The sequence below is a fragment of the Nicotiana sylvestris genome, chromosome 4 (assembly GCF_000393655.2).
Source record: "Nicotiana sylvestris chromosome 4, ASM39365v2, whole genome shotgun sequence".
NCBI lineage: Eukaryota > Viridiplantae > Streptophyta > Magnoliopsida > Solanales > Solanaceae > Nicotiana > Nicotiana sylvestris.
The window spans coordinates 124894169-124966257 of NC_091060.1; the positions used below are offsets into that span (position 1 = coordinate 124894169).

General features: G+C 38.2%; 3 protein-coding genes across 3 annotated transcripts; all 3 read left to right on the plus strand.

The window, feature by feature from the left end:
- The first annotated feature begins 28475 nt into the window (after nucleotides 1-28475).
- On the plus strand, nucleotides 28476-30978 carry LOC138890113 (uncharacterized). The gene is made up of 5 exons (XM_070173472.1): nucleotides 28476-29503; nucleotides 29762-30051; nucleotides 30107-30140; nucleotides 30294-30524; nucleotides 30600-30978. The coding sequence occupies exons 1-5, from the start codon at nucleotides 28476-28478 to the stop codon at nucleotides 30976-30978; spliced, it is 1962 nt and encodes a 653-aa protein (XP_070029573.1).
- Nucleotides 30979-38122: 7144 nt separating this feature from the next.
- Nucleotides 38123-39976, plus strand: LOC138890114 (uncharacterized). Its single transcript, XM_070173473.1, has one exon. The coding sequence runs from the start codon at nucleotides 38123-38125 to the stop codon at nucleotides 39974-39976; it is 1854 nt and encodes a 617-aa protein (XP_070029574.1).
- A 306-nt stretch (nucleotides 39977-40282) lies between these two features.
- On the plus strand, nucleotides 40283-47467 carry LOC138890115 (uncharacterized). The gene is made up of 7 exons (XM_070173474.1): nucleotides 40283-40758; nucleotides 40888-41187; nucleotides 41869-42310; nucleotides 46695-46748; nucleotides 46885-46958; nucleotides 47129-47243; nucleotides 47339-47467. The coding sequence occupies exons 1-7, from the start codon at nucleotides 40283-40285 to the stop codon at nucleotides 47465-47467; spliced, it is 1590 nt and encodes a 529-aa protein (XP_070029575.1).
- Nucleotides 47468-72089: the final 24622 nt, after the last annotated feature.

Genomic DNA, 72089 nt, shown 5'->3' on the forward strand with positions numbered 1-72089 from the left:
ACATCTTAGGAGGTTGAAGTCCGGGGTCCTCTTGTACAACAATTCACCGCTCAGAAAGAAACCACTTGCATGTCGCCTAATGGTTCTTTTTTGATCTCCAGTAGCATGCTCGGGGTATTCTTGTGTCTTCAGGAACCTCCTGATGTCGTGGTACCAAGGTTGTGTATCTGCTCCTACCTCGATTACGTTGCAGTAACCGTGTCTTTCCTTGATTTGGATTTCCAAAGGATCGACGTGGGCGTTGCCCGGGTAGGGTAGAGTTGAAGCCAGAGTAGCAAGTGCGTCCGCCAGTTCATTGTGACACCTCAGGATATACCTGAACTCTATTGATGTAAAGTGCTTGTCGAGGTCCTCCACATGCTGCCGGTAAGGTATGAGCTTGACATCCCGAGTTTCCCATTCACCTTGGACTTGCCGGATAATCAGGTTAGAATCTCCCATAATCAGTAAGTCTTCGACATCCAGATCCATTGCCATATGCATGCCCATGATGCAAGCTTCATACTCAGCTGTATTGTTTGTGCAAAAGAAACGCAGTCTAGCTGTGGCGGGATAATGCTGACCGGAAGGCGAGATCAAAATTGCCCCGATCCCTACACCTTTGGCATTCACGGCTCCATCAAAGAACATCTTCCAAACATGAGCGTCCTCCGAGACCACTTCTACGGTGTTTACTTCTTCATCTGGAAAGTAGGTACTCAATGGCTGGTATTCCTCATCAACCGGATTTTCGGCCAAATGATCCGCTAGCGCCTGGGCTTTCATTGCCGTGCGAGTGACATAGACTATGTCGAATTCAGTAAGCAAGATTTGCCACTTGGCCAGTCTCCCAGTAGGCATCGGTTTCTGAAATATATACTTCAAAGGATCCAGCCTGCTTATGAGGAAAGTAGTGTGGGCTTGGAGATAATGTCTCAGCTTTTGAGCAACCCACGTCAGAGCGCAACATGTTCTTTCCAGCAGAGTGTACTTGGCCTCGTAGCCGGTGAATTTCTTGCTCAAGTAGTAGATTGCTTGCTCCTTCTTTCCGGTTATGTCGTGTTGCCCGAGGACGCAACCGAAAGAGTTCTCCAAGACTGTCAGATACAAGAAAAGTGGCCTCCCTGGTTCTGGAGGGACCAAGACTGGGGGATTCGAAAGGTATTCTTTGACTTTATCAAAGGCTTCTTGACACTCAGTTGTCCATTTAATCGCCGCATCTTTCCTTAACAGCTTGAATATGGGCTCACACGTGCTTGTCAGCTGGGCAATAAACCGACTGATGTAGTTCAACCTGCCCAACAGACTCATCACGTCTTTCTTTGTTCTCGGGGGAGGTAGATCCCTGATAGATTTTATCTTAGTTGGATCTAGTTCGATACCTCTCCTGCTTACGATGAAGCCCAAAAGTTTGCCCGACGGAACTCCGAAAGCACATTTAGCTGGGTTCAGCTTCAAGTCATACTTCCTTAGTCTCTCGAAGAACTTCCTCAAATCTTGGATGTGATTATCCTGCGTACACCTCTATTTCCTGATGCATCAAGTCATGAAAAATGGCAGTCATGGCTCTCATGTAAGTAGCCCCGGCATTCTTCAGACCAAACGGCATGACCCGATAACAGTAGGTGCCCCAAGGCGTGGTGAAGGCAGTTTTCTCGGCGTCCTCTTCATCCATCAATACCTGATGATACCCAGCGTAACAATCTACGAAAGACTGTATTTCGTATTTGGCGCAATTATCAACGAGGATGTGGATGTTGGGCAGTGAGAAATTATCTTTGGGACTTGCTCTATTCAGATCTCGGTAATCTACACATACCCGAGTTTTCCCGTCCTTTTTCGGTACTGGAACCACATTTTCCAACCACGTCGTATACTGGACTACCCGAATCACTCCCGTTTTCAGTTGTTTGGTGATCTCCTCTTTAATCTTGTCACTGACATCAGTTTTGAACTTTCGTTGCTTTTGTTGAACTGGAGGACAATCAGGATGAATCGGCAATTTATGAACCACTAGATCAACACCTAGACCCGGCATGTCATCATATGACCAAGCAAACACGTCTTTAAATTCAAAAAGAAGTTGAATTATCGCCTCTCGCGTTTTCTTGTCCGTGTGAATGCTTATTTTGGTCTCCCGGATTTCTTCAGGAGTTCCTAAATTAACCGGTTCGGTGTCATTCAGATTTGGCTTAGGTTTATTCTCAAAATGTTCCAACTCTCGGTTTATTTCCCTAAAAGCTTCTTCTTCATCATATTCTGGTTCTGGGTTCATTAATTCACAGTTAAATAGCTCGTTGTGATCTGGGCGTGAAGTCCGCAAGCATGTCATATTTAAAGCCGCATTATTATAACTGAAAGGAAAGATAAAAGGAAAAATAACAAAAATCAGAACAAAAAGAAAAAACAAAATAGGAAAGCAATGATGATTTTTTTTCTATTTTCTTTGGAAAGTTGGAAGACAACAATGTTTACAACTTAGGAATTCAAAACAACAATTGAAAGGAAGAAAACGTTCCAGTTATGTCCTGGAGATAACTTGTGACACAGGAAAGGTGGCAGGACAGGTCTACCCAGACTTCCGTCTAGTCGGGAATGGCGTGGCCTCCCAGTTTAGAAGTTTGGCGTTCGGCCCCACGTACAGCATCTCAGCAGTGCTTGTGTCTTCACCTGGTTGAACCATGTGAGTCTCGTAGAGCATTTCTCTCATTGCCCCACATATCTCCTCGATTTCCTCAGCCGTGAAGACCTCGTCGTCCTCTTCTTCGGTGTATCTTGGCCTGATGAAGGTTTCATATAAATCCGGCAATGGTTGAGGCAACTTCCAACCCTCATTTCTTCTTTTCTTTGCCCACTCTTCGTCTCCTGGAGTGGGTTTGAAACCTAGTCCAAAAGGTTTCTTGGTGACTGGCAAGGTGATGGGTTCTGTTATTCCCTGAAGGGTTCGTCCAAGCCCTTTCCCTGGCCTAAATCCGTGCCGGATCATCTCTTTGGCCACCATAACTGAAGCGTTAGACAAGAAAGGCTGGGGGCAGGGTATTCCCTCTTCGTGCTGCTCTGCCAGTACAATCTCAAAAGCTTGATAGACCGTATGTTCGCTTCCTTCTCTCGGTTCAAGATATGGGATGGATGGGTCCCGATAGATAGCATGCTCGTCTTCTCCATGGACCACGATCTCTCGGTCTTCGTACTCGAACTTCACCATCTGGTGAAGAGTGGAAGGCACGGCTCCTGCCGCATGGATCCAAGGTCTGCCGAGGAGAAAATTGTAGGATGTATCCATGTCGAGCACCTGGAAGGTTACTTAAAATTCTACTGGCCCTATGACCAACAACAAGTCTATTTCCCCCATGGTATCTCTCTTGATGCCGTCGAAAGCCCTTACGCAGACATTGTTGGGTCGGATTCTTCCGGTCCCAATTTCCATTCTTTGTAGCGTGGAGAGCGGGCAAATGTCAACACCTGATCCCCCATCCAACATTACCCGCTTGACATAGTAGTCCTCGCATTTAACTGTTAGATGCAAGGCCTTGTTGTGTGCCGCTCCTTCCGGGGGTAAATCGTTCTTGCTGAAAGAGATTTAGTTGACGACGAAGAATCTTTCTGTCATCCGCTCTAGTTGTTCAACCGAGGTTTCAACTGGCACGTATGCTTCATTCAGGGTCTTCAGTAAGATCTTTTGATGCTCGGTTGACCTCATCAACAACGATAGCATGGACACTTGCTCGGGGCAGTTGCGCAATTGATCTATCACTTCGTAATCCAGAATTTTCATTTGTTGGAAGAACACTTCCGCTTCTTCAACGCTTACAGGCTTTTTTGGTGGGAAGCGCCTTTGTGTGGCGTTGTTCAGCTCTTGAGTATTTGAATACCTTCCAATGAAAGTATTTTCTGGAAGTTCTCCCATGACCTCTTTACCTTTGTACATTTCCAAAGTCTTTTGATAATTCCACTGCACTGTGGACGGGTTGGTCATCGGCTTTTGTGGCACGCGTCCGATAACCACTGGCTCATTCAGCCGAAGTGGTTGAATCGTCCCCCGGACCACATAGGCCCCTTTTGGCACGTACATAGGTTTTGCCTTTTTGATCCCAAAGTTCTGCGTCTTCTCAGCTAGACCTCGTGGTATGTAAAGAACTCCATCCTTTACCGGTACCACTTTCTTCTCCACCTTCTTTTCAGGCTCGCTCTTTATAGCCTTGGCCTCCTCCCCCTTTTCTGGTTTCTTGTCTGTCTCAGGCCTTCTCCCCGTGTCGACAATGGCGATTATAGCTTTCAGAGCAGGGTCGAATTCTTTGTCTTCGCAAATCATTCCGATCAGCGGCCCATTATTGTGAGCAGGCAATGGATTGTTAGTCACATTTGGGATCTCCTCGTCCCTTAGCACTATTTTCCCTTGCTCTATCAAATTCTCGACCACTCTTTTCAACGACCAACAGTCATTCGTATCGTGTCCCTCGGCCCCTGAATGATAGGCGCATCTGACTCCAGCTTTGTAAGAAGGTGACGTCGGGTTTTGCCTCGTTTGAGGGATTGGTTGCAAGAAACCCAACTGGACTAGCTTCGGGAACAAAGTAGAGTATGGCTCACCGATGGGCGTGAAAGTCCGCCTTCTAGGTGGTTCCTGAGGGCGGAAGTTATTCTGCGGAGGTTGTGGGTTATAGTGGTTGTGGTAAGGAGGCTGATTTCTGGGAGGTGGAGCTTGGCCTCGGTTGGCTTGTTGCGGCGGATGGGCATAAGGTTGGGCATTCATGACCATATAGGGTTGATGAGCATATGCCAGATTTGAGTGGGGATAGTAGTGTTGTGGGGTTCTTTCCGGAAAACGGGGCCTGGGATTGCGATATTCTCTTGCTTCTGAGGCTGCCATGGTCGTTTCTTCCTTCTTCTTCCCTCTTGGCATTCCCCCGGACCCGCTTTGGACGGCTTGGGAGGTCGCCCTTATGGCTGCTTGACTCAGAATCCTACCTGTTTTCAGACCATTTTCCACCATCTCTCCAATCTTAATTGCTTCTGCAAACGGCTTTCCCATGGCTGACATCATGTTTTGGAAATAGTCAGACTCTTGAGCCTGGAGAAAAGTAGTGACCATTTCTACCTCATCCATGGGAGGCTTCACCCTCGACGCCTGCTCACGCCACTTAATAGCGTATTCTCTGAAGCTTTCTGAAGGTTTCTTCTTCAAATTCGATAGAGAATTTCGGTCTGGTGCAATGTCGATGTTATACTGGAATTGTTTCACAAAATCTCTGGCGAGATCATCCCATATATGCCATCGGGACATTTCCTGGTCCATATACCATTCCGAGGCTATCCCTACTAGACTTTCCCCAAAATATGCCATTAGCAGTTCTTCTTTTCCGCCGGCTCCCCGCAATTGGTTGCAATATTTCTTAAGATGTGCAATGGGGTCACCGTGCCCATCGTATTTCTCAAACTTTGGGGTCTTGAAACCCACTGGCAGGTGTACGTGAGGGAACATACATAGGTCGGCGTAAGAGACACTCTTCTGTCTGCTCAAACCTTGCATATTCTTCAAACTTTGTTCAAGGCTTCTCATTCTTTTGGCCATCTCATTCTATTCTGCAATTCTGGGGTTCTGATCCTGCCCGGGTGCAAGCTCGTACTGAGGCGGTGGAGGATTAGTGTTGGTAGCGAACCTAGTTGGTTCCATTGAGAACGAGGGTGCCTGGAATGTAAAAGAGGATGACTCAAAGCTTGGCTTGTACGTAGCAGGCTGTGCCGTAATCGGGCAGGGCGGTGCAGTAAAGATGTTCATGCTTGCATAGGTGGCTGACATTCGGGGATGAGGCTCAGAAGGCGATCCAGCAGAGAAGGCTAAAGTGGCTTGGTACCCGAATGGGGTAGCGGAATAATTTATGGGGACATTAGAAGTACCGCTTGACCTGGAGAATAACTCAGGGAATCTGGGGACGACACTTGGCGGTTCTTTTCCGTTATTCCAGTCGTCCAGTATTTCCAACATACGGAGTCGTAGGATTCTATTTTCTTCCGCAGTTGCGGATTCATGTGTGAGGACGGACGAGATCGAGCTCTCCTCGGAAACAGGGATTGTTTGCAACGGAATTTCTGAAGACATTTCCACACTTCCTTTTGACCTGGTGAAGTAAGTGTGAGTACTGCTTCCGGTTTTAACAACAGGTAGTTGAACACTTCTCTTTGACCTCGTGAAGTATGAGTGCGAGGCCAGACCTTCACCAAACCAACCGTCTTTTCCAAAAACCTGGAGAACTCAACGACACACGAGTGGTTAAATCGAAATAAATAACAGATAGGCAACCTCACGTTGAGCATGATGCACCTATACAGTTAAGTGAATTCTACATGTTTGCGACGAAAGCATGCGTCATTCCGGCATTATTTTTAGGCTTCCCTTTTCTTATCATTTTTTCTTCTCTTTTTGTTTTTCTTTAATGTTTTTATTTTGCGGAAAAAAAATGCCACCGGATCCGATGAGGATTGCCTACGTATCACGACGCCACGTGAATCAGATCATTACGTAGTTCAAAAACACAAATGAGCGTAAAAGAAGCAACCTTTTTATTGTTGAAATGGTCTATTACAAACTACATTTGGCAAAAGAAAGAAGCAAACTTTGAAAATAAACCTAGACTCAAAATAGACTAAAAATCACTCTGATGGGGAAAACAGGCAAAAGATGCTAAGATACAGACTTGACTTATGAGTACATTATGGTTTTGAAAATTGGTGTCCGCGGGGCATCGTTCGGCCTCGCCGCGGTCCTAGGTGTGAGATCCCTCTCAAGTTGTTCCAGCTCATGCATAGTCTGCTTGACATAACCCATCACTACCGAGAGGACGGTAACGCTGGTCATGTTCTCACATCGTAGACATCGTCTGGTGATGGCATGGGCAATGGCCTTGATCCTATCTCTGGTTTGCTTCTTCTCTATGAGTAGGCGTCTTATCTAATCGCTACACATCTTGAATACCTAAGAATCCTGAATATGCTGGTTTTTTAGTCGCCGTACTTCTAGCTTCATCTGGGCCAACAAATCGTACCAGTATCTGCTCTCAATTTGAAAATCCTTGGCCTGATTAGCTGCTTTGATCTCAAGTGTAGCTATCTCTCTCTTCATTTTAGCAACAGTTTTCTCGTGGTCGCCTTCCAATTGATTCAAGTATCGGCGATGCTTATCTGCTCTTGTATCCCACTGTGCCCTGAGCTCTGCTACGACGTTTTTAGATTTCTCTAAATCCTCTTGCCATTCCCTGACTTTGCTTTTTAGCCTTTTTATCAACTGCTCATCTGATCGACGCCTTGGCTGTTTATCCGCATCCATCCTTATCTGTTTGATCTGGGCTCTGAGCATTTCGTTTTCCTGAATCAACATGTTCCGTTCTCCCAGATTGGTAGCAACTTGCACGTTGTGATCATATTTCAGGTTTTCCACTTGTTGCTTCAACCTGCTGATTTTGGCGCAATAGCCTCTTTCTTTTGCTAGCCAATCCCACTGTTTTTGCGACGATTCGGCGAAATTCAGGATGTGGGGTCTCTTAGCCGGCCTTTCATGCTCAAGTTCCCTTATATACCATGCAAGGTAACCTGGCGCCGTCTCACCTTTGGCTCGATCCCGCACGCAAGTATCTGATTTCAAATATTGACACTCACTCCAGATTTGGCGAATTTTCGCTTCTGGAAACTGTCCGTTAGGACTTATCTCAACTGCTTGAGTGCTAAGATCTTCCTCATGAGGTACTGTCTGGCATCTTCCGAGCTGTCTCAAAACTCGGCAGGGCGCGTAAGGTTGAATTCTCTTAAGCCCCATCAGTAAGAAATGAGTTCTAGCTGCTGACATATATAGGATCTCATCAACAGGCAACCATCCTAGCGTCCATTGTATTTGGCTGGCAGTAAGAGCTTGAAAGAACGAGGTCCATGCCAGGACTCCTTTGGGCAAACTGATCTCTTTGGTTCTCGTGTAAAATTCTTCTATGCAAGTCTTTTCCGGGGAACCATGGCTCAAAATCTCGGAACGATGGCAGAGGTGCTCGGTCATCCACATTTGTAGGAGCAAGTTACAGCCTTCGAAGAAATTTCCCCCAACTTTACAAGATGTGAGAGCTCGAAAAATGTCAGATACCACCATAGGCGCAACAGTGCTGTCACTTTGCGTGAGTAAAGTGCTGACGACCCCGGATATCTTCAAATCAATGTTTCCGTCTTTCCTTGGAAATACCAGAAGGCCCAGGAACATCATCATGAAGGCTACCCGTCTGTGTTTGTCCCACTTCTGACGAATACCTTTGCTGCACAGTTTGTTGATTGGATTATTGAATCCCTCTTCATGACCGTACCTATCATATATGAAGCATGGAGTACAAAAACCGGCAGCCAGATCCGGGTTGTGGACCGTTCTAGGTATCTTCAGTGAATCTAGGAACCGATGTACCGTGACAGCTCTTGGGGCGACCAAGTATTTTTGCTTTAACGGAAATTCAGCATTTCCAATGTACCCAACCATTTCTTCCAAAGTCGGGGTGAGTTCAAAATCAGAGAAATGGAAAACATTGTGCGTCGGGTCCCAGTAGGTAACCAAAGCTCTTATGATATCTCCCCGAGGCTGGATTTCCAATAAACCCACGAGACCTTTCAGATATTTCTTAACCTCATTTTGTCCTTCAGCACCTAGATCATTCCACCATAGCCGTAACTTGACAGGGATTTTGGTCATTATTGAAAAATGTTCATTTTGCATTGTGCTCATCCTACACATTTATTAAGGTGTTCTTTAACAAAAATAACTTGACTCAAAATATTTTACAAGGAGGATCAAGTTTTTGAACACGGCCTTTCAGCACTTCGGGGACGAAGATTTTGAGGTTGTGTGGGTCAATTGGATGAAAATCCTAAAAAATGACCCGAAGGTGGTTATTTATGCAAAGTCAGCCTTCCGGCGTCCCTTTCGGGAACATTCGGCTATTTATGAAAAAACAACATCACCTGATTTATTTGTGACAGAATTTGACAGACATATTTTATTATTATTATTACTATTTGTTACTTTTTTTTTAGTAAAGGTGGGGTTGAACCCGATGGGGGTTGCCTACGTATCTCACATCCGGTGAGAATCAAACCGGCGTAGTTCGGTTACATCGTGAATAGAGAAAATCAATTAAACCCAGAAAGCGAGAAATTTTTTTTTATTATATTTTTTTTGAAAAGAGATAAAGACTAAAGAAAAAATATCTATTTTTTAAAGAAATATTTGGATCATTAGTCTGAATTTAAAAAGGAGGTACTATGAATGAAACATCATTTTTTGAGTTATGAATTTTTCGTTTTTTTTTTACTTTTAAATACATACCTTCTTTTTTTGATTTTGAAAGTGATAAAAAAAAAGAAAATTTTTATATTATTTTTTTTAATAACTCAAACTAGAAGACAGATTTTGTTTTTATTCTTTCTTTTTTTTTTTTTTAGGAAAAATTTCGGCGAGGTTTTGACACTACTTGGATATTGGTTTTATTTTTACAAAATAAGTAATTATCTCCCTACGCTGCTATTTTTCTTTTTTTGAAACCGGTCAGCATGCGGAACTGAAGCAAATAAATGCGCAAAACAGATAGGAATGCAGCAGGATGGTCTTTTCATTTCAGGTTGCCTGTCCTAGACAGACCCAACCCCTGTATTGAGTCCCCTAAGTCAAATGCAACATGATGCAAATAAGCGTTCCTACTAGGGATCCGGCATGAAGTTTCGTTATACTAGGTTTATAACCTGGGTATTTGTTCTAGACTGTGTACCCGAGCGGACAACTCGAGTCGAGGAGGGGGCTACGTACCGGGGACCCGCGAGATCGTCCGGCTTTGTAACTTGTCCGACCTCTTTCTTATTTCAGGTATTGACACTAACAGAATAGGGAGTCTCGACCAGCGAGCTTCTCCCCGGAGGTAAGAAGAGAAAGGTTTCGGCACAGTTTATATACAGTTCAGATAATATCAAAGCGGTAAAAGACAACATTTAGCACGTTATGCAAAAACATGTAATAAAGATCAGATAATAAAGTCAAATATAACAATTATTCTAAGCTCGAATTCTTGAACCCTGAACCAGGGGTTCTGGGTCACATCCCAAGCAGAGTCGCCACAGCTGTCACACCTCCTTTTGTGCGCCCCGCCCCGAAGGGTTAAGATGCGCGGTGGAGTTTTTCCAATTTAAGTGACAATATTCAAAATGGGATTATTTATTTAATTCAGAGTCGCCACTTGGGAAAGGTTTGGCTTTTGGTGTCCCAAGTCACCGGTTTATCTTGAATCCCAAATCGAGGAAATTTTCGACTTTTCCAAATGAAGTCTGCGAACCAGAAATTCTAAGTAAGGAATTCTGTTGACCCGAGGGAAGGTGTTAGGCACCCTCAAATCCCGTGGTTCTAGCACGGTCGCTTAAATTGTTATAATGGCTAAATATCTGATTTAAATACATGTTATAACTTGTGTGCTTTTATTAAGTTTTAAACGCTTTTATTATTATCATTTATTATTTTTTTTATAGAATTGCAACGTCGTGAAAATGCATCTTGAACCACGTCACAATCAATGCACCCGTGATCGTCAACACATTTTGACTCCGTTGAGATTTGGATTTAGGTCACATCAATGTGCACCCGTGTTTAAGAAGGTTAGATTATTAAAGGTCCGCCTAAAGCAATTAACGTATTGTTATTTTGGGAAGGCCGTAAAATTCGCTAAACGGCCTGTCCGAATTCTAAGTATTTTAATATTTATACATCTAGAGGGCCCCGCAGCTTGTGCATTTTTGTTTGTCGAGGCTCGTCTCGATTTTATTTAAGGGGATAAACCTATAACGACTACATCTCTATTGTGTTCATCTCTAATAAAATGAAAGAAAGAGGATTACGTGCTGATTACATGCTTGACCAACTTCGGATCCTTGTTTGATTATCTGATTTTATGAGGCGTGAATTGTTTTGTGCCTTATTTCATGGATGAACATGTTGTTAAATTGTCAGGGGAAATTAATATACAAGATCAATAGAACTGCTAAAAGCATATGATACATGTTCTTCAGATCCGAGTTTGAAACTCGCCTATTTAAACCAAGTCAGTGGAATTAACTTATCGGAAACTATTGCTAATAGAGTTTGAACAGGATCATGTGAACTACCTACAAAGATTCAATAAAGCTAACATCATATCTGGCAAGATTAAGGCATTCTGTTCCATACATGCAGAATATTAGTTGAAAGGTTACCTAATTATCTGTGTGCCATAACACTCATACATGCCTTATCAGACAACCCATTAAGCAAACGAAATCACAATTTAGGACGAACTAAGCTGCGATTAAGTACAAGGATACCTAATGTGTTTCTTTATTGAATTACAAACTAAACAAATTACACAAATCTAATAACATTCATAAAACTGTGACTGCAGCAAACGAATGATTAAACTCCTGCATATCTTTGATCTCATGCTTTCATTGTTACATCAGATGCAAAGTCTTAGTATGTACCTGGATGTTGGATACAACAGAAGAAGCAAGGGGTCAGTAGAGCAATAGAAGCAATACCAGACAGAAGCAGTAACAGCAGGTACAAATAGAACAAAATCCCAGTGCAAGAGGCAACTAGAGCCGATGGAGAAATGGCAGAATGAAGCAAATTCCCAGTAGTATGGAATCAGAGATCCAGGCAATCCAATTCCAGGAGAAACAAACAATACAAATCCAAACAATAGACTTAGCCGATACTTGAAAGAAGACAGAACTGATTTAAACAGTTTGAACAAACTAAGAATCGAACAAACAGCAGGAAGAAAGCAGTTTCTGATTTTTGTGATATCCCTCTCCCTATCTCCTTTCTTTTCAAAATCTGATCTCAATTTTCAGTCTTGAAATCTATTTGAGCTATCAAAAAGAATTCTTTCTCCAGTTTTTTTTCTGTTTTTCAGAACTCAGCTCTCAATATTCAATCTGAGTTTTTTATGTGTATCTGTGTCTGTGTGTCAATGTGTATCTCCCCTTTTATAAGCCTAACATCAGGCTATTCACAGCCTGTACAACACCTCAGAAACTATTCCTTTTTAGCTATTTTTCCAACTCAAACTTTTAAAATTAGGAACCCCCATCATATTCCCTGACAGTCCCCTTTTAACATTTATTAAACTAAAATAGGCCATGGGCAGCAAGAATATAATCTGACAGCATGTGTTGTCAAACTATTTTAATCCAAAAGGGGCTTTATGCACATGGTGTGCATAAGTGCACATGCCCTCCAATTCTAACTGCAACTAAACAAAACCAATCCCTTTATATTTCTGATTCAAATACATCAATTGTAAGTAGCTATAGTCGATTCTCAATTTTGATTCAAACAATGTTCAGTGAGACAAATCAAGCTGTTACCATTCAAACAGCTAAAACTATTTGACGACATGTATCGAATCGACTATACTAATTACAACATACACAATCAAAGCCAAGGATTAGAATCAAACAGTATCAACAAGGGGTCAGATTTCACATGTCAATACAGAGGTTAACTTGGGGATTGATTACTCAAACAATTTCAATTCAGTCAATTATGCAGTTCACATACACACACATTATCAGTGAATGAGGACACATTTGATCAAATACAGAGGTCCAGGCAAGGTGTGAGAAAACCGTTGGTAAAATTCAAAACACAAATTACACAAAACATTCGGCCATACGAACAAACCTTTAAACCACACACGTACTAAATAACAAAGAGAAAACAAACTTACCTTAAAAACTTTGAAAGAAGAAACAGAAAAATCAACTTGTGTTTGAACAGACCCTTCTCAAGGTTGAACGGACTTTAATCGAAGTGTTTTTCAAATGAGAAACACTTCGATTAAGGTCCATTAGACCCTAATCTTTTGGTTTAAACAGGCATGGAACAGGCACGAGGAACCCTAGGGTTCAAAAAATCAGATCTGGGATTCGTGTTTCCCTGCTCAGATTCGGACCAAACCAAGCATGGTTTGGTCACGAGGGGGGTCTGGGGACTGTCTGGTGCGAAACTTGGGTCAATCGGTGTAAGTTAAGTTCCGACAAATGAAGATTCGAGAAGGTGGGAGGGGATTCGAAATGTGTAGTTGGTGGATTTGGGTTCAGGACGGTGAGGAGCATCTATGGTGTTAAGGATGGGGTCACCAGCGTCCATACCGCCGGGTTTCTGGTGAAGGGAGATGGGGGCGGCTCTAGGGTTCCGGGGTTCTGTGAAGACGATGAAAGGCAGGGGTATTTGGATAGGGGGTGGGGTATGAGGAGAAGCTTATATATGGAGTGGGTGAATGGATCTCAGCCGTTGGATGAGGCACGATGAAGGGCCAGGATCCTTCAGCTCACGGGAAACGGTGTCGTTTTAGACTAAAGTGGGTTGGGTCGGTCCGGGTGAAAATGGGTCGGGTTTTGTTTATGGGTTACGGGGTGTGAGATCTTGGCCGTTGATCGTTCAGAGATCAACGACCCAGATCAGACCAGATTAAAACGGTGTCGTTTGGATAGTTAGGGGCTGAACTGGACTGGACCGGGTAATTCTGGTTTTGGGTTGGGTTGTTTGTTTGGGTCTCAGATTTTGAAATGGGAATCGGCCCAAATTAAAACAAGTTTCACCCCCCTTTTTTTTATTTCTAATTTTCTTAAACACACAACCTAATTAAATAAAACTAAACACCATTAATTAACACTTAATGTATTTATTACACGCATACAAAATGTTAAAAGTAGGTAAAATTAAACAAGGCAACAAATCAGGACAAAAAATGCGTATTTTGTGATTTTCCATTTAACAACCTGATTACGGTTCAAATTACGCATGACACACACATTTTTGTATTTTTATTTTAATAAAATGAAAATGGGAAAAAATTATAAATAATTAACAAAATGCCACGTGAAAGATCCAAAAATTGTACAGCAAGACCGATCGCTATTATTTTATTTCTTTTGGAGTGATCGTCGCATAAAACAAAAATCACGTGCTCACATTCACATCTCGGGAGCACCCCCGATATTTAAAGGAGCGAACTCCAAAAAATTTATCCAGAAGCCCTTCCCTCCGAGCGCAGAACTGGAGCCGAAAGAGGTTTCGTATGCCCGATATTCCCAAATATAATGGGACCACATATCCAAATGAGCATGTAACCTCCTATACATTTGCGATCAAAGGGAATTAGAAGATGACGAAATCGGGTCGGTGTTGCTCAAAAAAGGTTTGGGGAAACTTTGTCCAAGGGAGTAATGATATGGTATCACAACTTGCCTCCAAATTCCATTGAATCGTTTGCTATGCATGTATATGCTTTTGTAAAGGCCCATGATAGAGCCATCAAGGTCGAGACCAGAAAGTCAGATCTTTATAAGGTCAAACAAAGGGATAACGAGATGCTCATGGAGTTCGTGTCAAGATTCCAGATAGAGCGGATGGACTTGCCACCACTTGCAGACGATTGGGCCGTTCAGGAATTCACTCTGGGCTCAACCATCGATGTTTTGTGGCCTTTCAATAGCTAAAACAAAATATGGTGGAGTACCCGGCCGTAACATGTGCCGACGTCCACAATATATACCAGTTGAAGATCAAGGTCGAGGACGACTAGCTTGGGGACCTTTCTGGTTATGTTTACCCCCATCATGATCGATGATAGGTCTAGGAGAGACATTGATCGGGATGCAAGACTGGCACGAGGTTGGTATCAACCGTACAACTCAAGTCGAAGGGGAAATGGATTCGGGTGTCACTTAATAAGGAACACGAGGAGAAGTGATCGAGGTCCTAGTGGTCGGGGCTTGATGAACAAGAATGGTTCCGATAGGTCACTCGGAAGTAGGGAGGCACCAAGATTATTGGAATATAATTTCAACGTAGACACTACAAGCATCATGTTGGCCATATGGCATATCAAAAAGACCAAGTGGCCCTGACCATTGCAGTTCGGCCTAGCCTAGAGAGATGCTAACCTGATGTGCAAGTATCGTGACACTCACGGTCATGGGACCGAAGATTGATGGAAGCTAAGAGAAGAAGTTTCTCGACTACTGAATAATGCGCACCTCCGAGAATTCATTAGTGAGCGAGCCAAAACCTACTTCAGAAATAGGGACGCCAACAAATAGGTCAAACAAGGGAAACATCAGCACATGATCAACATGATCATCGAGGAAGTCGAAGCCCCCAAGGGCCAATGATGAAATGCACGAAAATATCTATTAAAAAGGGAAAAATGAACTCGGGACCACGTTTTGGAGGGAGCTATTTTGTTCGGCGACAGATATGCCAAATGCATCATACAACCTCACAACGATGCACTATTTAGCACCAGTAATATATAGTTCGAGTTTGGATCATGAGACATGGGGCATCATTATAAGATATCTACAAATATAGTAAAAACGCAGATTTCTTTTAAATCTTGGAGTGTGAAAATTTGTTCCTTTAGTTTACTTCGTAAATGTCTTTCTAATAAAGACGAGTTAACTTTTTGTAAGTCAATAGATAATAATCACTTTGATTTGAAACTTCTAAGAGAAACTTTAGGTAAGTATTCTAAGTAATTTGGCAAACTCTTGAATTTTTCAGATATTCATAATGTAAACCTTTCAATCTTTATAAGTAAGCGATTTAAAAAGAATCAGCTAAATTGAAACTTTTCAGGAAACTCTTAAATTCTTCATATATCCATCCCGTAAACCATTAAATTTTACCGTAAGCCATTTAAATTATATTTCGTAAGGTTGTATTTTATCTATTTGTAAATGTAACAATCCGACTGGTCGTTTTGAGTATCTGCTCTTCGCTCGATCTTTTGAGGACTCGAGTATCTCCGCATGATGTATTATGACTTGCGTAAAATCGTCGGTGTTGGTTTTCAAGTTATTCGGAATCGATTCGAAAGAATGAACTTCAAGATTTAAGCTCTAAGTTGGAAGAGTTGACTAAGTTAGACTTTTTAGCATTTTACCTTGGAATGGAGTTCCATTAGCTCTGTTGGGTGATTTTGAACATAGGAGTGCGTTCGGATTGTAATTTGGAGGTCCGTAGTCGAATTAGACTTGAAATGGAAAAAGTTGGATTTTTGGGAAGTTTAATAGGGAGTGGACTTTTTGATATTGGGGTCAGATTCCGATTCCGAAAGTTGAAGTAGGTCCATAATAGCAAATGTGACTTGTATGCAAAATTTGTGGTCAATTGGACGTGATTTAATAGGTTTCGACATCTGTTGTAGAAGTTGAAGTTTCAAAGTTCATTGATTTGGACTTGAGGTGTGATTCGTCATTTTGAGGTTGTTATTCGTGATTTGAAGCTTTGAGTAGGTTTGTTTTGTCATATAGAACTTGTCTACAAAATTTGGGGCCATTTAGAGTTGATTTGATATGGTTCGGACATTTGGTTGCGATTCTTGAAGTTCTTGAAGTTTAGTTTGATCTTCATGCATTTTGGCGTCTGATTCATGGTTTTATAGGTTATTTTGATGATTTGAGTGCTCGAGCGAGTTCATGTTGTGTTTCTGTACCTGGGTGATTGATTGGTTTGGAGCCCCGAGGGCTCGGGTGAGTTTCGGATTGGTTTTGGAATGATTTTTCATAAACTTTGATTGTTGGTACTGGTGTCATCGCATTTGCGATGTTTTTGTCGTAAATGCAACTATCGTAATTATGAAGCGGCCTCGCATTTAAGAAGCTGGGCTGTTAGGGAAAGGACTCGCATTTGCGAGGAATTTGCTGCTTTTGCGAGGCCTGTTGAGTTCGCATTTTCGGATTCAGTATCGCATTTGCGATAAAGGCCTGAGCTGAGATTGTTCGCATTTGCAACCAATTGGTCGCATTTGCGAAGGCAGTAGAGAATTTCAATCTTCGCATTTGCAAACCCCATATCGCAAATGCGACATCTGTAGCCTGCGTATTGCTGAGAATTCCAAGATTTAACTTCATTTTGATATATTTTGAACTCTAGCTTCGATGGGAGGCGATTTTGTGAAGGGATTTTCATATTATATTATTGGGTAAGTGCCTCTAATGAATTCTCAACTATATTTTATGATTTTATAAAAGATTTAACATCAAATTCAAGAGAATCTAGGAAAAAATTTGGGGATTTTGTCAAAGGTTTGAAAAATAAAAATTTTGGATTAGAGAGTCGAATAGGACTCAGATTTCAAACAAAACACATATTTGGACTCATGAGTCTATGGGTAGTCAAGACCTACCCTTGGACCCGGATTTTGACCGGCCGGGCCCGGGGTTTAACTTTTGTTGATTTTTTAGAAATTGAATAAAGATCACAGTTTTATTAATTGAAATTATTTTCTCTTGCATTATGTGATGTATTCAAGTCGTCTTTGGCTAAATTGAGCCGAGCGGAGGTGAATTGTGAAAGGAAAAAGCTAAATTTGAGTATTGAGTTAGCCGAATTGAGGTAAGTGTCTTGCCTAACTTTGTTGAGAGAAATTTTCCTCCTATTTGACATTGTTTGCTATATGCATGGGTGATACATATATGAGGTGACGAGCATATATGTAAGTTCCAGGGTTAATCATGCTTGGGGGGTAAATTATGTTATAATTGTGTCTTGTAGAATTACGTAACCTTCTTGATTCATGCCTCACTTGACTTCTTGATATTAAGAACATAGTATTAAACGTTAGAAATCAAGACTTAGCTTATTATAAATTGATGGAAATTCTGAGAATACATTGATGTGTCTAATTCGGATATCACTATACGTAGTCATTAATACATTGCTACATCCAACCTTCTTGAGACAATAGATTTTATACTTGTTTTGTTGATCATTTGGGAGATTTGTGGAATTACTTGAATAATACGGTTCTTGAGGGTTTACTGAATCATCGTTGGTTTAGAAAGTTGTGATTGGCATTTTTTGGAATATCCGTTTAAGCACTCTCCTTGATGTTATTTGTGCTTTCTACCTTGTTTGTCATTAATATACACATGTTTGGTAAGAAAGAGTGTAAAGCACGAAGGGTGATGTTGTTCCACTGTTTATACATTTCATGTGAGGGAGGGTGTAAAGCACGAAGGCTGATGTCGTGCAATATTATGGAGAGTAAAAGTACGAAGGGCGATGTCGTGCCATATTATTTGAGAGTAAAAGCACGAAGGGTGATGCCGTGTTATATTATGGAGACTAAAAACATGAAGGATGATGTCGTGCCACATCATTTGAGAGTAAAAGCACGAAGGGTGATGTCGTGCCATTTCATTTATATTGTAATGCTTTTATATTATCGTTAGATCATGGCATGATGGGTGTTTCTGTGCAGGCGATGATGAGGGACATGCATTATGTTGCGATATATGTTTTCCGTGTATATGTTTATGTCTTTATCTTGAGCGGTTATTGTCGTATTTATAGACCTCATGTCATTTGTTGTTATTGTCCTATCCTTTCTCTCTATTTCAATCGTTGTTGGGCTATCCATATTTTCTACTTGTTTAATTTGAAAACACATGCCTATTTCCTGCTGTTATAATTACCTCCATGTCATGTCTATTCTTTTGCATTTTAGTACAAGCCCTTTTTCTATGTTAGTCATTCATGTCTCTACTTGTTAACTTGTAAAGATCATATGTTTCCTTCTTATTTGTTATATCTGTACTTAGGCCTCCATCAAGCTAGATTAATGAAGTTGATATTCCTTGTTTTCCAATTACTATCATTACTCACATGATTTTCGCCTAGTCTTTTACTGTTGCACACATGTTTATCCTCGTTCATTATTGCTATTTGCGTATTTCCTACTTTGTAATTCCTGTTATTGATAATTTCTGTCATCTGGTTGGTTTTGTTATTCATATATTGGGTGAGGATGAGATAAAAGCATGAAGGGTGTTGTTGTGTAATTGACTTGATATTTGAGTACATTCCTTATGCTATTAAAGTTATGAAATGACTGTTGTGGTTTATCGGTTTCTTTCTAAGGAAAAGATTAGTCGAGGTATTGTAAGATGCTAAATTGTGCTCACTACTAGTATTCGGTTATTGTTTGTGTATTCGTTTCATGTATTCTTCTCTGTTATATCGTGGTATAGTTCTATTGCTGATTTACAGTGCAGGTTTTTATGAGTGAGTATCTTTTAACTAAAACGCCTCGTCACTTCTTTGATGAGGTTAGGCAAGATACTTACAAGTACATGGGGTTAGTTGTACTGATACTACTCTTCTGCACATTGCGTGCAGATTTTTGGAGCGGAGCTGCTGGTGATATCGAGAGATGACTCTGAAGATGCTCGTGCATAGCTCCCACTTGTCCTTGGTAGCTTAGATTTTGGTAATCTTTTTATGTAAATTACAAACAGATCATGTAGTTATTTGTGCCAGCATTGTAAATTCCAAGTCTTAGAAGCTCATGAGTCATGCTGCCAGTTCTTGTGTCAACTTGTAAATATTCAAAAAATTCTTCACTATTTCTCCTTTAATCACGTTTGGATGGTATTTTCTATTAGTTGGCTTAGCTAGCGGGTTAAGTTAGGTTCCATCACTACTGGTGGTTTTCGGATCGTGACAAGGTAGTATCGGAGCACTAGGTTTGTAGGTTCTATGAGTCATGAGAAAGTGTCTAGCAGAGTCTTGTGGATCGGTATGATGACGTCCATACCTATCTTCGGGAGGCTACAAGGCATTTCGGAGAATTTCCTTTCCTTATTTCCTTATCGCGCGACTTTGTTTCATTTTGAAATCTACGACTTTGACTCTTCTCAATCGCTCATATGTGGTGTTATGCACTCAGTATTCGCTATGCACCGATGATCGATGATGTTGCAGATAGATTACGAAGGGCTACAGATGCTTGATTATCATCGCGAAGTGTTGTCTAGCCTTAGGAGCAGATGCAGTGTTAAATTTTCCAATCTTCCATTTGTGGTATGAGGCGGGTTCTTATATCTGGTTGCTAAGCACATATTTGGGAAGATTGGCTGGTGGCCTGGCTATTGTGATTAAGGTGGGTTCCTAGCAAAGTGTCGATTTGAGTATAACCGGTGAGCCATCTCCTATGTGATGAGTTTGGATAGTGTGTCTAGTAAGAGGTTTCCATTCGGTAGAGTGCATATATTATCATTTTCGAGCATTTGGGGAAGTTTTTTGACTATTGGAATGATGGGTAAGTGCTTGGTAGAGTCTCTGGGGTGTTCTATGATCAGTATTGCATGAATTTTTGAAGTATTCAGCTAAATAACCATGCGGGATTAGGACATGCTATGAAGATATGTTACTTTGGGTTGTTGATGAGGTGTCCTATGGCTTCGAGCTAAGTGGTGGAGTCTGCTAATGATGATTGGATTGTAGGATTATGGGCCGTATCAGTTTACCGACCGAGGGATTGCTTGGTTATTTCTTTGAATGGTCATATGCTGGAAGCACGTGTTACTCAACGTGTATTAGCTGTGTATTGAAGATCAGAGTAAGATGGGTGGTTATCGAGAAGGTTCTGGCAAGTTCCAGGTCTTGTGTAACCCTTAAGGACTTTTGAATTTGTCTACGGGTGGGCTTGAAAATGTTACGAATGGTAATCGGATCTGCGGTATTTCCTTGTCAAGAAAGGTTTGCACGTCAATGTTAGAGTGATGTAAGAAATGGCTTTGGGTTCCCAGGAAGTTCCCTCAAGGCGGTCATATCGAATTGAGTTACTTTCGGGTTGGCGGTCTGCGTGACTCGGTTGAGTTAGAGGTGATTAATTCTTATTACTCGATTATGTGTTAATGCGTTCCGAAGAATTTATCATGGTTATGATCACAGTCGGAGTTGATATTTTCTACAGGTGTAGAAGCTATATTGCGTGTGTTGGCATTCTCCTAGATTGAGTTAAATGAAAGATTCTCGGTTGATGAGGTATTCAATTTGCCTATGGTTAAGAGTTGACTATGAGACTTTCGTAGTGTTTTAAGTTAGCATTTTAGGGGTGATACGTCATATGGGGTTGAAAAGTTGCATGCACAAGGTTGCAGTTTAGTTTTGGATAGAGGGATATGAGCTCTTGATGACATGGACGTTTTAGGGTTTCTAAGGTTTTGCTAGCAATATCTGTTCCAACCGGAGGAGAGTTCGCAGGTCGACAGGTGCATTGTGTTTTGACTTATGGGTATTTTTCTGTAAGATGATGGAGCATGAGTTACGTGTCAGCCATTTGAGTAGGTGTGTTGAGATTGGATATGAAGATTCTGGTATTCGTGAGGCTCAGAGACTGGATGTTCTCATTCGCGGACTATTCCTTGATTGCGAGTTGTGAAGAAATGTTGAGGGCTGGATGATTGATTGTAGGTGTTATGGAAAGGTTGCTATGGACTTTTGGAAGGTTAATTACATGTTTGGGGATGATCGGGATTTGGTTTGGGGGTTATTTTGAGCCTAATAAGAATGTGTATTCTGTATCAGATCGGATTTGCTTGCTCTTGCACAATTGATGCCACATTTATATCATCGGGCGGAATGGATGTTATTTGCGCCTTGGTTTATGTTATATGTTTCTATCTTATGCTATGATGGGTTGTGAGGGTAATATGATTCGTCGCACACATATTGTGATTCATTTTAGGCCTCATGGCATTATGGGCGAGGTGGCCTTCGTGATGTTGATTTTCTTATTGCACCGTAGTTGTGCTTGACCTTCTCAGTATTATTTGTTCCTAATAAATTTTCCCACATTTATATTTGTGCACTCTATTGTGTTTGATGTTGACGGATATGTGATCAGTGAGCCCGAGTATTATGGCTCGATGGGTACCCTATGTGGATTGATATGATGGGATCGGGTTGCACGCCTCAATGGTACAATGATGAAATACAACTCCTTATTCCTATTTCGTGTATTTTGCTTTCACCTTGCTGAGTATTGTTCATAGTAAAAATGCAAAAACATTTATTGCCTGTTTAGCTTGCTTAGTAGTCTTCTTATTTAGTTTTCTTACTGTTGTTTGTCATGTCTGAATTATTACTTATTTGTGTATGGAACCGGTTTGTGTTGGGCTCCATATGACTATTTTTTATACTTGTTGATGGTACTGCTTGTATGGCTGAGATGAGGTTTCTAGACCTGAGGTTTGCACTATTGTATTGGGATGAGGAAGGTTTGGAAGAATAATACTATATTTTGTTGAGGATTGGACAGTGGCCCTGGTCGAATGAGTGAGTTACTTGGCTTATTGATCAGATGAGTGGTTAAGAGGGTATGTATGTTTCTTTCATCATCGGCAGGGTATGAAGGTCTTGAACGAGGTTCTAATCGATATGAGGTTTGCTACCGGCACCGAGTTTGTTTTGGGCAGTAATGGTGGTCAGCAGTTCCTACTGTGAGTATTGAAGTGATGGGGTATATCATGTGATTATATCTTGGGTTACGGTTATTCAGTGTGTAGATATGGGATTTGGGTCTTGTAATGAAACCTAGATGATAGAGATTGAGCTCTAAGGTTTAAGGACCAAGGTTGAAATAAGGATCTCAAATTATGTTGTGTTGGCGGGCTTATGTGGAATAGGGTGACGTTGGATCACCCCCGGGTTTATGCATAGTAAGGTTACACCGTGATTTGATAGGTTTGGAACGACTCCTGGCACGTTCGAGGACGAACGTATGTTTAGTAGTGGAGGATGTAATGACCTGATTAGTCATTTTGAGTATCTGCACTTCGCTCGGTGTTTTGAGGGCTCGATTATCTCCTCATGATGTATTATGACTTGCATAAATTGTCGGTATTGGTTTTTAAGTTATCCGGAATCGATTCGGAAGAATGAACTTCAGGATTTAAGCTCTATGTTAGAAGAGTTGACCAAGTTTGACTTTTTAGCATTTGACCTCGGAATGGAGTTTCGTCTGTTCCGTTAGCTCCGTTGGGTGATTTTGGACTTAGGAGCGCACCCGGATAGTAGTTTGGAGGTCCGTAGTCAAATTAGTCATGAAATGGCAAAAGTTGGATTTTTAGGAAGTTTGACCAGGAGTGAACTTTTCGATGTCGTGGTCGGATTTTGATTCCAGAAGTTGGAGTAGGTCCATAATGGCAAATGTGACTTGTGTGCAAAATTTGAGGTCAATTGGACGTGAGTTAATAGGTTTCAGCATCAGTTGTAGAAGTTGAAGTTTCAAAGTTCATTGATTTGGACTTGAGGTACGATTCGTCGTTATGAGGTTGTTATATGTGATTTGAAGCTTCGAGTAGGTTTGTTTTGTCATATAGAACTTGTCTGCAAAATTTGGCGCCATTTCGAGTAGAATTGATATGGTTCGGACGCTTGGTTGCGATTCTTGAAGTTCTTGAAGTTTAGTTTGATCTTCATGCATTTTGGCGTCAGATTCGTGGTTTTAGAGGTTATTTAGATGATTTGAGTGTGCGAGGGAGTTCGTGTTGTGTTTCTGGACTTGGGTGCATGACTGGTTTTGAACCCCGAGGGCTCAGGTGAGTTTCGGAATGGTTTTGGAATGATTTTTCATAAACTTTGATTGTTGGTACTGGTGTCATCGCATTTGCGATGTTTTTGTCGCAAATGCGACTATCGCAATTGCGAAGCAGCCTCGCATTTTAGAAGCTGAGCTGCTAGGGACGGACACACATTTGCGAGGAATTTGTCGCTTTTGCGAGGCCTTTTGAGTTCGCATTTGCAGACTCAGTATCGCTTTTACTATAAAGGCTTGAGCTGAGTTTGTTCGCATTTGCGACCAACTGGCTTCATTTGCGAAGGCATCAGAGAATTTCAATCTTGGGGTTCGCAAATCCGACATCTGTAGCCTGCATATTGCTAAGAATTCCGAGACTTAGCTTCATTTTGATATATTTTGAACCCTAGCTTCGATGAGAGGCGATTTTGTGAAGGGATTTTCAAACCAAATCATTGGGTAAGTGCCTCTAATCAATTCTCAACTATATTTTATGATTTTATATAAGATTTAACATCAAATTCATGAGAAATCTAGGGAAAATTTTGGGGATTTTGTCAACGTTTTGAAAAATAAAAATTTGAGATTTGAGAGTCAAATAGGACTCAGATTTAAAAACAAAATACATATTTGGACTCGTGAGGCTATGGGTAGTCAACACCTACACTTGGACCCGGGTTTCGACCAGGTGGGCCAAGGTTTTGACTTTTGTTGACTTTTTAGAAATTGAATAAAAATCACATCTTTATTAATTTGAAATAGTTTTCTCTTGCATTGTGTGATGTATTCAAGTCGTCTTTGGCTAGATTGAGCCGATTGGAGGTGAATTGGTAAAGGAAAAAGCTAAATTTGAGTATAGAGTTAGCTGAATTAAGGTAAGTGTCTTGCCTAACTTTGTTGAGGGAAATTTTCCTCCTATTTGACATTGTTTGCTTCATGCAGGAGTGATACATATATGAGGTGACGAGTGTATATGTAAGTGCCAGGGTTAATCATGCTCGGAGGTTGATTATATTATAATTGTGTCTTGTTGAATTACGTGACCTTCCTGATTCATGCCTCACTTGACTTCTAGATATTAAGAACATAGTATTAAATATTAGAAATCAAGACTTAGCTTATTATAAATTGATCAAATTGATGGAAATTCTTAGAATACATTGATATGTCTAATTCGGATATCACTATGTGTAGTCATTAATACATTTCTACAACCGACCTTCTTGAGATACTAGATTTTATACTTGTGTTGTTGATAATTTGGGAGATTTGTGGAAGTACTTGAATAATACGGCTCTTGAGGGTTTATTGAATCATCAATGATTTGGAAAGTTGTGATTGGGATTTTTTTGGAATATTCGATTAAACACTCTCATTGATGTTATTTATGCTTCCTACCTTGTTTGTTATTGATATACACATGTTTAATAAGGAAGAGTGTAAAGCATGAAGGGTAATGTCATGCCATATTATTTGAGAGTGAAAGCACAAAGGGTGTTGTCGTGCCATATTATGGAGAGTAGAAGCACGAAGAGTGATGCCGTGCCATATTATTTGAGAGTAAAAGCACGAAGAGTGATGTCGTGCCATATTATGGAGAATAAAAGCACGAAGGGTGATGTCATGTCAATCATTTGAGAGTAAAAGCATGAAGAGTGATGCCGTATAATTTCATTCATATTGTTATGCTTTTATATTATTGTTAGATCATGGTAGGATGGGTGTTTCCGTGCAGGCAAGGATGAGTGACATGCATTATATTGTGATATCTTTTTTTCTATGTATATGTTCACTTATTTATCTTGAGAGGTTATTGTTGTATTTATAGACCTCGTGTGACTTATTATTATTGTCCTATCATTGCTCTCTATTTCAATCATTGTTGTGTTGTCCATATCTTGTACTTGTTTAATTTGCAAATACATGCCTATTTCCTGTTGTTATAATTACGTCCACGTCATATCTATTCTGTTGCATTTTAGTACAAGCTCTTTTTCTATGTTAGTCATTCATGGCTCTATTTGTTAACTTGTAAAGATCATGTGTTTACTTCTTATTTGTTATATTTGTACTTAGGCCTCCATCATGCTAGATAATTGAAGTTGATATTCCTTGTTTTCCAAGTGCTGTCATTACCCACATGTTTTCCGCCTAGTCTTTTACTGTTTCACACATATATATCCTTGTTTATTATTGCTACTTGCGTATTTCCTACTTAGTAATTCATGTTATCGGTAATTTCTGTTATCTGGTTGGTTCTGTTATATGTATATTGGGTGAGGATGAGATAAAAGCACGAAGAGTGTTGCTGTGTAATTGACTTGATATTTGAGTATGTTCCTCATGTTTTTAAAGTTATGAAATGACTATCGTGGTTTATCGGTTTATTTCTTAGGAAAAGATTGGTCGAGGTATTGTAAGATGCTGAATTGTGATCACTGCTAGTATCGGTTATTGTTTGGGTATTCGTTTCATGTATTCTTCTCTGTTATATCGTGGTATAGTTCTATTGCTGATTTACAGTGCAGGTTTTTATGAGTGAGTATCTTTTAACCAAAAACACTCGTCACTACTTCGATGAGGTTAGACAAGAAACTTACCAATACATTGCGTCGGTTGTACTGATACTACACTTCTGCACATTGCGTTCAGACTTTTGGAGCGGAGCTGATGGTGATGTCAGGAGCTGACTCTAAAGATGCTCGTGCATAGCTCCCACTTGTCCTTGGTAGCTTAGATTTTGTTAATCTGTTTATGTAAATTTCAAACAGATCGTGTAATTATTTGTACCAGCATTGTAAATTCCAAGTCTTAGAAGCTCATGAGTCGTGCTACCAGTTCTTGTGTCAACTTGTAAATATTCAGAAAATTCTTCATTATTTCTCCTTCAATTAGATTTGGATGGTTTTTTCTGTTAGTTGGCTCAACTAACGGGTTGAGTTAGTTTCTATTACGACTGGTGGTTTTCGGATCGTGACAATAAACCATTAAATTATTTTAATTTGTACCAATGCCTCCTTCTTTGGTGCTTGATTTTTAGGATTAATTTCAATTTTGCCAACCCTAGTTGACCATTAATTTTTCTATAATTTGAAATATTACGTTGAGCTTTCTTCTTTTATATTATAGAAAACTCTTCACTTTTCAATTTCTTTTAAGCCTGGCTTTCCACATTTAATTTGTTATTCTTTTTATTTAACTTTTTTTTTGGTTTGCTGAAACTATTTAAGAAATTGAAAAGAAACAAGATTACCTCAAATCTTAAAAAGGAATAATATTTCTCTTTATTCTTTTTTCACCTTCCATAATGTAATTAGTAAGAAATTAATCGGGGGTGCCACTTTTTCATATTTGAGGGTCAGGGGCATTTGCATCTATACCCACTTTTTGTATCATATTTTAACTTGTGCCCGCTTTGTAAAAAAATTGCAAGCATACCCGCTTTTTCGCATAACTTCAGCATACGGGGCTGAAGTAGCAAAGACAATCAAGCAAAACTTCAGCATTCTAGTAGACGGGCCTGAAGTAGCAAGAATGCTGAACCACGTGTGCTGAAGTTTTTGTTTTGTAACTGGCGAACTTTAGCTATAGAGCTGAAGTTTTTATTTTTGTAACTGGCGAACTTCAGCTCTAGAGCTGAAGTTTTTGTTTTGTAACTGTTGAACTTCAGCTCTAGAGCTGAAGATTTTGTGTTGTAACTGGCGAACTTCAGCTCTAGAGCTGAAGTTATTTAGTTCATTTGCAAATACTTCAGTACTATTTATGTTTGTTTGGGATCTTGGTCATCTGTATTTTGTTTGTAATTATGCAAGAAAAGAAAACGAGAGTATGCACAAATGTAATAATTCATCATCATTCACTGATCACTAAAGTCACCAATTTCAACAAAAATCTTGCAACTAAAACTAACGTGCCTCTGAACTAATTAGTTACATCAACAAGTAACATAGTCTAAATTTACTGTTACATAGCTTTGAAAGAAGAAAAAAAGGAATGATAATACAAGGGTCAAAATACAGATGACCAAGATCCCAAACAAATATATATACCAAGAGTCTACTCCTCTAATATAGTTACAGCTAGTTATTTATGGGGGATTTAAATTTATTGGACTTTTGAACACTTAAAGCAATTTATAAGACAAAAGTGTTAAGATTGGTGTAAAAAGGACACTTTCATTATTAGTGTTTAATCTTTATAACTAGGTTTAAAAAAAAAACCCAAACCTTTACAATTATCACAACTGCCCCAAATGGTCCCCACCCTCTCTAATAAACGGAAACCCTCCCCAGCTCCCATTCCCACTCCCAGCCCCATTCCTCATTCCCAATTCACAAAAACCTACATTTTTTCTCTTGTTCTTCTTCTGCTTCTTCTTTCTTCTGTTGTGTTCAATCTCTTCTTCTTCTTTCTTTAATCCCAACATTATTTTTCACATGTCTTCTTCTTTGAGGTTCTTGTTCTTTGTTGAGAAAGATTAGTGAAAAAAGAACAAGAACAATTGAAGATTGACCCTTGCACCATTGATAAACACTTGATCGTGATTTGCCACATTGACTTGTGCATTATTTCAAGGGAGATATTTAGTCTATTCGTCACTATTTGTAAGTAAAGATTGATGTTTAATCTTATTTTTTTCGTCTAGAGATATCAGGTTTTTGTGATTCTTTAAACATCCTGTGAGATGTTTCAAACATCCTGTGAGATGCTTGATGAGATATTTCAAACATCTCACAGAATGTTTCAAACATCCAGTGAGATGTTTAAAATATTTTGTGAGATGTTTAAAACATTCTGTGAGATGTTTAAAACATCCTTATATAATTGTAGGTAGTTGTTTTAAACATCCTGAAAGTCCATTCAGGTTGTTTCAAACATCCTCTCAGGATATTTCAAACATCCTAAGTATATTCTCAAGATGTTTTAAACATCTTCTTAGAAAGTTTGAAACATTATTCGGATGTTTGCAAAAACAATTGATTCTGTATACCAATTTTTTATATACTTGTGATATTTGCAGGTGTTCCATTACAAAATGGTTGATTATATTGTATTGGGAGTTGATTGTCATGGTGAATGGGTGGAGTCCTCTACACGTTTACTTGGCGTTCGAAGAGTAAAGAGACGGTTCTAATAAAGGTTCATAGATATGTTACGTATGATGAGTTTGTTGACAAGATTATTGCTGGTTGTGAATTAACTTATTATCCGAGTGATATGTCCATAACTTACATGCATAGCATTGGTGAAAAGCACACTAAAGTAGCTCCCTTTAAAAAAAAGAATTATGATTGTTTGAGCTATTATTTGGAAGATGAAAATAAGCCCATTCTAAAGGTACCTGTGGTTGAAAGATTGGTAGATTTTCCAAATTCACCTCTAATGGAACAACATGATAACCATGGATTGAATGATATTAAAGAAGATCTTTTGAATAGCGATATTCCAAAAATGGATCCTTTGGATATGGATATACCAGAAACCGAAGAAAAAGAATATGCAAACTTTCCTGGAGTTGAAAGCAACTCACACGAGGTAGAACCGACATCACAAAGCAGCCACAATTATGATGGCACGAAGTTTTATAAGGGTTTAAGTTTCAAAAACAAATACGAGCTAGTTGTGTCATTGAAGCTTGCTTCTTTAAAGGCTCCTTTCAGTTTCAAATCAGTGAAGAGTACTAAATTTGTGTACTGCGTCAAATATGTAGACAATAATTGCAAGTGGTGGTTGCGAGCCATCAAATATATAAGTACTGACAGGTTTTATATTACTAGGTACAAGAATGAGCACACATGCGGGTCACAACATCTTACAGAAAAGCATCCACACGCCTCAGCGGATGTCATTGGTGAATACATCCATTCTAAGTTTGAAGAGGGAAAGGGTCCATCTAACAAAGAATTTATGGAAACAGTTCGTTTGGATTTGGGTTGTAATGTTAGTTATTGGAAGTGTATAAAGGGAGGTCATATTGCAAAGGCTATGGTAAGGGGGACTCCAGAGCATGGGTATGAAATTTTAAATGCATACCGCTACGCACTTAGGAAGGAAAATGAAGGAAGCAAGACGACACTGAAGCTTGATAACAAAGGGAAGTTTCAGTATTTTTTTGTAGCTTATGAAGCTTGGACTCAGGGATTTTTGTTTATAAGGAAGTCATAGCTATTGATGGGACATTTTTGACGAGAAAGTATTGTGGAGTGTTGTTGTCTGCTTGTGGCACAAGATTCAGAGAACCATATTTTTCCTGTGGCATTTTGTGTAGTAGACAAGGAGTGTGATGCCGCATATGAATATTTTTTTGAACAATTGTCCAGCATACACCCTGACAGTGTTGAGTTGTGTATAATTTCTGATAGGCACATAAGCATAGCAATTGGGATCTCAAAATTTTACCCTCAGGCTCATCACGGATTTTGCATGAGGCACCTTGCTGAAAATCTTCGCAAAAATTTTCATTGCGGAGATTTGCTTCACCATTATTATTCTACAGCTAAAGCATATAGGATTGATGAGTTCAATGATCATTTTCAACAAATAAAAAATAACGATGTAAGAGTTGCCAAATATCTTGAGGAGGATGTTGGGTTTCACAAATGGAGCAGAGCGCACTTCCCTGGTAATAAGTACGTTAATGTGAACTCCCCTGGTAAAACATCTTTGAAACATCTCTTAAGATGTTTGACACATCTCTTATGAAACAGGTTACTGGACTTTCCAGTTCAAACATCTAAGAAGGTTTTTCACACATCTTTTAAGATGTTTCAAACATCTCTTAAGATGTTTCAGACTTGACATAAAACATGTTACTGCATTCGTATTTCTACAAGATGTTTGACCGTATTGCTTATATTCCAAATTCTCAAAAAGTCTTATATGTCCTTATTTCAGGTATGAAGTATTGACCACAAATATTGCTGAGTCTGTTAACTCAATGTTTCTACTCGAAAAAGAATTCCCCATCACTGCCCTATTCGATGAGATTAACAGGAGGTTTGCTCAAAAATTCCATAAGAGGCGTATGCAGTTCCTCAACACTCCAATCATTTGTGTCCCTTCAGTTGAAAAGAAGATTAATAAAAATGCAACATTTGGCAACAAGCTTTTGGTTCATCCAATAAGGCAATAAGTGTTCAGCATCACCGGTCATGGTGCGGTTGCAAAGGTTGATCTACATAACAGAACATGTTCTTGCAGAGAGTTTGACCTAGACAAAATACCTTGCCCACATGCTATGGAAGCCCTTACAGTTGAAATTGGTGATCAATACGGAACAAGCATTTATGACTATACTTCTGACTTTTATTATATAGACACATACGTGAATGCATATGTCATAGGAATTAATCCAGTGCCTTCTGAAGAATGTTGGGATGTTCCTCCGGAGCTTGTTGAGAGAAAAATACCTCCACCTTCATGTGAAATTCAACTGGGAAGAAGGAAGACAAAGTGGATTCCAGCAAGCGGGGAACTAAAAAAGAAGCAAAACAGATGCTCCATATGCAAAAGGACTGGCCACAAAAGAACTACTTGCAAGAAGAGAACTGAAGGAACAAGCAACACTATTGTAGCTTAATGACATTGTTGTTGTACTTGTTTTGATAATTTGATGTTGATTTTATTGGAGAACTAAATGATATCTAGATCTGTATAATTAACATTTAATTAATCACAAGATCATTAGGTTGACGATCAACTATTTGAAGTATTAAGTAGGTTTATATTTAATGGTAGTTTGATGTTGATGTTATTATGTCCTTGTATTTTTTTCACCTTCAACTACCGTCTAATTTCTTCAAACATCCTGATAGATGTTTGAAACATCTGCATTAGATGTTTCAAACATCCTAAGGATGACATCTATTAGGATGTTTGATATCTATTGTCGTTAAATCTACAAGACCAATAGGTTGACGATCAATCATTTGAAGTATTCAATAGGTTAATATTTACTTTTTCATAATGTCAATAGGTTGATTATCAATTATCAAACCTATTTACTAATAAATTTAATAGGTCGATGTATAATTATCAAAAAGATCAATAAGCGGATGATCAATTATTCGAAGTATTAAATAGGTTGATGTTCGCAAGGTCAATAGGTTCACGGTCAACTATTTTGATGTATTCAATTATTCTAGGTTTAATTATCCACAATATCAATAAGTGGACGATCAATTATTCGAAGTATTAAATAGGTTGAATAGGTTGATGTTCACAAGGTCAATAGGTTCACGGTCAATTATTTGAAGTATTCAATTATTCTATGTTTAATTATTCATAAATTCAATAGGTTGATGATAAATTATTTGAACTATTTAATAGGTTGACATATAATTATCCACAAGATCAATAGACTGATGATCGATCCTTTAAGTATTTAATTAATCCATGTTTAGTTAATCACACGATCATTAGGTTGACGATCAACTATTTGAAGTATTAAGTAGGTTGATATTTAATAGTAGTTTGATGTTGATGTTATTATGTCCTTGTATTTTTTTTCACCTTCAACTATCGTCTAATTTCTTCAAACATCCTGATAGATGTTTGAAACATTTGTGTTAGATGTTTCAAACATCTAACGCACATGTTTCAAACATCTATTAGGATGTTTGATATCGATTGTCGTTAAATCTACAAGATGACTCGATTAACATAACTTATTAATTTAATAGTAACCGGGAAAAAACATCGTGATAGATGTTTAAAACATCTGTTGAGATATGTTCAATGTTAATGCCAAACATCCATAAAGATATGTTGCAAATATCCATTTAAACCATTCAAAAAATCAGATAATATCTGTAAAAGTAAACTTAAACAATAAAATTGTTAAATCATCCACTTATACCATCCAAAAATAATATAAAAGTATGCATCAATTACAAATCATATCATGGTTCCATATTCTTGTGAAAGATATCCACGGCCATTTTCTCCCTGAACTCGCTAACAATGTTGCCATTCGTCTTGTCCATCGGAGTGTTGGTGATGAGGTGCTCAATAAACATTAAGGACCATGCTCCACAACTACTAGATGTGTCATCTTGTGGAAGATCAAAGACCCTTTCATGTATCCAATCATTGTTCAAGGATTCTTTAGGCAAGTGCATGAAAAGGCCACATGATCGAAGGTATCTTGGAAACATTGTGCCAATGGGATACATAAATTCACCCAACTTTTCATCAGTGTACACATAGGTATTGCAGTCATAAATAAGCATCTTTGACTCTTCAACAAGAAATACAACTGTAAATAATGGTTCCTCTCAATGTTGTATACACAGAAGATCCTCTTCGCACCATTCCAAGGTCGGCCACCACAGAAAGGCAACTCTCCTAAAGCATACTTTAGATCATCCTTATGAAATTGGTACTCATTCAAGATCATGGAAAGTGATAGAGTAGCATTCACCTTGTCCACCCCATCACACAATCTACTATAGTGTTCCTTTAAGATACAAAGAAAATTACAATCCAGGATGATATCTGCTTGATCATAGTGCTTGGGATACCTTCTATGTCTAATACGCATAAGGGCCAAGAAATCCTCCATGTGCTGCAGAATCAAAATAACTAAATTACTAATCCACATACTAGTATTAAACATCAAACATCCATAAACATCAGTCACAGATCCATTAGGATATTTCAAACATCTCACAGGATGTTTCAAACATCTCACAGGATGTTTCAAACTTCTCACAGAACATCTTACACTAGAGCAAGTAGAGATACAGAAAATTTTGAATATTGAACTTACAAAGACTAATCTTATTGTGGATCAAACAATTTAGCAAACTATACACAATTAATCCTAGAGGATGTTTCAAACTGGGAAGTAAAAAATCAAATCAAGATGAAAGGGTTACGATTATGTACCTTATCCTCCAACCAAAATTGAGAATCTTGAATGTTCTTAAAGTCTTCATAATTGAACATCCCCCACGTAAATTGTATCTGACGCCCCCTATTTTTGATAAATGTCATCATAGCATTTCTCCTCTCCCAGTCAATCGGTTTATAAATATCAACTTTCAGCCTCTCCTCACTGACTGCTTTGGAGGTTTCTTCCTTTCCAGTTTTCTTTCTCTTTTTGTTCCTTATTTTTCCTTCAGTGTAAGGAGATTGAATAGCTCGGGAAAGAAACACATGTCTCTTTTCTAGCTTTTTAACCAAATCATCTATTGTCGTCTGCAAATAGTTCAACTGACTCTGCATCGCTTCCCTCCACTTTGTTTTCTCTTCTTCCTTTTTCTTTTCCTTTTCCTGACAATCAGAGCATGTGCAAGGACAATGGATACTAAATGTACCCGTAACAACACGATCTTTTATTTTATCACCCATTTTTTCCATAGAAGCATCTCCTCTGCTATCATTATAACTAGAACCCCCCTATCATTATCATCATTAAAGTGCATTCCACCATAACCACCATCGTCATCAATAGCTTCTTTTCCCATTTTACCATCTCTACCAATAGATTTTTCTGCTCTATCATCATATCCTCCAAGAAGCTCATAGTTCGAGGTACTCTATCCACCCAGGTGCTACCAAAATGTATCTAGATTTGAAAGAGTTGTATTTGTTGAAAGACATGAAGAAACAAGTAGCATATCATGTGGTTAAATGTTTAAATTGTCAGCAAGTCAAAGTCGAGCATCAGAGGCCTGGTGGCCTAGCTCAAGATATAGAGATACCACAGTGGAAGTGGGAGATGATTAATATGGATTTCGTAGTAGGTCTACCTCGCACATACCGTAAACATGATTCAATTTAGATTATTGTAGACCGACTGACAAAGTCCGTGCATTTCCGACCAGTAAAGACGACAGACTCCGTAGAGCAGTATGCGCAGTTGTACATAAAAGAAATAGTCCGATTGCATGGTACCCCAGTTTCTATCATATCTGACAGAGGCCCTCAGTTCACGGCAAATTTTTGGTAGGCATTTCAGAAAAGATTATGTACCAAGGTCAATTTAAGCACCGCTTTTCATCCACAGACCGATGGCCAGGCAGAAAGGACCATTCAGACTCGCGAAGATATGATGCATGCGTGTGTTATAGATTTTGGAGGTAATTGGGATGATCACTTGCCACTTATAGAATTTCCTTACAATAACAGCTACCAAGCCAGCATTGGTATGGCTCCTTATGAAGCATTGTATGGGCGGAGATGTAGGTCTCCGGTGGGTTGGTTTGAACCAGCAGAGGTGCCGTTGATTGGTCCAGAGTTTGTTTGTGAGGCCTTGGAGAAAGTTCAGCTAATTAGAGAAAGACTTAAAGCGACTCAGAGTCGTCAAAAGTCTTATTCTAACAAGAGGCATCGTGAGTTAGAGTTCATGGTTGGTGATAAGGTATTTTTGAATGTTTCACCAATGAAAGGAGTTATGAGGTTTGGTAAGAAAGGGAAACTTAGCCCTAGATTTATCGGACCTTATGAAATTCTAGAAAAGAAAGGAAACGTGGCTTATAAGCTAGCACTACCCATTGAGTTGTCCTCTATCCATACTGTCTTTCATGTGTCTATGCTTAGAAAGTACATTCATGATGAGTCGCATATAATACCTGCCGATACCATAGAAATTAAAGAAGGCTCGACTTATGAAGAGGTACCTATAGAAATTCTCGATAGGCAAGTAAGAAAGTTGAGAACAAAAGATTTAGCATCGGTAAAAGTTTTGTGGAGAATCATGATTCAAAAGAGGCTACATGGGAGGTCGAGAAAGATATGAGAAAGAAATATCCATATTTATTTGAGGAAAAAGATATGTGAACCTAAGTTCGGTTTTACATAATATTCCATTTATTAAATACAAGTTAGCAAGTGTTTATATCCTTCCTAGATTATATTTAGTTGTCTTAGTGATTTAGTTTATGTCAGAGTATATTTAATTCATTAAAGTGATTTACTTTTGCTAAAGTGTTGTGCTTTAGATAATTGTTAGTTATTGTTGTACCTCCTTGCCAGAGCGTGAGTACTTAGTTTATGGGTTGTGTATGGTGCCTATGAATGGCCTATTATGGTATATTTGGTGGTTGTTGGTGTAGTTGGGATATTTGTGACAGGGATATTTTTTGGATAGTCCAATTTACAAGGGAAACTCTCCCGAAATTTTTGAAAATTTAGGGAGTGAGCTAAAATTTTGAGTCCCTTAGAAGAATGAGTAGTGGTAAGAAAACTTAAGAGGTTCAAAGACCTAAAGGATGGTTGTTAGCTTAAGAATAAGGCCATAGCAACATTCGAGGACGAATGTTTTTAAAGAGGGAAGATTGTAACATTTCTCAAATTTTTAAAAGTTTCGAGACACGCTAAGTATAGAAATAAATTATTACCATTTTTATTATTTTTACTTTGCCTATATATATATATATATATATATAACTGGATATACAATTATGAAAATATTAATAATTTTAGTGTTATTAATTATCAAAAGTGGGTATCATTAATTATTAGTTAAGTTAACACACACAAAAAAAAAGGTGCACGTGACCTAGCCCAAAAGGGTTGTGAAATATAAGAAATAAACAAAGTCTTATAGCAAAAGAGAAACAGAACACTTTTTCTAAAAAACAAAAAAACAGAACGCTGCTTTTTAACGCAGCAAATGCAGCAGAGAAATAGAAAATTCTAGGGTTCATTACAAACCACTAATCCTTGAACTCAGGTATATAAAATTCCTTATTGTCAATTACCCTACAGTAGTATTAGCTAAGAATTGAGTAGTTAATTCCCTTCTTCCTCTATATCATCAATAAATTTCATATTTAGGTGTAGTACTTTAAAACTGATTAAAATACACCGGTTGTTGTAGAATTGATTGTTTGACTGGTATCAATTGGACTGGGACCTACGTATTGGCTCGAGAAATTTTGAGGTGAGTTGATATAACCCTTTACTAAAGTGGTTTAACTCACAAAAGCACGCATACAAGGTGTTTGATGAATTGCTTAAAAGAGTTTATCTTTATTTAATTAGAGCGAGTGAGTACCCATTAATTTAGAATTGTTCTAGCAAAAGTTTAGATGATCTATTATGCTATATGTGCTTAAATTTTCAGATTTTTGTGTTATACTTATATGCTATTTTTATGTTGAAGATTATGAAGAAGAAAGAGTCTTTAGAAATATTTTTATATGTTTATTTCATTCTTATGCCATGCTTTACATTTAAGAGCACCAATATGAGCATGTACATAATGTTCTATAAAGAAAAGATTTAGACTTGAAAAAGTCACGAGGAAGAAGTTTTAGAAAGAAAAGATTTTTGGGGAGTATCCGTTATTCTGAGAAGGGGTCATCGTCCAGGCCGAGGGTCCTGACCAAGGCGTTGACTTCCTGAAACTACTTGTGCCAAAGTAGGGAGAACACGAGCCGAGGGTCTCGTTGCTGAGAATTTACTTAGCCATGCTAAGGTATGATACATGAGCGCTGAGAACCATGAAGCGAGTGGCACCTCGTGGATTAGACCTATTCGATCAGGTTGGGATCGAACCCGTGCCGATCACACGGTGACTGGGACAGAATTAAGTCAGGATAGTTGGAACTCCCAAAGTATAAAGTGAAGTATTTTTTTTAAGAAAGAAAAAAGAAAAGAATTTCTTTTAGAATATTCATAAATTGCTATTATGCAATTATTTTAGAATTATTCTTATAAGCTTTATGTTTTACATGCATTTAGAACCTTTGCTCGTAATGTATATGTTATTAAAGTTTCTCCCCCTGTTGTTAAGACTCACTGAGTACAGTGGATGGTACTGACGTTCTCTTTTGGGAACCTACGTTGGTCTGCGGTACAACGTAGGAACCGGATTTGCAGGCGAGCAGGCTACGAGTTAGGACTTCCTTCCCTTCCAGTGATATTGGTGAGCTCCGCTTTTGTTCGTGGAGTATTCTTAGAGTCATTTTCATTTAGCTATTTCTTTATTTATTTGGAGAACTGGCCAGGAAATCTCATGTCCTGAGCAATGCGTCAGTTTATCGGTAGAGGCTTCATAGACATAGTCATTGTGTTGAGATTCATATGTTATTTTATAATAACTTAGCAATAATTCAGTAGTTACTATGAATAAAGTTTTGGAGTTGATTTATTTAAATATTTGAATTAATCAAGAGTATTTAGTTAGAGTATTGCTTTGTTGCATATAAAGTGTGGAGCTATAATACATTGAATAAGCAGAGATGGTTCGCTCGATCAGGTTTAGTGATCGAGTGCCGGTCTCGGCTTGTTTAGAAAATGGGTCGTGACAAACTTGATATCAGAGCCTCAGGTTTATGGAGTCCTATGGGTCTATGAAGCCGTGTTAGTAGAGTCTTGTTTATGTGTATGAAGCGCGCCATACTTATAAACAGGAGGCTACAAGCATTTAGGAAAAATCTTTTTTTTCATACTTTAGATCGTGTAGTAGAGCCTACCTCTAAGAAATTATCTAATGTATTCTTTTCTCCAAAACTCGCAGAAATGGCTCGTACTCGCAACTCTGACACCGATACTCAGGATGCTGCTCAAGAAACTATTGCTACTATTGTGGCTCAAGGCATAACTAAAAAGGCTCGAACTCAGAAAAGGAAGGGTAAATCCACAAGGGGGGTTCAAGTACCCCAGGTTGAACATGAAGAAGGGTGGAGCATGATGAGCAAGTACCTCAGGATCTAACGCCAACCCCAACAGCAGCTCCGACTCAAACAACTATATCCCCAGAGGTGGGTCAGATGTTCAATGCAGTCAACAGTGCTATGGAGATGTTTAAGGCCTTTATGGCCAACCAGAACGAGAAAAGAGATAAGATTCCACCTCAAACAAATAGGCAGAACAATTCTGAGCCCTCAAGAGTGAATGAATTTCTTAAGTTGAGTCCTCAAGTGTTCCATGGTTCTATAGTTGATGAAGATTCAATGTTATGGATGGAGGGTGTTAAGAAAGCCCTCCGAGTGATGAAAGTATTTGATGACAAAGTTGTGGAGCTGGCTGCTTACCAGCTTAGAGATGTGGCTGGCGCTTGGTTTGAGATGTGGGAAAAAGAGAGAGATGAAGATGATGGTCCACCTACTTGGGAAGAATTTGAAGAGGCCTTCATGGCTAACTTTATCCCAGAAGAGGATATAGCAGCTAAGGCTACAGAGTTCGAACAACTCACGCAAGGGAATAAAAGTGTACAAGAGTACTACATGGAATTCATAAGGTTAGATAAGCATGCTCCTCACATGGTTAAGACAGAAAAAGCAAAGATTCGCAGGTTTGTTGGCGGTTTGGCTTACCATATTAAGGATACGACATCAGCTGCAGCGGTAGGAATGACAGCTTTCTCATTTGTTGTGGGGTTCGCCAAGCACTTAGAAAAATATAGACAACAAAGGAGAGAAGAGAAAGAGCATAACAAGAAATCCCGGACAACGGGCAGGTTTAATGGTACATCCAGCGGAGGCGGAAGGAATTCCTCTAATAAGGAGTTATTAGCACCAGCTCAGTTCAGTCATCAGTCAGGTGGTGGGTCTTCCTTCAGACGTACTCAGAGTAATGGAAATCTGTCTCGCCAGAATCAGAATTTTAGGACATCATCCTCACATAGCCAGAGTCATGCTGAGCAACATTCACACCAGCAAAGTATTTTTGGAACATGTAAGCAGCAACATTCAGGTCAGTGCAAGCTCGGGTTTCATGGTTGCTACCATTGTGGAGACATTGGTCATATAAAGGCCAACTGCCCAAAGTTGCAACGTAAGTTCAATGGTGGATCAACTCGTCCTTCTAGTTCCTCAGCTACTGCAGTTGCACCACCTCAGGCTCGTGGTTCTCATAATCAGTCCGGACATGGAGCAGGCAGAGGTGCAGACCGAGTTACTCAGGGAGGGGGACAACCCCGTTTATTTGCTACACTTGATCGTCAGAGTGCAGAGGCATCTGCAGAAGTTATTACAGGTATACTTTTAGTCTGCTCACATAATTCTTATGCCATAATGGATCCAGGTTCAACATTTTCATATGTGACTCCATACTTTGCAATTAACCTCGGACTAGAACCTGAACAACTTAGTGAGCCATTCCTAGTATCTACTCCAGTTGGCGAGTCAGTGAAAGTCACCAGAGTCTATAGAGGCTGTATAGTTTTAGTCCAAGGTCGCAACACCAAAGTTGATCTCATAGAATTAGAAATGGTGGATTTTGATGTGATCATGGGTATGGATTGGTTGTCTTCCTGCTATGCCATGTTAGATTGTCATGCCAAGATAGTTAGGTTCCAGTTTCCAAATGAAGAAGTCTTAGAGTGGAAGGGTAGTTCAGCATCGCTTGTAGGTAAGTTTATTTCTTATCTTAAGGCACAACGAATGATCGGTAAGGGGTGTCTCGCCTATTTGGCTCACATTATTAATCCAGAATCAGAACCACCAGCTCTTCAGTCAGTGCCAATTGTTAGAGAATTTCCAGAAGTTTTCCCAGATGACCTTCCCGGACTTCCTCCCGAAAGAATCATAGACTTCGGCATTGATCTCATGCCAGGCACTCAGCCCATATCTATACCTCCCTATAGGATGGCTCCAGCAGAACTTAATGAGTTGAGAAAATAGTTGAAAGACCTTCTTGACAAGGGCTTCATCAGGCCGAGTGTTTCACCGTGGGGTGCCCCGGTCCTGTTTGTCAAAAAGAAAGATGGGTCTCTCAGAATGTGTGTCCACTATCGGCAGTTGAATAAAGTTACCATTAAGAACAAGTACTCACTGCCAAGAATTGATGATTTATTTGATCAACTTCAGGGTGCAAAGTACTTTTCAAAAATAGACTTGAGGTCGGGATACCATCAGTTGAGAATCAGAAAGGAGGATATATCTAAAACAGCCTTTAGAACTCGCTACGGGCACTATGAATTTCTAGTAATGTCCTTCGGGTTGACAAATGCTCCAGCTGCATTCATGGACCTCGTGAACAGAGTTTTCAAGCCATTCCTGGATACCTTTATTATCGTGTTTATAGACGATATTTTGGTATACTCTAAGAGCAAGGAAGAACATGCAGAACACCTTAGAATAGCCTTGCAGACCTTGAAGGGGAATGAGCTTTATGCCAAGTTTTCAAAATGTGAGTTCTGGTTGCAGTCAGTAGCATTCTTAGACCACGTGGTATCTAGTGAAGGAATAAAAGTAGACCCTCAGAAGACAAAAGCAGTCAAGAACTGGCCCAGGCCGACAACGCCAACCGAAATTAGGAGTTTCTTGGGGTTAGATGGCTACTATAGAATGTTTGTAGAGGGGTTTTCCTCACTTGCAGCTCCATTAACTAAGTTGACTCAGAAAGCAGTTAAGTTCCAATGGTCAGACGCTTATGAGCAGAGTTTTCAAGAGTTAAAGAAGAGGTTGACCACTGCACCTGTGCTAACCTTGCCAACAGGTTCGGGTGGGTTCACAGTGTATTGTGATGCCTCCAGAGTGGGCCTTGGTTGTGTTCTTATGCAAAATGGAAAAGTTATTGCTTATGCTTCCAGGAAGTTAAAGAATCATGAAAAGAACTACCCCACACACGACTTGGAGCTTGCAGCAGTGGTGTTTGCATTAAAAATATGGCGACACTACCTTTATAGTGAGCATTCTGAAGTGTTTATAGATCACAAAAGCCTCCAGTACATTTTCAAGCAAAAAGAACTAAATTTGAGACAGAGAAGGTGGCTCGAGCTATTGAAGGATTATGACATCAATATCCTTTATCACCCGGGCAAAGCTAATGTGGTAGCAGATGCACTTAGTAGGAAGTCAATGGGTGTCTTGGCCCATCTTGCAGTACAAAGGCAATATTTGGGTCGAGAAATTCAAAAACTAGCAAATGATGGAATTAGATTGGATGAGACCGAAGAAGGAGACATAACTGCTTATGCCTTAGTGCAATCCTCCCTTGTTGCACATGTTAAGGCTAAGCAAGACGAAGATCCGTACTTAGTGAAATTAAAAGAAGGAGTCAGAAGAAAATAAATCACTGCTTTCACTCTAGGAAGTGACGGAGTTTTGAAGTTGAATGATCGGTTATGTGTGCCTGATGAAGATGGTATTAGGAAGGCCATAATGGAGGAAGCTCACAGTTCGAGATACTCTATCCACCCAGGTGCTACCAAAATGTATCTAGATTTGAAAGAGTTGTATTGGTGGAAAGGCATGAAGAAACAAGTAGCAGATCATGTGGTTAAATGTTTAAATTGTCAGCAAGTCAAAGCCGAGCATCAGAGGCCTGGTGGCCTAGCTCAAGATATAGAGATACCACAGTGGAAGTGGGAGATGATTAATATGGATTTCGTAGTAGGTCTACCTCGCACATACCGTAAACATGATTCAATTTGGGTTACTGTAGACCGACTGACAAAGTCCGCACATTTCCTACCAGTAAAGACGGCAGACTCCGCAGAGCAGTATGCGCAGTTGTGCATAAAAGAAATAGTCCGATTGCATGGTACTCCAGTTTCAATCATATCTGACAGAGGCCCTCAGTTCACGGCAAAATTTTGGCAGGCATTTCAGAAAAGATTAGGTACCAAGGTCAATTTAAGCACCACTTTTCATCCACAGACCGATGGCCAGGCAGAAAGGACCATTCAGACTCTCGAAGATATGATGTGTGCGTGTGTTATAGATTTTGGAGGTAATTGGGATGATCACTTGCCACTTATAGAATTTGCTTACAATAATAGCTACCAAGCCAGCATTGGTATGGCTCCTTATGAAGCATTGTATGGGCGGAGATGTAGGTCTCCGGTGGGTTGGTTTGAACCAGCAGAGGTGCCGTTGATTGGTCCAGAGTTTGTTTGTGAGGCCTTGGAGAAAGTTCAGCTAAATAGAGAAAGACTTAAAGCGGCTCAGAGTCGTCAAAAGTCTTATTCTAATAAGAGGCATCGTGAGTTAGAGTTCATGGTTGGTGATAAGGTATTTTTGAAAGTTTCACCAATGAAAGGAGTTATGAGGTTTGGTAAGAAAGGGAAACTTAGCCCTAGATTTATCGGACCTTATGAAATTCTAGAAAAGAAAGGAAACGTGGCTTATAAGCTAGCGCTACCCATTGAGTTGTCCTCTATCCATCCTGTCTTTCATGTGTCTATGCTTAGAAAGTACACTCATGATGAGTCGCATATAATACCTGCTGATACCATAGAAATTAAAGAAGGCTCGACTTATGAAGAGGTACCTATAGAAATTCTCGATAGGCAAGTAAGGAAGTTGAGAACAAAAGATTTAGCATCAGTAAAAGTTTTGTGGAGTAATCATGATTCAAAAGAGGCTACATGGGAGGTCGAGAAAGATATGAGAAAGAAATATCCATATTTATTTGAGGAAAAAGGTATGTGAACCTAAGTTCGGTTTTACATTTATATTCCATTTATTAAATACAAATTAGCAAGTGTTTATATCCTTCCTAGATTATATTTAGTTGTCTTAGTGATTTAGTTTATGTCAGAGTATATTTAATTCATTAAAGTGATTTACTTTTGCTAAAGTGTTGTGCTTTAGATAATTGTTAGTTATTGTGGTACCTCCTTGCCAGAGCATGAGTACTTAATTTATGGGTTGTGTATGGTGCCTATGAATGGCTTGTTATGGTATATTTAGTTGTTGTTGGTGTAGTTGGGATATTTGTGACAGGGATATTTTTTGGATAGTCCAATTTACAAGGGAAACTCTGCCGAAATTTTTGAAAGTTTAGGGAGTGAGCTAAAATTTTGAGTCCCTTAGAAGAATGAGTAGTGGTAAGAAAACTTAAGAGGTTCAAAGACCTAAAGGATGGTTGTTATCTTAAGAATAAGGCCATAGAAACATTCGAGGACGAATGTTTTTAAGGAGGGAAGATTGTAACATTTCTCAAATTTTTAAAAGTTTCGAGACACGCTAAGTATAGAAATAAATTATTACCATTTTTATTATTTTTACCTTGCCTATATATATATATATATATATATATATATATATAACTGGATATACAATTATGAAAATATTAATAATTTTAGTATTATTAATTATTAAAAATGGGTATCATTAATTATTAGTTAAGTTAACACACACAAAAAAAAAGAAGGTGCACGTGACCTAGCCCAAAAGGGTTGTGAAATATAAGACTTAAACAAAGTCTTATAGCAAAAGAGAAACAGAACACTTTTTCTAAAAAACAAAAAAAACAGAACGCTGCTTTTTAACGCAGCAAACGCAGCAGAGAAATAGAAAATTCTAGGGTTCATTACAAACCAATAGTCCTTGAACTCAGGTATATAAAATTCCTTATTGTCAATTACCCTACAGTAGTATTAGCTAAGAATTGAGTAGTTAATTCCCTTCTTCCTCTATATCATCAATAAATTTCATATTTAGGTGTAGTACTTTAAAACTGATTAAAATACACCGGTTGTTGTAGAATCGATTGTTTGACTGGTATCAATTGGACTGGGACCTATGTATTGGCTGGAGAAATTTTGAGGTGAGTTGATATAACCCTTTGCTAAAGTGGTTTAACTCACAAAAGCACGCATACAAGGTGTTTGATGAATTGCTTAAAAGAGTTTATCTTTATTTAATTAGAGCGAGTGAGTACCCATTAATTTAGAATTGTTCTAGCAAAAGTTTAGATGATCTATTATGCTATATGTGCTTAAATTTTCAGATTTTTGTGTTATTCTTATATGCTATTTTCATGTTGAAGATTATGAAGAAGAAAGAGTCTTTAGAAATATTTTTATATGTTTATTTCATTCTTATGTCATGCTTTACATTTAAGGGCACCAATATGAGCTTGTACATAATGTTCTATAAAGAAAAGATTTAGACTTGAAAAAGTCACAAGGAAGAAGTTTTAGAAATAAAAGATTTTTGGGGAGTATCCGTTATTCTGAGAAGGGGTCATCGTCCAGGCCGAGGGTCCTGACCAAGGCGTTGACTTCCTGAAACTACCTTTGCCAAAGTAGGGAGCACACGAGCCGAGGGTCTCGTTGCTGAGAATTTACTTAGCCATGCTAAGGTATGATACATGAGCGCTGAGAACTATGAAGCGAGTGGCACCTCGTGGATTGGACCTATTCGATCAGGTTGGGATCGAACCCGTGCCGACCACACGGTGACTGAGACAGAATTAAGTCAGGATAGTTGGAACTCCCAAAGTATAAAGTGAAGTATTTTTTTTAAAGAAAGAAAAAAGAAAAGAATTTCTTTTAGAATATTCATAAATTGTTATTATGCAATTATTTTAGAATTATTCTTATAAGCTTTATGTTTTACATGCATTTAGAACCTTTGCTCGTAATGTATATGTTATTAAAATTTCTCTTCCTGTTGTTGAGACTCACTGAGTACAGTGGATGGTACTGACGTTCTCTTTTGGGAACCTACGTTGGTCTGCGGTACAACGTAGGAACCGGATTTGCAGGCGAGCAGGCTACGAGTTAGGACCTCCTTCCCTTCCAGTGATATTGGTGAGCTCTGCTTTTGTTCGTGGAGTATTCTTAGAGTCATTTTCATTTAGCTATTTCTTTATTTATTTAGAGAACTGGCCAGGAAATCTCATGTCCTGAGCAGTGCATCAGTTTATCGGTAGAGGCTTCATAGACATAGTCATTTGTGTTGAGATTCATATGTTATTTTATAATAACTTAGCAATAATTCAGTAGTTACTATGAATAAAGTTTTGGAGTTGATTTATTTAAATATTTGAATTAATCAAGAGTATTTGGTTAGAGTATTGCTTTGTTGCATATAAAGTGTGGAGCTATAATATATTGAATAAGCAGAGATAGTTCGCTCGATCAGGTTTAGTGATCGAGTATCGGTCTCGGCTTGTTTAGAAAATGGGTCGTGACATTAGCATTATTTAATTTACTAATATTAATGCTATAAAACTTATTGGAACATTCAAAAGTTCTAAGTCCAACCTTGAAATAATACCTTAAAAGATAAAATTATGAAATTATTTAAGAAATATTTGTAAATTAAATCACAATAAGTATATTTATATATTAAATATATCTAAAAATTTTATATATGTAATGTCGGGTTGGTTTGAATTCGGTTTGACTTTCTTTAGTTAAAACCAAATCAAACCAAACCATAATCGGGTTTTTTTACTCGGTTCGACTCGGATTATCAGGTTGGTGCGGTTTGTCGGTTTCCTTTGTACACCCCTTACTCTTTAGTTCTTTTCTGGTACGTAACTACAAATCGAAGTGCTCAATTCATTAATATAATTTCTTCATCTTTTAATGTTACCATTAATGAAAATTGATTTTTTTTCCTAATACTATAGTGAGTCATTTTCTCCGAATTAATATATGTAATTACAAGCTAATACACATTGTTTTGATTTGGTTGATAAGGACCAAAATGCTACTACAGAGGAAGATGAGTTTAACATACTCGTGCATGATAAGACGGGGAGTGTGTCACAAGGAAACATTCTTGCACCAAGGTGTACATTTAACTTATTTCATTTGCAATATCAAATCATGTATTATAGTTAATTATACACTTATTGTATGTTCGTTATTAATAAAATATCCTTCACTAATTTACTATACTTTAAAATTTATAATCAAATAAATTTAAAAATAAATTTCTATAAGCTCATACTCTTTTAGCTTCAAAAATAGCCAGCGTTATATTCAGTTTTCGGACTGGTCATTCAAAAATAGCCAACGTTTACGAAGTCAATGAAAAATAACCACTATTTTGCTGCAACAGAGACTGGTCCAGCATAATATACTGGAGTTCAGTGCACTTGTGTATGAACTCCAGCATATTATGCTGGACCGGTATACTTTGTTGACTCCAGTATAATATACTGGAGACTGGAGCACCGGTGCTCCAAACTCAAGTATATTATACTGAACAATTATACTTGCTGGAACTCCAATATATTATGCTGGAGTTCTAGTGTATTTATGCTGGAACTCCATCATATTATGCTGGAGTTCCAGCATACTTATCTTGGAGCTCCAGTATAATATGCTGGAGTTCAAGCATATCTATGCGGGAACTTCAGTATAATATACTGGCGTATTTTTCGGGTTTTAGATAGTGTTTTCGTTCAGATTTATCTTTACATGAAAAATGGCTAAATTTTGATTACTTTTGAAACTGAGCTATTTTTGAACGACCAGTTGTAAATCTGGCTATTTTTGAATTTCTGCTGAAGAAAGTCCAGTAGCTAATAGTTCAAGCGTATAACTGTCAAAATTATATATAAGTTTTATCTATTCTTGAGTTGTTATGTAAATAAACTTCTTAGAAATAATATTTTGAATGATCCTCTCCTTTTAATATAAAATGGATGTAGGCTAATCATGCACGTGGTAGAATACTATCCGCTGGATCATCTTCTCGTTCTGGAGTATGTTTCATCTCTAATTATTTTTAATTTTATATTTCTCTTACCTGCATATATTTATTTTGCAGAAGATTTGAATGTATAATAGTTTAAAACATGTAGGAGTATGTTTTTAATTTCTTTTATGGGATGAATGCAGAAAGAGGTTGTTGAGGGAGAAAACCCTGCGAAGCAGAATAGCCAGCCGAGAAGAGACTCTCCCTGGGTTCGCAGGTAACATCTTTTAGATAAAAAAATAAATAAATTAAAAGTAACTATTTGATTTTCTATAATCAAAAGTATATTTCACAAATTGCAAAAGCAATCATCAATTTAAATACTTAGCACATGAAAATAAAAGAATTCAATTGTGAAACAATTATAATTTTTTACTTGAAACATAGGCCTATTAGCAACATGCTATATAATCCAAGCTATGCCGCAATAGGTGAACCTGTGGATCCTTACTTGCGTCTGCTGAAGCAGAATCCAAATTTCTGTAAGTTATTTTCTCCTTTGGTATTTCTATTTGATTCTTGAAATATAAAGCCAAAAAATAGTCTATTCTATAATTCAAAATTTATAAAAGTTTATCTGCACCTTTTCTATTACAGGTGATTGATTATGCAGCTGGCAAGGATCTGAGTAGCAAGGAGCCTTTGTGGAACCTTCTCCTTCTTCTGTTTTTCTTTTTACATATTTCATTTCTGTTTAGCAAAAAAATCATCGAACATCTTCGGTAATTGTGACGACCCGACCCGTCGTCTCATAGGTTACCGCTCCGTTTTTCCCATTCTCAACTTCTTTATGCTTTATTATCCGTATCTTATGTGATGGAGTTGGTTTGGAGTGGTTTTGATAAGAAATGAGACACTTAGTCTCTTTTAAGAAGGCTTAAGTTGGAAAAGTCAACCGGACGCTGACTTATGAGTTAGAGGGCTCGGATGTGAATTCTGACGGTTCGGTTAGCTCCGGGAGGTGATTTGTGACATAAGAGTGTGATCGGAAGTGGTTTTGGAGGTCCGGTATAGAATAAGGCTTGAATTGGCGAAGTCAGTATTTTGGCGAATTCCGGTTGATAGAAGAGATTTTGATCCGAGGGTCGGAATGGAATTTCGAGAGTTGTTGTAGCTTCGTTATGTCATTTCTGATGTGTGTGCAAAATTTCAGGTTATTCGGACATCATTTGGTCGGGTTTTTGATCGAAAGTGTATTTCGGAAGTTTTTGGAAACTTAGGCTTGAATTCGATGAGTTTTGGGTAATTTGATGTTGTTTGAGGTATTTTGATGATTGGAACAGGTTTGAATGATGTTATGAGTTATGTTGGCATGTTTGGTCGGGGTCCCATGATGCTCGGATATGTTTTGGAAGTGTTTTTGGAAGATTTTGGCGTTTCGATTATGAGCATGTAATGATCCAAAGGTCCATTTTTAGTTCTAGATATTAAAATTTGATTTTGAGACTTCCGGAATTTTGATAATGAATTATAGGAGTGATCTGGAAAGTTTGGTGTAATTTTATCAAGTCGCGATTGAGTTTTGACGCGAAACATGAGTTAATTGTTTAACGAACGAAATGGGTATTGAACTGAGCAAATGAGCTCCGAATTGAGTTTCGACTGAAGGTCTATGTTCGTATTATTATTTGTGACTCATAGGAATAAGAATCATCGAATTCCAAGGTCCCAGGCCCAAGAAATAAATTTTTGAGTAAAATTGCTTTTTGAAAATATTTAAGGAAAATGGAAATGAAATTTGATTAGAAAGTTACGGTATCGAGCCTGTATTTTGGTTTCGGCGTCCGGTACATATCTTATATATGGTTTAAGCACTTTCTGTAAAGTTTGGTTGAAAAAGGACGTCGTTTGACGTGTTTCGGACTCAAAATGGAAAATTTGATGTTTTATGAAATTTGAAAGAATTCTTGGATATTAAAGCTTAATTCATGATATATGACGTTATTTTGGCGATTTGATCGCACGGTTAAGTTCGTAGGATGTTGTTGAGTTAGTGTATGTGTTTGGTTAGGAGCCCCGAGGGCTCGGGAGTGTTTCGGAGGTGTCTCGGAGTGATTTCGGACTTAGGAAAATTGCAGAAATAGTACCCCGTGAACAGTACCATGTACAATACCCCATGAACAGTACCGTATACAGTACCCCGTGAACAGTACCGTGTACATTAACACGCGTGAACAGTAGCCGAAAATTCTAGACAGTGTAGAGAAAGAGCAGTCCAATTTTATTTCAATTTTTTGGACTTTCAAGCTCGGATTCTGGGCAATTTTGAGCGAGAAGTTATGGGAATTCTTGGGGTAAGTGTTCTTGATTCTCTTGTGATTATATTCCATGAATAAATCTTTATTTTTGGCTTTAGATTATTGATATTTGAAGAGAAATGGATGATTTTCTAAAATTCCCTAAAGATGAATTTTTAAGATTTAAAAGCCAATCCGATGTCGGATTTTGGTAAAATTTATATGGTTAGACTCGTGGCGAGACAAGGAATCCGGTGATGTTAATTTTCTGATTTTTCGAGATGTGGGCTCGGGGCTCGGGTTTTGTCAAATTCATGAATTTTGATATTTTTCGATTGCTTTCGATTGGGTATTGTCTCTTTAGCATAATGCGACATATTCGTTGTGATTTTGGGCAGATTCGTCGCACGAGGAGGGTAATTTTAGAGGCAAGGGCATAGCGAGCTAGACTTTGACCGTCTTGAGGTGAGTAATTGATGTAAATGATGTCCTGAGGGTTTGAAACCCCGGAATTTCACATCGTAACGCTATATTGAGGTGACTTGCACACCGGATAACGGGCGTGGGGTAGAGCACCGTTGGAGATTGTGACTTGGTCCGTCCCGAGAGATGTTTTTACCGTATTTTCTACTTGAACTAAATTAAGAATCATCCTTACTTGGATTTAATTGTTACATTTGGTCTTCTTGCCAATTATTTGAATCATTCAGGGATTGATATCACTGCTTTCGCATATTTTGCATATCATTTGACCTCAGTCTAAGGTTTTAAATACTGTTTTGCAAACTCAGCCATCTTTCTAAGATTTGAAAACTTAAATTATATTTCTAAATGATATTTCGGGCTGAGAACTACTGTTTTACAAATGCCCAAGGAGCTTATGATGATTTCTGGACTGAGCATGGATCGGGTTGCGCGCCGCAACAATGTTATATTGATATTGAGGCCGAGAGCCTGGTTGATTACATTGATATTGAGGCCGAGAGCCTGGTTGATTACATTAATATTGAGGCCGAGAGCCTGGGTGATTATACTGAGATTGATATGAGGCCGAAGGCCTGGATTTGATGCCACGAGATGGCTTGATATTGCGCTTGGGCTGTAGGAGCTCCTCCGGAGTCTGCACATACCCCTAGTGAGCGCCGTCGACGATAAATAAATGGATGGCTCGGGCTGCACGCCGCAGTGGGTACTAGAGTGTACCATCATACGCATTGCATTGCACTCATGCATTTGTTTTTATCTGTTATACATGTCTCAGTATTTGGTACTCTGACTTAATTGACTTGTTGCTTCACTATTTGTTGTTCTAAACTGCCAGTTATAGTTTACTTTGTATTTTTTCATGATTTCTTATTCTCAGCCTTTATTTATGTTTATTACTCACTGGGTCGGAGTACTCACATTACTCCATGCACCTTGCGTGCAGATCCAGGTACACCACATGCTAAGTGAGGAATTGTTTAGCTGAGCAGGCAGTATCCGAGAGTATTGAAGTAGTTGCATGGCATTCGCAGCCTTGATCTCTCCCCTCTATCTCTATCTTTTATTCCGTATTTTTCCTACACAGACTTGTAATAGGTGGATATTCTGTATTAGAGGCTCATATTCGTGACACCGGATTCTGTTGGGCTATGGTGTGGTATTTTAATTGAACTTCCGCAGATTTTATTATTAATTATACACTTGAATGAAATGACTTAGTAAACTCTCTGTGATATTTATCTATAATCTGAATAAGAATTTGGGATAATGTTGTTGAATGGTCAGGCTTGCCTAGCAGTGTGTTGGGCGCCATCATAACCGGAGTTGGGGTCGTGACAGTAATAAGTTTTATTTTTTATGGCATTGTTGCATGTTTCAAATTATGTATTGATCACCACATTTCTTCCTTAATTCTTCAAGTTCAATGATTCATGTTTCGTATTTAAACATTGTTGTTACGCTTTACATTGCCATAGATTTGACTCGTGACATATAAAAGGACTTATTACATGTGTCATGATAAGAAAGTGCCGTCGCCAATCACATATATTAGATTCATTTTAAACTCACTAATTTAAATTATAGGTTCGGCTCTTGGGGGAAAAGCAAATTTGCATTGTTCTCCTTCATGCACACGAATAGGAGTGACAAATGGGCAGGTCGGTCGAATATGGTTGGAGTCGAAAACGGGTAATATAAAAACGAATCAATTATTCGATCTGACCCATATTTAATACGGATAAAAATGGGTTAACTGACGAATAATATGGGTAACTATATTATCCATGACTTTTTGCATATGATCACTTTTGAGAGAATTCTTAGTATCTCTAACTTGAGAAACCCCTAATTTGAGGCTTTACAAATGTAACTAGACCCATTGGTATGGTTATCCATTGGTTACCCATTTTCTACACGGATACGGTTCTTATCCATATTTGATCCGTTTTTAAAAAGTTCATTATTCAACCCATTTTTAATGATAATATGGGTGGTTAACTATTTTCTTTTAACCATTTTGTCACCACTACACGCGAGCAATTCATTCTATTTATATATGTTTGCAATTCAACACGCAGTTATGAACAATAGGTATTTGGAATTCTATAATTCAGGCCAAGAGGGAGCATTTTTAAGTGTTCGTCACTATTTTTTTCCCGTATTTGATTTTCATATTACTTGAAGGAAGTGCAACATATTTACTATAATTGAGTCCTTTTCCTAAAAGAAAATTATAAATCTACCACATTTGGCTAGTCCTTGTTCTTTTGTAAATTAAGGATCCTTTCTTATCATTCACTAACATCCACAATATAGTCATAAGACATTTGAGTGTCTTGTTTACGGGGAGAATTTGTGAGACAAGTGTTAGCCTGCCACTTGTATGTGCCTCTTTATTTTATTTTATTTTTAATTTTTAATTTTTATAATTCAACCAAGTATAATTATTTACAAGCACACCTACTCATTGGACTCTAGAGACGGGATCATACAAAAATAACTATGAAAACTATCGCTATACTAGCTACTACAAGTTTCAAGCTCTATAACTGCTCCCCTCCTAGGAAGGATATCGGTTGTAGAGATAAGGATTTATTGGTAGCTCCTTGCCTATATAACCTCTTAATCTATCTAATTCATTCTGCCATTTGGAATATCTTTGCCGTATAATATGCAATTGTAGAGCCATTTCTTTCAGTCTGTCCATAGTTGTTCTCTTCAGTTGTTGAAATCTTCTACTGTTTTTCTCCATCCAAACATGATAGACTGTGATTGCAAATATGAAGGCAATGATGGCTGCTCTTGGATGCTTGCTTCTTGTTATGTTTGTCAGCCAAGCTAGTTCCTCACTCCATGATCTCACTTGCCTCTGCATTCCTGTCCATTGAAGTAGCCATATAGTTTTGGAGCAGCTGCATCCAAAGAGCGGGTGAGTGAGTGTTTCCTCTATATCTATTGAGCATAACACACTCTCACTTGCACTTGTATTCCCCACTTTTCTATTTTGTCTATTGTTGCCAGTCTGTGTTGAAGAGTCATCCACAGAATAAACTAATGTTTTGGTATCATGCCTTCACTGAGAATCAAGCTTTTCCAATAGACTTTAGGGTATTGAGGAAGACTGTACTTATAGACTTTCTTAATGCTGAATTTGGCATCTGTTGCATAAATCTGTATTCTATCCATATCAGGTGCTAGCCATTGTATAGCCTTAAATGTCTTTCTATCCACCAAGCTTGCTTGTCTTGACGTTTTCATTTCCTTTAAGTCTTTTCCTTTTATGTATTGATGCTGAATCCATAATACCCAAAGTGTATCTTTTTTCTGAGAGATTGGCCACAACAGCTTCAATATCGCAGTTCTATTTCATAGTGTGAAATTGTGTGCGTCTCTTTATGAGGTTTTAATATTTTGTACTCTCTTTTATATAGTGAATTGCTCACCTCCGTCTAAATATATGTCAATTACGTTAAGTATTTTTTTATCTCTTTTGATGTCTGATTATATATGCTGTAATTTTGATAAGGTGATTAACTTAATTTGATAAGGGATGACAATATCAATTTTTAGAGTTTCATCCTTTCAGTTTGAGTCCCGTTCAACTTCTCTTGGATCATTTACTCTTTGGATAGACAAAACTTGATAAGGATTCCACAATGTTGATGAAAACAAGGGAAATAATATTTTAGATCCACTTAATATTGTCCAATTGGTTAGTTTGGAATCTGGTGAATTGGTTATTATACTGGAAAGGACTCTAGCTAATTCTTATTCAAATGCATGACTTGATATTTTCTTTTTATTCAAATACAAGTCCATGCAAAATTACGTTAGGAAGAAGTTGAAATATTACAATTTTATCCACCAAACAATTATCTTTCAAAATATTTTTGAAGGATATAAATAGAGTTCAGATAATCAGTGTACACTACGTGACGAAAAATTAAGAACTCATGGTCGTTCATAGGGGTGATAAAATGGTTAAAAAAAACAGTTAACTACTCATATTATTTACTAAAAAATAGGTTGGATAATGAACTTTTTTAAAAACGGGTCAAATATGAATAAGAACCATATTATCCATTTAGAAAATGGATAACCAATGGGTAACCAATAGATAACCAATGAAACTAACTTTTACATCTGTAAAGCCTCAAATTTGGGGTTCCTCAAGTTAGGGAGACTAATAATTTTCCTAAAAGTGATCATATGCAAGAAGTCATGGATAATGTGGGTACTCATATTATCCGACAGTTAACCCTTTTTTTATCCGTATTAATATGGGCCGGATCGGATAATTTATTCTTTTTTCATTACTCATTTTCGACCCGAACCATATCCGTGACGCCTCGCCCATTTGCCACTCATCAGAATATAATATTTAAAAATCAATCTCTCAAAACTTTGAATACAACTAGGAGCAATATGGTACTCGTACTTTTAGGCCTTTACGAAAGCCTATATTTTAGTAAAAATTGCACGGTATAGTCAATTTTTGGACTGGTCATTCAAAAATAGCCAGCGTTTACGAAGTCAATGAAAAATAGCCACTATTTTGCTGCAACATAGACCGGTCCAGCATAATATACTGGAGTTCGGTGCACCTGTATATGAACTCCAGCATATTATGTTGGACCGATATACTTTGTTGACTCCAGTATAATATACCGGAGACTGGAGCACTGGTGCTCCAAACTCCAGTATATTATACTGGACAATTATACTTGCTGGAACTCCAGTATATTATGCTGGAGTTCTAGTGTACTTATGCTGGAACTCCATCATATTATGCTGGAGTTCCAGCATACTCATCCTGGAACTCCAGTATAATATGCTGGAGTTCAAGCATACTTATGCTGGAACTCCAGTGTAATATACTCGCGTATTTTTCGGGTTTTGAACAGTGTTTTCGCTCAAATTTATCTTTACATGAAAAATAGCTAAATTTCGATTACTTTTGAAATTAAGCTATTTTTAAACGACCAATTGTAAATCTGGCTATTTTTTAATTTCTCCCTATATTTTAGGACAAGAAATCTAGGTTCCAAGTTCCAACAGCAAGCTCTTCATTTTGCTAATAATTTACAATTCTTTGTAATTTTCTACTATTCTAAGTAGAATTAAATAAATAACTTTAAAAGAACTAAAAACAATTCTAGTGTCACATAAATTTTAAGTCCCTAGCAATAAATCACTTTTCATAATTAACTTCCCATGTTATATTGCTTTTAAACCTATGTTTCTGTTCGGCCGTATTTATTATTTGATATTTTTTTCAACAAAATGAAATTTGCCATTTTGCTTATCACAAATAATATTTAACTCATTTTACAACCTTAATCGTATAACTTGTGAGAATGTTTAGTTCCATTTTGTGCTTTGCTTGTGCCAAAACTTTATCGCTGAGTTGGCCGAATTATTTAATTTTTGGGAACTGATTTTCGAACTTTAACAATTATATTTAGAATCTCAGGGTCGGAGATAATGTTTGGTTTACGGGTTCGGTCGAATCCTGTAACTTTGATCCAGATCCCTATATTTGTTGTAAGAAATTCATTAAGTATATATAAATTATTAATTAAAACTAAGTAACTTAAACAGACTAGTATCTTAGACCCATAAGTCTTAAATCTTGACTTTGCTTTTGTTTATCGTACGAGTTTTATGATATTTAATATAAGAAACTCGCGCAAGCACGAATGTTTCACGCTAAAAGTTGAACACGAAAATATCCCCAAAATAATAATCGACTATTATGCCCTTTAAAAATTCAAATATTTTTAAAAAGTAATTTTTTTTGAAACATTTAAAAAGTAATTTAATATAGGATAAAACTATAATATTTTGTACTTTAACTAATATTTAGAACATTATACTGAACTCAACTAAAACTACACTAGAAAATATTGTTAGAGTCACGGAATGTGATTGAAAAATTCTCGTCGCCAAAGGAAACTTTTTTGCTAAAGAAATGACAATTTGAATAGGAATAGACCATTGACTTCATTATATTAACCTAAGCTATATAAATGTTTGTTTGTCTTATTTAATGTACTCTTTTTTCCTTAGATGACGACGTGAGTGGCTCTAGCATACTATTTTGTACAACCAGCCGTTTCAGGCATTTAATCTTTGTTCAGAATCGTCTTCAAGATTGTTCAAAACATTGATCTATACTTTCTGACCAATATACTAGATCCTTATCATAACGATTCTTAGTACTATCGTAATTGTAAAAATAGCACGGGCTAGTCAGTTTTCGAACCAGTCATTCAAAAATAGTCAACATTTGCAAAGTCATTGAAAAATAGCCACCATTTTTTTGTAACACGAAAAGTTCCAGCATAATATACTGGAGATTGGTGCACCTGTGTATAAACTTCCACCATATTATGCTGGAACTCCAACACGCGAAAAATTCCAGCATAATATACTGGAGATCGGAGCATCTGTGTATGAATTTTATGCTGGACCTATATATTATACTGGAACTCCAGTATATTATGCTAGAAGTCCAGTATACTTATATACTGGAGTTCCAGTACATTATACTGGAATTTCGATATATTATTTTGGAGTATTTTCCGGATTTTGAACAGAGTTTTCGTTCACTTTTATCTTTACATGAAAAGTTATTAAATTTCGATTACTTTTGAAACAATGACTATTTTTGAATAACCACTTGTAAATCTGGTTAGTTTTGAATTTCTCCCATGATAGTTTCTTCTTTTTATTTTTAAATTATTAAGGTTTTAGTTTTCGGTTTAAAAGTTGGGTTTGCTCGCGGTAAGTGTTTTAAAAAAAAAAATTATAACGGTATATAAAAGTGTTACGCCCCACAGTATTACGTCGATGTTATGCTTTGTAGTAATATATTACGATTGATGTTATGTCTTGCGGTATTAAGTTACGACAGTGTTGTACCCAACAGTATTACATTACGGTGATGTTACGCTTCGCAGTAATAAGTTACGATGATATTGCACCCTGCAGTATTTTACGTTGAATTTGTCGTAAGGTAATTGGCATCAGTCCAATGAAAAGATTATTTGGAGATTATAAAGATTGTAAGTGATGAATAAATTCGTGAAGGTGAGAGGGGAAGCAAGTCGAAGAAAATCAATTTCGTTGAAATTTGGTATTTTGGGATAAAATACGACTCAAGCTAAAATGCTCGATAATTATAAACTAGTATCATATAAGGTACCACATGACTGCGATAGTATAATATATAAAGTATTTTGAAAATAAGTAGAATTTTAAGTAATTTATGATAATTTTAAAGTTATGCAGGCAATTGAATAATTACCGGGTAACAGAACATTACCCGATTAACTAATAAGAGGATAATATTTAATTAATTATACTCGAAAGACATGTGGCAGCATTAGCTTACCACATGTAGTAACTAAGCAATTAACTATCCTAGGAGGCTATCAATAATGAGAAGCCGACAACACATTCCTTATCGACGATACATATATCGTGTTCTAATAAATGGCATCTCAACAACGTGGTTCCCATGAATCCTATTTATAGAGTAGAATCATTTTAAGTTGGTATTATACAATCCTTTAATACAAAAGAGAAGCAAACTCAAAAAAAATACTAGATACCACACCTGCCAATTTTTCTAGCATCAAATAGGCACATGAAGAGATGGCCACATCATCAAATGCCAAATTGGAACACGTCAAAAGCATTAGGGCCGATAATCAAAAGTTAGTCACCCTTATGGATGCAGCAATGATATACAGAATCATGATCGTTGTTGTCCTAATTCATTTTTGGGGTAAGGAGCAGTAACGTGAGAGATCCCAACGAAATATTATACGGGGGTTTCCCTACTCCAGGTATGTTAAGGCCCTCCCTTCTTTCTTTTGGCATGGTCTAAATTATACCGAAGAAACGAGCAAATCCACAGTTTTCTATAAATTACTCTATTCATAAAAATAGTAGGGGTGTCTATATTCTTGATTCCCCATGAGAATAATTATTATCTTCTGTTCATGGGTCTTAGAATAATACGCAGTTGAAAAAGTTTATCCGGAAGGAATATCGAGATTATTATGTATTTTTCATGCATTTCACTCATTTATACATGTGCATTGACCCAAGACCAGATGACGTTATATACGTGTATATATGTAAATATATGTATATGGGACATGGGAAAAGGTTACGGCGTTATATACGCATCACCACCTGATCAGCTGATATATGATGATGATGTTGCCCACAGTGGCTGAAATATGATTCAAACGGCGTTATATGCGTATATATATGCATGTATATATATGTATATGGGATATGAGAAAGGTTATGGCGTTATATACGCACCACCACCTGATCAGCTGGTATACGATGATGATTTTGCCCACAGTGCCCAATATGATATGATGGGATGCTCTCAGAGGCTGATGATATTATGAAATATCTACCTATGCACGACATGACATTCATATGCATATGCATGACGCTAAAAGTAATTTATGATTTACAAAGTTATTCAGACTTACAGGTTGAGTCATGTACTCTATATGTCTTCCATGTCTCTTATGTATTTATTTATGTGCCTTACATACTCGCTACATTATTCATACTAATGTCCCTTTTGCCTAGGGACGCTGCGTTTCATGCCCGCAGTCTTATGGACAGGTCGAGAGCCTTTCAAGTAGGCTATCAGCGCAGCAGAAGATGTTGGTGCGCTCCATTTGCTTTGGAATTGCTCGTTTGGTCAGTATGATTTAGACGTGTATTGTTTGATATGGCGGGACTCTGTCCCGACCTTTATGACATTAATGTATTCTTAGAAGTTTGTAGACATATGTCGTGTACATAAAAGACTGTACGGCCTTGTCGGCCTATGTTTTGAGTTTATAAAGAATCATGTTGGCCTATTAGGCCCGTATTTCATGTGTATATGATGATGTAATAAGAAAGATACGTTACGTTGATACTCGGTTGAGTAAGGTACCGGGTGTCCGTCACGGTCCATTGGTTTGGGTCATGACAAAAGTGGTATCAGAGCAGTTCTGTCTTAGGGAGTCTACAAGCCGTGTCTAGTAGAGTCTTGTTTATGAGTGTGTCGTGCACCACACTTATAAGCAGTAGGCTATAAGAAATTAAAGATTGTCAATCTTTCTTCTTACTCTAGATCGTGTGGTAGACCTCACTTATAAGAATTCAAATTCCAAAATTCTTTTTTTATTATTCGTAATAAAACGATACCTATATCCGGAAAGAAGGATTGGAAAGAGAGATAGTTGTCGAAGAGCTGAGTCAGAGGAATTGAATTTTTGTATAATGCCTACGATAAGTAAATTTGAGGTCTTTAGCAGATCATGGGTGTACTGAAAGGTGCAAGCTTCCTGATAAGAAGTCGTAAGGCAAGAATGTCTATTCATCTTTATAGTAAAAAATAATGAGAGATTAAGAAGATAAATACAGGTTTCAACAAGCAAAGGAAGCAAGATGAAGAAGGGTACGAGGCACCCAGTTAATTAAGGCTAACGACATTTATAATTGAGGCAGAGGAACATAAGCTTTTTGAGTTATATTCAATAGTAACAGAGGTATATACAATTGGTCGCACCCATTCCAGATATGCCCTATGGGGATTAACAGAAGTAGTATACAATGATATGATGGATGAATTGTTTGCATCAGTTGACATTTCCAAAGGATATTGCAAATATGCTAATAGATCTCTTTATGAGATGCCAGATGGTGCACTCTAAAATAGTGCAGCCAAATATGAGTACTACAAAGACATGCACTATAAGCCTTGAAGGGATAAATATTACCTTAGTGTGGCTCGTGTCCCTAGTAAAGCGAGAACGTTAAGCAGCTTGAAGAGCCATTGGATAGAGCAAAGGGAAGCTAAGAGCAAAAAAATGACTTGTTCAAGTTTTCAGAATAAAGTGATAGGCATAAACGTTAGCGGGAAATAAGAAAAGAGTTAATGAAGCATTATGAGTAAGATGTGATACATGGATGACAACAGTACATTAAAAGATGACAGTATTACAAAATCTATAGTCAAGTGAAAGAAGAAACGAGAAGTGATAGGCCTTAGGACAACAAAAGAGTATAGGCCATACAATTATGTCCTCATTTCAAGAAATAAATTCACAACTCTAGCGTGATTACTAAGAGAAAAAGTTAGACCCCAGAATAATAGATCAAGTATGGATTGGTGAACAAGATAAACTAAACATGAATTAGGGACTGAGTGACCGGTGATAGTCGCCATCATAAGAACTTCAGATTTTGTTCTACTAATTATAGAATGGACGACAAAAGAAGATTCATGAGAAATTCAGAGAATGACCATTCAGGAAGTCGTTTCCCTATAGCAAGCAATGTGAGCAAGTTCAGCTTAAGGGACTGTATGTGCCAGTTATACTAAATTTCACCCTCGTGAGTAAGGGATTTTGCTATCCTTGGTACGGAAGGATTACTGCAAGGTGAGTAAGAGTCATCGATGGTGTGAAAGGATGCCAAAGATGAAGAGGAAAAACATCTGTAGGCAGGTCGTCATAGCTCCAAGTCTTAGTACTCCCCTAAAGAGGGGAATATGGAGTAATAAATGAAGAACGCGGTAAACACGAAAAAGGAATGAGATTACACTTATTCAGCTCCTATGTATATTCTAAAATTCTAGAATATTATTCAAACACGACGTTAATGAGAGGAAGTAAGGGTCCCTGTCCGAGATGTTATTGATAGAAAAGGAGTCAGTGCAAGACATAAGTTAAGACAACGGAAATAACCTAAGAAAGATTTCATGGAATATTGACATGAGAGTGGTCCAGCGAGTAGTTAGTAGTTGATTCAGGAAGAGCCTAGTTGCGACTAGATAAGAAGTTACAGACAAATCAGCAGATCATGCAAGATAAATGTAGTAAACCCCAACATGGAGAATTCAGCCTCACAATTATAACATCGTCACACTTGAGATATATTCATATATGAGATGGAGAAGTTAAAAAGGTACTGTATGAGTGTTACGGAAATAAAAGAGAGTGCCACTAGGAAGATGGTCAAAATATCAGTCCAGAAGCAACCCCACACACACAAGGGAGTGGAGATAAGTAACTACGGATAAGTATAGGCAAGGAAGGACAGAAGAAGGTCCGTCAAGTATACGATATAATAAGCTTGCATCTTTACAAGAGTCATAGGATCCTCCCTAAGTACTACAGTGAAGGACTACCTTAGGAAATGAGGAAGAAGGTTTCAACCTAAGCATAGTAACCTAATAAAGAAAGGGTCATGTAAAAGCAGTCTCACAACAAAAATTGTATGCCCTCCAAAAGAAAGTGACACCTGTGAGCACGTGATTTTTGCCTCACGAAAACTACTCCAAAATAAAACAAAAAATAAAACAAATTTCTCTTAGTGTGCAATTTTTAGAATTTGTGTGGCATTTATTTATTATTTGTGTTTTGTCCGTAAATGTTTACTTTGTCATAGTTAAATGAAAAATAAAATAAAAATACATGTTGCATGCATATTTAGGATTTAATTATGCATTTAATAAGTGATTAAATTCAAAGAGAAAATCACAAAAATATGCATTTATCTTATTTTTCGTCATTTAATTATGTCGTTGTGTGATTAATGTTTTGTTTATGTGTTAATAGTTGTTAAAAAAGTAATTAATTTTTTGTAAGAGTAATTTTGTTTTTATAATTAAAATTAGGATTTTTATAATTAGAAATAAAATTAGGAAATGGAAAATAATTTATAAAAGGTAAAAAATCGGACCTGGATTGAAATCCAGGCCCAAACAAAATCACTTCCCCACAGCCCAGTCCAAACAACCCCAGGTCCGGTCCAATTCAAAACCAATACCAAATGACGACGTTTGGTCATATTTCATCAAGGGCCGTTGGATCAAATCCATCCAACGGCTAAGATCCCACACACTTTACCCGGAACCCTCTACCCGACCCACTGCCCCGATCCAACCCTTTCCCTCAACTTAAACCAAACGACGTCGTTTGGTTAAGTGAGCTGATCCTGACCGTGTATCTTACTTGATCGGATGGTCAATATCCATCCACCCCATCCCTATATAAGTCCAAATCCCTACCCTGCCCCCTAACTAAACACCCCCCCTCTCTACTATTCATCGTCATCTCCGAAATCACACCCCTAACCCTAGCCGCCTTAACTCTCCATCGCCTGAAACCTGGCGGCAACAACGCCACCGATCACTACCTGAACACCCTCGACTCCTCACAACCCCCTCTTTACGGATCTGGTGTCAGTTTCCTTCGCATCAGGCCCCAACTCTTCGAATCTTAAATCGAAGGTTGGCCTGAAAACCTTATCTTCTCCAATAGCCTCCAAATTAACACCACAGCTTCCCCTAACTACCCTCACTACGGATCTGTTAGTAGCCTGGTTCGAATCCTCCTGGAACTGCTCGACTCTTCATTTGAAGATTCGAGTGAAACCTGACCCTATCCCAACCTGCCTCAGACTCACACCAGTTATCCACCTGACCCCCTCGTGCCTAGAACACCATTGGTTTGATTCGAATATACCTAGAAATGTTCGGATTTGAAATCAAAAAATCTGAAACCCTAAAAATTTCCAGTCATGGAATTTTTCCAATTCAAGTGAGGGATTGAGGTCTAAGAGACTTTAATCGAGGTATTCTCAATTGAGAATACTTCGAATAAAGTCCGTATCCAAGTTGAGTCTGAGTCCGTGTAAATTTAAAGATTCAGAGGTATTTTTCCTATTTCTTTTGTTTCCTACATGTATTGTTGTTTGTTTCAGTAACCTGTGTAATTTTTCATATTTTTGTTTATTTAATTCTGTGATTCTGTCTCATACCCGTCTATTTGATCAAATAAGTGAATTGTTTCTGTTGGTTATGTTTGTTTACAATGTGTGTAATAGACTCGATTAAGTTCGTCGATTAGTTATATTATAAAATCCTGTTTCTGAAAATGCTGATTGAAATAATCTGTTTATCTGTTTATAAATTGATTGTTGGCAAATGTTATAGATAGTCAGTTGACTAATACTCGTCAATTAAATCATCTTTGTTTGTAATTCAATGAGATGCTGTGTGTATGTTGATTTCTGAGCATTAAGTTTCAGGGCATTGTCAGTATATTGACAATGCTCCTGTGTTTGTTTGATGTTAATTCAATGTTGAAGTTCTGTTTAAATTGTTATGTTGAATTTAGTGTGATTTTACAAGTGTTGATTAGACGTAATTGTATTAGAAGGTTACATTCACAGCTAGGATTCAGTCCAAAACTTAAGAAAAGTGGTTATAAGCTGTTTAAATCAGAAACCAGGTTGATAATTAAGTTTGAACAGATTTTTAAATCTGTTTTGTACTAGATTCTGATTTTTGTATTAAGGGCAGTAATAACAGTAGGATTTCAGGGGTATTTTGGTAATGAAACAGTGAAAGTAATATGATAATGTTAGTGTGCTAATAGTGGATTGTTAATGGCTATAATCTAATAGGATAATAGGAAACCAAAGGAAGTGGAGGGGCTGAAAATAAGGGAAAGGTATCCTTAGTACTGTTTGAATAAGAAAAAGTAGTTCAGTGGCAGAATTTAAGGGAAAATCCGCCTTAGATAATAAAAGGGGGGTCCGGCCAGCATTAGGGGAGTAACTTATATAAGAGGGGAGTTGAGACCTGTAGAAAAAAAATCTGAAAGGGAGAAGAGGATTAAAAAGAGAGAACCAGAAAGAGAGAGAATACAAAAGAAAAAAATACAGAGAACAAAAAATCTGAAGAAAAAGAGAGGAGAGAGAGAAAACAACCATATAGAGAGAAATCTGAAATAAGAGGAAGATAGAAAGAAAGGAAAACAGAAACAGTAAAACAGAATTCCACATCGGAAACTAGTATTGAAGCTGATTCTGTGTTTTGAAATTGAAAGTTTTTTCAGTCTGCCTTGTCCTAAGTCGCAAAATCAGAAATATTGTTTTTCATTGAATCAGTCCGGATTTATTTGATCCTATTGTTCAGTTAAAAATCTGAAAATTTCTTAAAAAATACTGCTATTGTGTATCTGGGTTTCACGGGTCCCATTTGTTGCAAATCTGCTGAGTTATTTGGCGCTTTCTGCTGATTTTGTTACTGCTGCTACTGCTGAAATTTACCCCTTCTGCCCTCATTACCAGGTACATATTTTTAAGACTTATGTTGTGAAAAGCTTCAACATTGGAAGAAAAATGAAACTTGGGATTATAATTATGTCTTTTACTCGTTTAAATCTATTAGTTTAAATTTCAGTTTTGTTTTAGTTATTTAACATGGTAGTATGCTTGACATAATGACTATTAGTTAATCATTCCCATTTGAAGTTCGTATAAGTGTTGTAATAGTGTTATCTATTTCAGAATTTCATTATGTATAGTTGTGATTGAATAGGAAATATGGCATAAAGTTGGCCATTAATTAAGTCGTGTGGCATTGTTAGTTAAGTAAAGAATAGTATGGAAATGGCCAAAACTATATCGCTAACCTATTTTGTCAACCATCCGATTTAGTTGTAGATCGAATGATGTTAGTTTTATTTTGTTCATATATGGCATAATAATGGTTATGTATATAATGAATAGTTGAAAGATGCATTAGTACAATCCGCCGTTATGTTCATAATGTTGAAATATGGTGAATAATGTTATATGTAATATCATCTTATTAAGTCAACATGTAGATTTGTTCTCTTTCTTAATAACAAATGACCTAGGAATTTATACAATACGAAAGTTAGTGTTTAGCAGTATGTCACATAGATTGAGAATAAAATTGGTTTGATTATATATATATATATCCCAAACTCAATCATAAGCAGAATTAATCAAAAATAATTTCGTCTATTAGATTAAGAACAAACGATGTAGAAGTAGATTAGATTTATATTGTGTAACAATTTTAAGAATGCAAAAATAGCATTCGCTACAAAATAGAATAATGAAAATTATTCAAAAATATCATTCCCTGTCATGAGTCGGTTTTTTTAGTTTCATACGCCATTCGCATTTGAGTATACATATATTGTATTTACGAAAAAATGGTAGTATTAATCACACGTTGTTTATTTTATTATTTAAATTAGAATGGCTTGGAGGAATATAATTTACACGCGAAAAAATATAATTTGCGATCAACGTCTAATAAATTGTGAATTCTTTTCGAGGAATTTATAGACTAGAAAAATATTGATTTCTCATGACTTTCACATAAAAATGCATGGACGTAATAAGCAATTTATGGAAAATCTATACTACTATTAAGAATATTTTGCGTGATTAGGGATGCGTTCGCGTAACCTGATTATATTTCTAAAAGCAATTCGGATTATGCGTTCGCGCAACTTCGAGCGAACATTCAATAAAAAGGGGGTTCTTCGGAGAATATCAATATTAATTTCACATAACTCGAGATGTGCAGTCAACTATTTAATCATACAAGAGCGACGAACGTTCTTAATTTTAAGCACAATTTCGAACATAAGTCTATTTTTTATAATAAAAATAAACAAGAAATAATATTATTAACCTTTCTGTGTACACGTATGCGTGACACGATTCTTTACAAAGGGAATATAATACGAATATACGTACGTGTGATTCGTTTACATAATTGTAAACAATCTAAACAAAAGAGGTAATAAAATTGGGCAACAAATAAAAAATGTATTTAACAAATCAAGATAATTAAGCCAAATATAAAAATGGTTAAGCGACTGTGCTAAAACCACGGAATTCGGGAATGCCTAACACCTTCTCCCGAATTAACAGAATTCCTTACTCAGGATTTCTGGTTCGCAAAATAACAAACAGAGTCATATTCTCTGTTTCGACTCTGAAACAAACAAACAAATCCCGTTTCGACTGTCCTTTAATTGGAGAAAACTCCCTCACACCCTCGCCGGCGGCGGAAAGAGGAGGTGTGACAGCTCTGGCGACTCTGCTGGGGACTAAAAGGAGAACCCAGAACCACTGGTTCAGGGTTTAAGAATTCGAGCTTAAAATAACTGTTATAGTTGGCTTTATTTATTATCTGATTTTCGTCTGTTTATGCTTAATATGCTAAATGTTGCTTTTTACCGCTTTAATATTATTTGAATTGTGAATATATACAATTGTTATGAAATCCCCTTCTTTCTGAGTCTTCTGAATTTATGGTGCACACGTGCGCGTGGCCCACCCTTCTGTTAAAGTCATACCAAATAAGACTAAGTTGGGACAAGTAACTAGGCCGGGTAGACTTTCGTGCTCCCGGTACGTTGCCCCTACTTCGGCTCAAACTGTCCGTTTGGGTGAGCCAGGCTTAGAACAATTTGCCTCAGGATTTTCACTTAGAATAACTCAGCCATGTACCGGATCCCTAGTAGGAACGTCTATTTGCATCATGTACATTTGGCTTTGGAGACTCAACACAGGGGTTGGGTCTGTCTAGGACAGGTGAACCCGAAATAAAAAGACCATCCTGATGCATCCTACTTGCTACCTGTGCATTCATTTGCCTCGGATTTGCTTGTTGACCAGTTTGATTGAAAAATATCATTATGAGAGCCAAGGGATAAAATTGGTTGATTCTTTTTTACAAAAATAGTTTTAAAAAGTGAAAATGATTTTTTTTTTATTTATGAGTGTATATTTTCAAAATGAGTCTTGATTTTGTTAAAATTAATTTCTGATACAAAATGAGCACCACACAAAACCCACCGTCCATGAATACAGACGAGTTTCTATTCCAGCTTCAAATGTGGTGGTATGAGTTAGGCGAAGATGGTCAAAAATGGGTCATTAAGCATTTGGGAAATCTCACAGATATTATGAAAATTAAACCACGTGATGATCTGATTGCGGCGTTAGTAACTTTTTGGGACCCTGTTCACAATGTCTTTCGTTTCTCTGATTTCGAACTTACTCCTACATTAGAAGAGATAGCTGGATATGCTGGTTCTGACGGAAGTCTAAGAAATCAAAACCTAATATTCACAAAGGCTCCCTCGGTACACCGATTCTTCGATCTTCTGAACATCAGTAATCAAATCAGGAAAAGCAACGTCATCAACGGATGTTGTTCTTTCAACTTCCTATATTCAAGGTTCGGAAAGCCAGATGGATTTGAAATTCATGAGAAAGGCCTTACTAACAAGCAAAACAAAGACACCTGGCAGATTCACCGTCGCTTCGCCTTCATGGTGGCTTTTCTAGGAATCATGGTCTTCCCAAACAAAGAGTGAACAATTGATATTCGCACAGCGAAAGTTGTACTCTCACCACCAAGGAAAATCACACCCTTGTCCCGATCATTCTCTCAGACATTTATCGGGCGTTGACTTTATGTAAATCAGGGGCAAAAGTCTTTGAAGGATGCAAAATTTTGTTGCAAATGTGGATGATTGAACATCTCCAACATCAGCCCAAGATCATACAGTATGGGCCAAACAATGATAATTTCATCGAGAGTTATGAGGAAAGAATAAAAGATTATAAGTCCCCAGAAGGGACAGAAGCCTGGGTATCTCATCTAAGGGCTTTAACGGCAAATCAAATTGAGTGGACTTTGGGATGGCTCCCGATGAGGGAAGTGATACACATGTCAACCTCAAATAGTTATTTGCTACTATTGGGATTGAGAAGCATCCAGCCATATGCGCCACTAAGAGTTCTAAGACAACTAGGGAGATACCAAGTAGTTCCTGATGATGAAGATTTGAGTATGCAAGTAATCGAATTACACCCTGAAGCCACTATTCCCGAGGCTCTAATTCAGCAGATGTGGAATGGATGTCGATACTTGAAAAGTGATACTCAAGTCCCAGACACTACAAGGGGCGAGATAAATCCAGGATATGCAAGGTGGTTTGAGAAACGGTCTCGCGTGGATGATGCACCAGAACCCGATCTAAAATGACCAGCAAAAAGACCCCATGTTCAAGCCTTTAACGATAAAATCCAAGAGCGGCTGATTTGGGGAGAAAAGGAAAAGGGGTATAAAGCAACTATCCATGCCTTAAAGGAAAATCTGAGGAACCTTAGTTTGGAGAAAGATTTGCAGGCACAGGAAGCAGAAGGCGAGAAGAAGAGTCTGGCCTGTGAGAATAAAAACCTTCACGCTCAATTTCAAAAAATAAAGAAAGCTTCTGAAACACCAATGAGGAGTTGGAAGGATCAAAAAATCATCGCCAATCTTTTGGAAAAAATGCAAGATGGTGATTCCATTTTGGCTAAAACTGAAAAGGCATTCAGCAAAGCTGAAGAAAGAGTCCAACAATTAAACGAAGAGGCCAGATCTAATAAGGAACGCCAAGTAAGGCAATCCGAAGAAGACAGGGCACAATTCAAGAAGGAGAAAGACCGTTGGATGCATTCAGAAGCCCAGCTTCATGCACAGTTAGAAGAAGCGAGAAGGTACAACAGGGAACATCAACACGCGGACATCAACAGAGAAAGAGCACAGGCAAGACTAGAGCAGGCCAGACTCCGAGCTCTATTAGAGTCAGCTCTAGATCGTGAAGACCGTATAAGAGATATAGCCACCACTCGCCAGCAGCAATTGCAGAACCAAGACCAACGTCTCCGAGATTTCAGGGCACAAATCCACGACCTGGCGGTCTACACCTCTCAAAGTTATGTAAACTGCCAAGGAATGGATTATGAAAGGTTTACAGAGCATGCACCTATTTTTGCCCGTCATCTGGCAATGGAGTTAGAAAGGATGTATCGTACGCTGGGAGGTCATCCAGGTCAAGCCCCACATTGAGCAGATAATCCAATGATTGACAACAAAAGTGGAAAGTGGAGCATGTTGAGAGATGTTAAGAGTTGTGTCTTTTATTTTGATTTGGGTGTGTGTGTTTCAAACCATTTTCTTATAAGGTTTTCAAATGTAATGTCAGTTCCATCTTTGTATTATTTTCAAGAATAAATAAAAGTGTTTGCCTTACGTCCGAACTACGCAAGGTCTGATTCATGCGGGGGCATGATACGTAGGCAATCTCTATAAGATTCGACCACAATAAAAATATATGAAAAGAAATAAGAGTGAACAACAATAAAAGACCAAGAAAAGCTGGGATGACACAATCAGCCAAGCAAATGCATAATAGAAATGGGTTATTTGTCTAGGAGCATTGCATCTCAACGTGTAATTATATATGTGTTAAACTCTCAAAACTAACAAGTTTGCTCGTTTCCAGAATTCAAGCAGTTAGTCTCTCTAAAGAGTATACTGGCATATTATCATTATCACACGAGATCAAAAGGACCAATACCCGAAAGAATGTCTATCCCAGATGTTGACACAGGTATTGAGCTAGAGGAGATGGATGTCGGGAAAATGAAAGAAGAGATGTTTAAACTCAAGCAGCAAATGGCTGAGATGTACCGGGCCTGGTCTATAGGGCAGTCACCCCCATCTTACTCAACTAACCCGGCTCCATCAATGGCCCAAACTCATGATAATCTTACCACTGAATTATCCCCAAATTTCCCCATCTACCAACACTACCGAGGCACCACATCTCAGACACCGCAGTCTCCCCCTCCTAAACCAGTTCCATACTTTCCTCCACCTGTAACTCCTGTCTTTGTAACACCTCCCACAACTACACTCCACGAATCTCCTAGTGAGCCTACATTCCAGGCCCAGGACAACCAATATTACCCCCGGAGCCCACCTTCAAAGCCTCCGAAATCCATTCAACTACTCCTCGTTTTGACCTCCCAACCGAAATTGACAAGCCAGCCAAAAATGCTGAACAAGAAGAGATGTTCAGGAAGGTCAAAAGTCTAGAACAATCGTTCCGAGACATGCGAGGGTTAGGTGGGCAAGTCAGTGTAGCATACAAGGATTTGTGCTTGTTCCCAAATGTACAATTACCAGTTGGCTTCAAGATGCCTAAATTTGACCTATACAATGGGCACAGCGACCCAGTAGCCCACTTAAGGGGTTTCTGCAGCAAGATGCGAGGAGCTGGGGGAAAGGACGAATTATTGATGGCTTACTTCAGTCAAAATTTAAGCGGATTAGCTTTGGAGTGGTATACACGCCAGGACCATGGGAGATGGTACACCTGGGATGACCTGGCACAGGCATTTGCATACCATTTCCAATACAATCTGGAAATCATCCCAGATCGATTATCTTTGACAAAATTTGAGAAAAAACACAATGAAAGTTTCAGAGAGTATGGCTTCCGGTGGAGAGAACAGGCAGCAAGAGTGGATCCTCCTATGAAGGAGAGTGAAATGGTAGACTACTTCCTTCAAGCCTTGGAACCAACTTACTATGCCCATTTGGTTTCAGCGGTAGGAAAATCATTCAACGAAGTAGTGAAGATGGGAGGTATGGTGGAAGAAGGCCTCAAGACAAATAAAATCATGAGCTATTCGGCTATTAAGGCGACTACTCAAGCTATTCAAGGCGGGGTAGGAGAAATCGGAAGAAAGAAGAGGGAGAAAGCAGCAGTAGTTGATTCAGGAACTTGGTCGGGATCCAGAGGTTCACCTTCTTACTATAATCAACATCGACCTCACCAATCAACTCACCACCACAATTCACCTCAACACTACTATCACCCTTCGAAACCTCATTTTTCCATCAACCATACACAAGCATACAATCATCCACCTGCTCACGCTAATTGGCGTGCTCCTGTCATACCAAGTACCTACCCTTATCCGCGAGCCCACGCCGGACCAGGTTTCAGACCTAGTCCAGTATTCAGGGGTGAAAGGGGGCAGAAAAAGAAAACCTACACTCCATTGGGAGAGTCCTACACTAGTCTGTTCCATAGGCAGAGACAGCTGGACATGCTAAGACCAATACAATCTAAGCTACCCAATCCTCCTCCAAAGAATCTGGACTACACCATTAGCTGTGAGTATTGTTCCGGTACACCAGGCCATGATACGGAAAAATGCTGGCATTTAAAAAATGCAATACAAGAGCTGATTGATACTAATAAAATCGAGGTTCAAACCCCCGAAGCTCCCAATATCAACAGAAATCCAATGCCAGCCCATCAGGAGGCTAATATGATAGAAATAGTACAGGTTGATGGGGAGACAAAGAAGCCGTCACAAACCATCATGATGATCAGGTCTCATGAAGCCAAGCTGGATAAGCAGTTAACAGAGGAGAAGTCGGTACCTAAGCAGAACAGAAATGGTGATGAACCATCTGTGGTAATCAAGAAGGGATCTTCGAGCAAAGTAGCCACAAAGCAAGAAAGGCCGAAAGTGATAGTACCAGGGGTTGCCAGGAAACCCATTGTATTCGTGGAAGGAGCCCATATAGATCGGGTTATTATCAAACCTGTAACCCAGCTACCAGTGATCAACAACAAGGCCATTCCATGGAACTATGAACGGGTGACAATAATGTACAAGGGAAAAGAAGTCAAGGAAGAAGTCTGTGAGGTGCAAGGCTTGACTCGTTCGGGAAGATGTTTTACTCCCGAAGAGTTAAGAAAAACTAAAAATAATCCAACACCAATAAAGAGAGTTGTGACGGAAGAAGAAGCGGAAGAGTTTTTAAGAAAAATGAAGCTCCATGACTATTATGTTGTGGATCAACTGAAGAAGACGCCCGCTCAAATTTCATTATTGTCATTACTGATCCATTCAGAGGAGCACCATCTGGCTTTGATGAAAATCCTGAATGAGGCTCACGTTCCTGATAAAATCTCTGTAATTCATTTGGGAAGAATAGCCAACAGAATCTTTGAGGAAAATAGAATTACATTTTCTGATGATGAATTGCCTGTGGAAGGAACTGAGCACAACAGAGCTCTTTACCTCATCGTCAAATGTGAAAACTCCGTAGTAACCCGGGTATTGGTTGACAACGGGTCAAGTGCAAACATCTGCCCTCTCTCCACTTTAAGCAAATTGAAAATCAAAAAGGAGAAGATCCAGAAGAATAGCATTTGCGTACGGGGGTTTGACGGTGGAAGCAGAGATTCATTTGGCGACATAGTGTTGGAACTGACAATAGGGCCAGTTGAATTCACGATGGAGTTTCAAGTACTGGACATAACTGTTTCTTATAATTTGTTGTTGGGTCGACCATGGATCCATGCTACTAAAGCAGTCCCGTCAACACTACACCAGGCGGTCAAGTTTGAATGGGATCATCAAGAAATAGTTGTGCATGGGGAAGAAAGTTTAAATGCTCACAGCAGTGCCATTGTACCGGTCGAGGGAATAGAAAATGACCAGGGACCATGGGTATACCAAGTGTCCGATACAGTGTCGGTAGAGAAAATTCCAGAGGGGAAGTACCTTCCGAATCCAAAGATAACCTCTGCATCAGTCATGGTAGCCTATGAAATGTTAAAAAATGGTTTTATACCCGGCAAAGGTCTGGGCTCATCTTTGCAAGGAATTATACAACCAGTATCTCTCCCCGAGAACTGGGGAACATTTGGTTTGGGATTCATACCCACTGTCACCGACGTGAGAAAGGCCAGAAAGCTGAAACAAAAGGCATGGGTTCTTCCAAAACCAGTCCCACATCTATCAAAGTCTTTTGTCAAGACCGGTGCTAAAAATCGCCCGATAACAACAATTCCTAAATCCCTGGTCAATCCTGAGGAGGAATTAATTGAAAG

What these genes read in the sequence shown, in the direction of transcription:
- LOC138890113 (XM_070173472.1), top strand. Translation starts at nt 28,476, where the DNA reads ATGGGTGGAGTCCTCTACACGTTTACTTGGCGTTCGAAGAGTAAAGAG. An exon ending in GATAACAAAGGGAAGTTTCA is followed by an intron (nt 29,504 to 29,761) that starts GTATTTTTTTGT and finishes AATTTCTGATAG; the next exon opens with GCACATAAGCATAGCAATTG. An exon ending in CTTTTGGTTCATCCAATAAG is followed by an intron (nt 30,525 to 30,599) that starts GCAATAAGTGTT and finishes ATGTTCTTGCAG; the next exon opens with AGAGTTTGACCTAGACAAAA.
- LOC138890114 (XM_070173473.1), top strand. Translation starts at nt 38,123, where the DNA reads ATGTTCAATGCAGTCAACAGTGCTATGGAGATGTTTAAGGCCTTTATG.
- LOC138890115 (XM_070173474.1), top strand. Translation starts at nt 40,283, where the DNA reads ATGTCCTTCGGGTTGACAAATGCTCCAGCTGCATTCATGGACCTCGTG. An exon ending in AGTTCATGGTTGGTGATAAG is followed by an intron (nt 42,311 to 46,694) that starts GTATTTTTGAAA and finishes AAATGGATGTAG; the next exon opens with GCTAATCATGCACGTGGTAG. An exon ending in GATCATCTTCTCGTTCTGGA is followed by an intron (nt 46,749 to 46,884) that starts GTATGTTTCATC and finishes GGATGAATGCAG; the next exon opens with AAAGAGGTTGTTGAGGGAGA.